This window comes from Magnolia sinica, chromosome 10 (genome assembly GCF_029962835.1).
Source record: "Magnolia sinica isolate HGM2019 chromosome 10, MsV1, whole genome shotgun sequence".
NCBI lineage: Eukaryota > Viridiplantae > Streptophyta > Magnoliopsida > Magnoliales > Magnoliaceae > Magnolia > Magnolia sinica.
Window position 1 is genome coordinate 86,948,008 of NC_080582.1, and position 72,089 is coordinate 87,020,096.

The 72,089-nt window shown below is 40.8% G+C and overlaps 3 protein-coding genes across 4 annotated transcripts; all 3 read right to left on the reverse strand.

The window, feature by feature from the left end:
* Nucleotides 1-4,524: 4,524 nt before the first annotated feature.
* On the reverse strand, nucleotides 4,525-7,298 carry LOC131217476 (GDSL esterase/lipase At4g10955-like). The gene is made up of 2 exons (XM_058212417.1): nucleotides 6,757-7,298; nucleotides 4,525-5,681 (listed from the first exon to the last, which is right to left on the reverse strand). The coding sequence occupies exons 1-2, from the start codon at nucleotides 6,870-6,872 to the stop codon at nucleotides 4,685-4,687; spliced, it is 1,113 nt and encodes a 370-aa protein (XP_058068400.1). The 5' UTR covers nucleotides 6,873-7,298; the 3' UTR covers nucleotides 4,525-4,684.
* A 2,683-nt stretch (nucleotides 7,299-9,981) lies between these two features.
* LOC131217479 (galacturonokinase) lies at nucleotides 9,982-42,599 on the reverse strand. Its single transcript, XM_058212419.1, has 14 exons — nucleotides 42,392-42,599; nucleotides 39,473-39,586; nucleotides 29,083-29,154; nucleotides 27,923-27,966; nucleotides 27,640-27,793; nucleotides 25,166-25,231; nucleotides 21,140-21,219; nucleotides 20,911-21,010; nucleotides 19,849-20,024; nucleotides 18,710-18,750; nucleotides 18,587-18,615; nucleotides 12,211-12,280; nucleotides 11,612-11,701; nucleotides 9,982-10,340 (listed from the first exon to the last, which is right to left on the reverse strand). The coding sequence occupies exons 1-14, from the start codon at nucleotides 42,422-42,424 to the stop codon at nucleotides 10,096-10,098; spliced, it is 1,314 nt and encodes a 437-aa protein (XP_058068402.1). The 5' UTR covers nucleotides 42,425-42,599; the 3' UTR covers nucleotides 9,982-10,095.
* Nucleotides 42,600-51,785: 9,186 nt separating this feature from the next.
* LOC131217481 (uncharacterized) lies at nucleotides 51,786-57,905 on the reverse strand. Of its 2 annotated transcripts, XR_009157260.1 has the most exons (3): nucleotides 57,679-57,905; nucleotides 52,150-52,768; nucleotides 51,786-52,048 (listed from the first exon to the last, which is right to left on the reverse strand). XR_009157260.1 is itself a non-coding variant. In XM_058212420.1 (2 exons), the coding sequence occupies exons 1-2, from the start codon at nucleotides 57,844-57,846 to the stop codon at nucleotides 52,247-52,249; spliced, it is 690 nt and encodes a 229-aa protein (XP_058068403.1). In that variant the 5' UTR covers nucleotides 57,847-57,905; the 3' UTR covers nucleotides 51,786-52,246. The 2 variants fall into 2 exon arrangements, 1 of the variants encoding a protein (XP_058068403.1); XM_058212420.1 differs by having other exon boundaries at nucleotides 51,786-52,768.
* Between the last annotated feature and the right edge of the window lie 14,184 nt (nucleotides 57,906-72,089).

The following is a 72,089-nucleotide window of genomic DNA, read 5'->3' on the forward strand; positions in this document are numbered from 1 at the left end:
GTATTATATATAAATAAGGTTAGAATATAAAAACTTGGATTAGCATGATTATAATTTATATCTACATGGACAAAACCTAACCTAACTTGTAGAAATTCAAAGGGTGTTCTTTGCATCTGGCAAACTTTTCTTTTCAAATAATCCACATATAAATTAGCTCCCCTGTACTTGCCATCTATTCAATTTTATCAATGGGGCACATCGTGATGAATGTTCCTTACATCCACGCCATCCAACTACTTTGACAGCTCATTTTAGGACGTGATGTCAATAATGAAGTAGTTCGAAACCTTAGGTGGACCACATCAGGAAACATTGGTGACTGACTACCCACCATTAAAGACTTCTCGGAGGGACACTGAAATGTTTATTTTCCATCCAAGCTGTTGATAAGATCACAAATACCTAGATGAAGAGACCACACAAATTTCATCTTTATCCAAAGCTTCTGTGCCTCACAAGAAGTTTTTAATGGTCAATTACTACTGTTTCTTGTACTAATGGTTCATCTGAGATTTGGTTCTGCTTCATTTTTTGGATCTTGCCCTAAAATGAGCTTTCAATATGGATGAACGGAGTGGATGTAGTCACATACATTACGGTGGGCCCCAAAGTTAGGGGTCCCACTCACCACGCTCATAATAAAGAGAGCCGGCCGCTCCACATAGCCACGTGCTTATTTGACCATCAATTAGTTGCTTTGGATGGAAATTGGTCCAAAGAAGCGTTGATTTCATGATCCTATCCATCTGATTAGTGACCAGTAAAGGGACGGTAGAAAACAAAATGGGTTAAAAAATCAATGTTAAGGGTGTGCAATTGAAAAAAAAAAAGTGAAGAAAGTGACGGCTTAGATTCTCTGATAGGCACGATCTTTGAAAACTGAACCATCTACAGTAGGGCACACTACATGGACGGTGGGATGGATAGATAGCCCTGACACGTGTATGTAAGAGATGTTCTGCCATTCTACGCTTCTTCCACCTCTAGTGATACTGTAGAGACTGTAGGGCCAGCGGTCTCTCCACGGCACAAGTGGATGGTGATATGTCGATTGGGACTGGCCATCTACTTTCTGGTGCCGTGGGTAGACTATCTGTCACATGATCCTAGCCATTAGATCAGTGGCCTCATATATTAACGGTAGTAAATAAAATATTGAACGGTCATCAGGGTTAGCAACATATGCATTGTATACAACCAAAGCCTACCTATGTTGAAATGACAAAAATACTCTAAGATAATGCCTTCTGCACAAATATACATATACATCATGCACTGACCTCACACATCATAGAGGAGCTAACCTGATGGACGGATTAGATTTTACATATACATCTCGATGGGCCTTAGATTGGGAGTTTTATGCTATGTAAAGCAGTAAAATAGGCCGTCGGGCTTTAGTTGCTTTCGACAGCTGTAGCCCGTCGAGAACCCCACATTGCTACAAACACTACATACATTTTGGAACATTCAAAATCAGACTGAGATTTAATAGCAAGAGGAACTTTTAACGTCATGGACCGAACCACTGAGATAATCTAAGTATGTTCGCTTCCGTAGCTTTCATATCTAAGTATCAATGTCTGCCCACCAGAGTGCTTTCATTAATGTTCAATGCGCTCCCCTACAACCTTTGTAAAATAATCCTTTTCTTCTACAAATGGTTGTGTGCAGGGCTCACATTAGCTATGTCCATTACGTGCACCCCTTCAAGTAGGTCATGCCTAGGGAGCAGTTGTGATGGGGATACCATAGTTCAAAAACCTGGAAATTCAACTCGATATTTAAATGACTCAACTCGATATTTAGTAATAAAAATAAAATATTGGAAAATTTTGTGTGCTTATATATAAATGGACTGCTTGGATTTTAGCAAAGTGAAAGATGACTTGGATTTTACTAGCTCCCTCCTCTCTTTGCATTTGCTTGTAACATCCATCCATGCATTTGTTACGCTGCCTCATGTCAAGACATCAATCTAAATTAGAGGTAGATCTAAAATTTGAGTGGGCCACAAAACAGAAAAATGTATAGATGGCTCACCAATCATTTGCGACTTTCTCTTTATCTTTGTGCATGTAGCTGCATTCATTTCTTCCATTTTTCTATCATTTTTTTCCTCACCCCCTTTGAAAGTGCTTCTCATCCCATTTCTATTTCTCCCTTCCTCAATTTCATGTGTACTGTTTTACCCTGCCAATTCCCTGTTATAAATAATGTCAAGTTATGCCAAATAGAGTTGAGTTTAAATGATTTTTTTTTTTTTTTTTCTGAGTTGAGTAGATTTCTCTAGTCATGGATGGCTAGGATTGAAAACATATTGAGTTAGAAAGCTTGACCTGCAGTTTAGTGTGTATTATAGCTTTTGATAACCATAACTTTGAGATTGTTTATCGGTTTTGCGTGTATAATATGTCATAGGAAAGTTAGAAAGTTATTGCGGAGTTTTATGTCCTGGCCGATTACCAAAGGTTTATTGTCTCCCAAATGATTTTACAAAATTAAATTATTGTGAAAGTTAAATTTAAATTTAACTCAAAATTTACTTCTTTTTTATTTTATTTTTTTAAATTTTTAAATTTTTTTTTTTTACGGTTTTATGATTACAAGAATCCAATTGTTGTCCAAATTCTTTGTTCACCTAAGACTCCTCAGATTTAGGTAAGATTAAGCATATTTTTTTATATTTTTAGTACACTATTGTTTTGAAAAAGTTTTTATTGTTTACCAGTTTGGGTAGGATCAATCGTAATTTTACTATATTTAGTATTTTTGTGAATTTCACTTGTTATATTTCTCTTCTTAACCACATATTTTCAAACCACAAATTGAATGGTTAAGACTGTCCAAATTCTCCAACCACATATCTAGCTCGTAAAAATTTAAAACCTGAGTATAAAGTGCACAGATATGGATCATTTATGACGTTGTTGAGTTGAGAGAAGCATTAGGTATTATTGTAGGTAAATTAAATTTAAATTGGAACTCAACCAACATTAAGAACTTTTTTTTTTTTTTTTTCTTTTAAAAAAGAAAAAAAGAAATAAATTAGAGACTTGCCTGACCACTTCTACGGCAACATTCAAGACGTTGAAATTTAGCGGATCATCAAACATTCTCTCTCTCAATGATGCAAATGAGGATGATGAAGGTGGCCAAATAAGAGAGGTGTGAGAAAGTGAGATACTTGAGTGGTCCTCTCCTTTTATGTCCTTTTTTACAATTTCCTTTTGACTGTTGGTAGGTAACAATGAAGTATGCGGGGGGAGGTACCTGAAAATTAATTTACCAAAATTAGTGAAAAATTAGAAAGGGGAAGCCCATCTGTATATTGGGTCAGATTGTACGTGGGTGAATTTGGACAACTGATGATTTTGTTTCTAGCCATTCATTTGATGGTGACTGCTGATGATTTTGTTTCTAACCATTCATTTCATGGCCACCGACATGATAGACATTTCATCAGTGGGACTTTGAAGCCATGCTCCATCCACCAAGGCTTCCATTATCTGCGGTGGACGAGTCACCATTATTTAAGAAATGCCTATCACCATATTTCTGGTCTAAATAAAAACCAGTAGCTATTGACATTTTTACCCACAAATTAGTTTTTTTAGTTGCTAAAACTTTTCACCATTTGAGGACATGAAAAGGGTTTTAGAGAAAAGGACATGACTTACTATAAATAGTAAAGTCACTAGTAAAGTTACTAGTAAACTTACTATTTATAGACGGTCTCCATTCCTGCTAGACTTTATGGTTTTCGGCAAAAAAATAGTGTCCAATTTGGCCTAACCACGTTATTCTCCTAACTTTTCTAAGCCCTTTTCATGTTGAGCATGACTCCTACAACTCAAATGATCAAAAGTTATACTCTAACTAAAACTTACTATTTATAATAAAACTGAAAACAAAAGGGGTTTTTAACCATCGATCTGATGGAATCTCACAAATCCGGCATGGGCAACCTGGCACAGCCGGGTTGGTTGGCTTAAGTAGCGTCTCCTACCCCAAAATCAATATATAATATGTCAAAAAACTCATCCTGGTTTGCAAGTTACAACTGTTTTAAGATTCTGATGGTCCGGATCGTTTCTGCCTCCAATCAGGCCTTCTCTGGTCCATCTTTGCCATAAAAGTGTCTGCGACCCGCTATACATCAACTTCAGGTCACTGAAAAAAAAATGGCAACAATTGATTCAAATGCATAAGAGTACCCAATTGCCATTTGAATCCATTGTCTAAAGAAGAAATAAAAAAACAAGGGTTTCAAATGGCACATTGCAAAGGATGCAAAACCAGTGTTTAGTGAGCCCCCTCAGTAGTCAGTACCAACATCTGTCTTGTATGCCAGTTTTCTTGAGCTAAAAAAAAAAAGGTAATCTCTTCTAGCATTAGATTAAAGGAAAGACCCATAAAAACTATAAATTACACTTGAAAAGAGTGCACAAGAATCTAAAACTGCTAATTTTCATAATACCACACTAGAAATCACAAGAATGCCTATGAAGAGAGCATACAAGAATCGAAAACTGCCCTTGTTTGAGAATTTTTATTAGTAAATGTCCACACTTACAACGAAGAACTCACTTCCCAATCATAAGTACAGTTTATGGGATTAAAAAATTGTACTCAAGAAGAGCAACACAACAAACAGAAAATAAGAATCAAAAAAAATTTCTCAATTTGGCTTTCCATGAGGTTGCTGAGGGAGGGTATATAAGGATTTTAGCTGCCTGTTGATGAGTTTGCTGTTATGGATAGCTAGTTGGAGTTCCATGTCATCAGACCACCATTGCTGCAACCCATGAGCCTCAAGAAACTTCTGTGGGCCCTTGGACATCACAAACAGCTTAGCTGAAACATTTCCTGGAGTTTCCATCTTTGGCTTTTCAACAATGTCACTAGTACTGGCATGGTTTTCAGTGGTTCCGACCGGATCTGTGTAGTAACAACAGATGTAGTCACTGTTGTTAACGTATAGATGTGGAACCCACTTCTTAATTTCTACACATACCTTGCCTTCTCCTGCAGGATTCTCTTCTGCACAATTGGATTGAGCCTCAATTCTTGAAGGAAACATTGCTTTGATTCTCTTCCATACAAACCCAGCTTTCTCTCCAATGTTTCTCAAACTCATAGCTAGTGAAATAGAAGGTGGATTGAATAGATGAGACTCGACAAAGACTCCTTGTTTGGCTAATGCTTTACCCACTTGGAGAGCAAAACCAGCTCCTAATGAATGGCCCGCAATACATACGTTGCAGCTCCCATATCTATCAACCACTGAATTTAGAGCTTCCAAAGCTACCTTGAATCTAACAGACCCCTTCAAGCTTTCCCATGCCAAAAACCGAAGATCGTCTTCCAAATCCCTCCTGATTGTTGTGCTCTTCAGTAAGGTTCCCCTGAGTGCTAGAATAGCCCGTGGAGCACCGCTGGGTGGCATCACTATGAAGTCAGCTAGTGCTGCAAATCGATCCCATTCTATAATCGCTCCAAATATAGAGCCATCTCTTTCATCTACTAATGTCTGGACCAACTTGTACTTGAAGGGCTTCCACCATTTTGGAGCTAGACCATTTTCTTCTGTTCTCTTCTCCTGCCTATCAAGTTCAAGCAAGTATACTGCTTGTATGAAGCAGGCTATTACTGTTCTTTTGTAGTTGTTGTCCTTCCTGTAAGAAACAATAACAAGGAAAATTAGGGGTTGTTTAGATTACTGTAAATGGTTTTAAGTGTAAATCATTTACAGACTGTTCTGTTCATCTATAAGCTGTAAATGATTGTCTGTGTTTGGATAGCCTGTAAATTGTTTAAGTCCTGTAAATGGAGAGTCAATCTTTCCATTTATAGCCATTAAGCGGTAAATGGAGAGTCAATCTTTCCATTTACAGTAATCAAGCTGTGAATGGAAAGCCTGTAAATGAAATCACAGCTTTTTGCCTGTAAATCAAATGGGGCTGAAAGCTGTAAATGATTCACAGCCTGCAAATCATTTACAGGCAATTTTCAGCATCCAAACACAGACTGTAAACCATTTACCTCTAAATCATTTACCGCTAGCCCCATTTACAGGCATCCAAACAACCCTTTAGTACCGTCTACGGACCACTCAAATTTATGTTCCCTTTCATTCTCATAGGAAGTTATATGACCATCATCGTGGTGATATGCTTGAGCACTGATTCATACAACCTGAGCCAATGCTTTGGAGATCCAAGCTGTTATCTGATGCCCACACGGTCATTGGAATGTGCTCTAAAAAATGTTAACTTGGACAATTCTAACCTGTCATCAGTGGCTGCAAATAACTACTAAGAAAATAAGAACCCAATGGGATAATGGCCTTTTTCTTCTTTGAATGGTGAGAATGGCCAACGCTTGGGTGGTTAGGATATTCCGATATTGGAAATTTCGGGGCACGATCCACTCACGGCTAGTCCTAACAGATCAATGGTCTAGATCACTGAAAAATGGCACTAGTTGTGGAAGTCAGGAGCAAGAAAGCATTATAGTATCATCAGTGACAAGGATCATATAATTCCTATTTTCTCATTACTAGAATACAGTATCCGACCCAATTCAGGCCGTTATTTCATAGACCAGTCAAAATCCCAAACACCCATATAAGAGTTCATTTCAAAATCAAACCATAGAATCTCACTTGGGTCAGAAACCCCATATAAGAGTTCATTTCAAAAGAAACGCGTTCAGGCACCTGGAAACAGAGAATTTCGAGATGGGTCTTACCAGCTAGAACTGATTATATCTCTCCAATTCGGCAACGAAAGATTGCGGGGACCGGAGACATGGAAATCGTAAGGATGTCCCTCTTCAGCTATCTCTGTGGCAGGGCGCTTCGCCATCAAACTACTTCTTCTTCTCCCTCTATTCTTCTTATTATTAGAGATTTTGCACGAGAAGAAGGCAGAGAGAGATCAGCAGTGAGCAATACAGATGAAATGGATCTTCCTCAATTCTTCCTACTAGAGATTTGCATGAGAAGAAGGGATAGAGAGAAAGATCAACGGTCGGGAAAATCAAAAGAAATAAGGTTAGTGGTGGGAAAGAGGAATGGGAGAAAGGTTCTGCATTGTCTATTTCAGATGCGATTCGATATTTAGTAGAAACGGCACATAACTTTCCTGTAAACCGGGATGACACAGATCTCCTGTAACCCAAAGCTCTGTGGGGCCCACCGCCATGATGTTTGTGTTATATCCACTCGGTCCATCCCTTTATTGAACTTATTTTAGGATATTAAACGAAGAATTAATGAGATCCAATGATCAAGTGGGCCATACCAGATAAAACGGTGGGGATGGAGACACGATCCGTTAAAACCTTCCTGGGGCGAATTGTGATGTTTAAATTCCATCCAACGAGTGCATAAGGTGATTTGCACACGGATGAAGGGAAAACATAAAAACTACATGATTCAATACTTCTGTGAGCCCCACTAAGGTTTCAACGGCGAGTATTCAATCCTCACACGTGTGGACTACTTGAGTATTTTTATCTCCTCATTTTTGAAATCATGTTCTAAAACAATTTAAAGAAACGGATGGACGGAGTGGATATGATAAAATCATCATATTGGTCCCACGGAGCTTGCAGTTACGGGGGAGCGGTGTATGGGCAAGTCGCTCCGTGGAAATTCCGGATTTTGAATATGGGCACTGCACCGCCAACGGTCATATTTGGGACTCGGATTGGGTACCGGTCAGTGCTCTGTGGGCCTCACCATAATGTATTTATGTCATCCACGCCGACCATTCATTTTTCTAGATCATTTTATGGTAGAATACAAAAATCAAGGGATATAAAAATCTCACGTGCACCACACCACAGGAAACAGTGGTAATTGAACACCCACCATTAAAAACTTCTTGGGGGCCCACATAAATTTCGGTTTAAGCTGATATTGTGTTTTCCCTTCATCCATGTCTTTATGTCCTAATCAATAGTTTTGATGGAAAATAAATATTCCAGCTGGCCCCAGGAAGTTTTTAATGGTGGCCATTAAATCACCACTCTTTCCCGTGGTGTGGTCCACCTGAGATTCGGATCGGTCCCATTTTTTGGATTATACCGGAAAATAAGCTGTAAATGTGGATGGACGGCGTTGATAAAACACATACATCATAGTGGGGCCCACAGAGCTTTTCCAGCACCGAGCTCGCCACTGGAGGGGTCGCTACCGAAACCGTGTACTCAAATTTCGATCAGGTAGCCGTTTATTTATTTATTTATCCTTAACGGCTAAGATCCGTGTGTGGAGACGAGTGAAATTAAATTAACTGTTGATTCTGTTTGACCTAAACACCCTTGCAAAATCTGCACAAACAATTTTTTTTCTCTGATTGCAAGGGCATTTTCGTAAGATAAAAAATATCTGTACCTTGGAAGTTCAGGTAATTACCATAATTTTACTCTTTTCTTCTAATAAAAATGGTCAATTTACAATGTTACCATAACTTTACCGTACTGCACCATTTTTCCCACCAATGCATCACATGTGTGGCACATCCCATCCATGGAAAAGGTCCGGTCCATCATGAAGATCACGTATCGTGAAAATCCGGCTTATCTGTTCATCTGATGAGGCACCATTCATTGATTTTAATAATATGGTCCATCTGATGGTTGGATCAGCCATTCTCTACTTTTGTTTGCTCCAACAATGGAACTGATGGCTGCGATCACCCGATTACAGTGACTTTTGGTGTGTGGTTCACACACAATGGTTCCACTGGATGATAGTACAGATAGCCATCCACGTGGCTACAATCGGTGGACGTGGAGCCTATTGCTGTTCACAGTCGATATAGATGAATTCACGTGCGTAGCAGTTGAAAATTGAAATCCACTGTTAAAGTTGAGGTAGCGAAGGCTGGTGGGACCAAGCTATTGTGGGGCCCATGTGATGCCTACATCAGATCCACCTTATCCATTAGGCACGCCTTCAGGTTAGGCCATGGGACTAAAAATCAGCCCATGGTAAACTCAGGTGGGCCACACCAGAAAGAGATGTGGGGAGGATATCCCAACAAATAAAACCTTCCAAATTTATTGGGGGCCAATCAATGCATCTGGGATAACCCACTAAGATGAGAGGGACATACATGGGGAAGATAGTAATAGGTGGTAAAAGCAAAAAGCAAGGAGTTGAGGTAGACCACTACATGTTTTGCTGGAGGTGTAATTTCAATTCCCATTACCACAAACTACCATGTATTACATCAGTATGAAAATCACTGTTGGCTTGAGCTTGACTGCAACAATTGGTGGGCCCCACCGTGATGTTTAAGTGAAATCCACCCGATGACCAGGTGTGTCACCCATTTTAGCTCTTGTGGTCAAAAATCAGCTCGGTCTGTGATTCAAGTAAGCCATAGAAAGGGAAACAATTTGAAGAGGATGACCACCCTTGATTTTTCAGGGCCCACCATGATAATTATATGAAATTCACTCCAACCATTGGATGGAAAGCTAAAATGTAGGCCTTGGGACAAAAAATCAGGCCCATTTCTGATTTGGGTTGGCCACATTTAAGTGAACAGTTTGGAGGGTGAGCATTACTATTCTCTGGCCTGCCTGATTTTTGGGCCATAACAGTTATAATGGGGTGACACACTTAGTGATTGGGATGGATTTTTACTTAACCATAACAGTGGGCCATGTTTGAGAATTTTTTAAAGTATGCATGGGTCCATGTCGGACAACTTCTGCATGAAAATGATATAAATTTCACTTTGTGAATTGGGTGGGCCCCACCCTGATGTTTATCTAAAATATAGACCATCAGTCATCTATTATGTTACATCATTTTCCTCACCACATGTGACCACCCACTATACAAGTGGACCAGCCTGATTTTGCACTGGCCCCCACGTGATGAGGGTCCTGTTTCAACACGCGTGCCACATGGGCACATGGGCTGCAAATCACCTCACCAATCTCTCCTTGGCCAGATTGGACTAGCACATCCCAAATTTTATTTCATATCATAAAAGAATACATGGATCATGAAACTTCCCTGCATTTCAAGTCTACTCAAAACTATAAGAGAAAAATCATGACCTTTGATCAGATAACACAAGCAGAGTCCCCAGCTTCACATATCAATACAGCTGTGTCTGAATTCAGCTGGCCGGCCAGCTTGGGTTGAACCTTACTGTACTCGTCCCTGACGAATGAAGCTGCTTCCTCTGCACGATCGGGATGGACAAATGCAATGCAGCAGCCCCTGAATCCCGCCCCACTGAACCGGGCCCCAAAAACACCCGGAGTCCTCAAGAGGATCTTGTAGAGTTGTATCAGTGGCTCGCAGCCTGTCATATGAGGAAACATGCAGTAAAATATCATTCGGGAGATTCCTTTTTCATTTGGCAATTGAAGTTTGGTTGATTTTATATATATATATATATATATATATATATATATATATATATATATATATATATATATATATATATATATAGAGCCAAAAACATTTCACCAAACAAAAGAGATTTTGGGATTTTGAACTTTCTGCTATAACTTCAATCATGAATCTAGACAACATGACAATCTAAACATGCACTAGTGTGTTCCCTATAAGCAACATGCTGCACCGGAAACCAGGTGTCCCCTGCCGGTCCTACAAATAGTCATTTAGGAAAAGCAACAATGATCTTGACAAAAAGGCCAAAGATTAGATGCATGGTTTTTAGAGTCGGCAACTTAGATCGACTCATTCAGTCTCAAGTTGAGTTATGACTCACCTGAGCCAGGGTGTGTATCGGTCTGACTTCCCCAAGTCGGGGGTGGCTCAGGGAGGCAACTTGTGGTATCGAACCAGATCAGCTAGCACTGAATCTGAGTTGACTTGGAGGATAAGTATGGGACTCGTCTGAGTCTTGGAACCATGATTGGATGTCTAGGATCTTCCAGTCTGGAGACACTCCGGTCTTCGGTCATCCACATTGAGTTTCGTAGGTTCAACAGCCTGGATTAATGAATCATGAATCCTGTTTCGGTGAATTGGGACACATGCATCATGAACCTATAATTTCTCTAACTAAAATGGCCATAGTTTCACAAACCATTTACCACTTACATCATGTGTTGATTTACGTCAATATGATTTCCTGTTGTTTCCGTTACCCGTAATTACAGAAAATTATATTCTAATATGCAAAATTACACTGAATCACTCCAATTTTTCAAAGACTAGATATTTATTATTATTGGTTATAATTGTGGGATCAATGGCCATGAGGCCTTGTTGATCCTTACCTTTTGTGCTGGAGATCCAGGTAATCCCCACTATGGTTTGCTAAGTGGGTCATATGTCTTTTCTACATCCCTGAAGTTTCATTGAAAAAATTGTCCAATTTCCCAATGTTTTCCAAAAATAGTGATATATTATGCAATACATCTGATATTTTCTATGCTATACCTAATATGTTTCCATATCCCAAGGGTGTGATGCATACATTGATATCGATACTGAAATGTTGGTTGGGATAAGGCTTAGATGATGATGATGAAGTGGGTTCCTTGGATGAACATGCACATTAATTGGAATATCAGTGGTCAACTCACAGAGAATGGAACGTACCACATTCATAGTTTTGTACAGAACTAAGTCCCGAAGCTGAAATCAACCTTCCAAAATCTTCCAATTTACCAGAAGCCCAAGCTTTAAGTCCTGCAAGATTTTCAAGTACCAATCCATAAAGTCAGGCAGATTAGTAGTTTTTAACTAGAAGGCTCTGAAAAGTAAAAGTTATAACATTCTTCGACGTTTTCATGTAAATTCTTGAAGGTCACACAGAATCAATAAAATTTGTGGCAATCTTCATTAGAAAGAGAGCACACAGTACATGCGTACAGGATCCAGGTGACCCACTAGGTGGGGGCAACAGCACCATGAATATGCCTTGGCCCAACAGTCAAGGTCAGCTCATCGAGCGGGCAATGTATGACCATTGATATGGACCGTTGATCATCTTTTTTTCTTTTTTCTTTTTTAAAATGTTACCATCCATTTTTTTTCACACGTGCCGCCCACCAGATGAGTGAACTAGCTTGATTTTGGCCAGGGTATGTTCACAATGACCCTGCCCTGATGAATTGGCCAGATCTCTCACACATATGCCATGTTGCCACATGCCACATATGGCCTCATCAATGTCCCTCCTGTAAAATCAGTAATACCTTCCGTAACCCGCATGTTTTCTGAGAAGTAGTGCTCTGCTCTTCTAGCGAGATTTGGTTCTAACTTGTCCTACGACATGAAAAGAAAAAATAATCACATTCATGAAGAAACCGAATCTCTTCATGCTGGTGGCTGATAAAATAGCAAACAAGAACTACTAGAACTAAGATGTGACAAGATCAACGTGCACATACTTTAATAGTGAAAAATACATAATAGTTGAAGGAGATATAAAAGATGAGCGGAGTTCTGTCCTACTGCCTAGAGCAGAACTAAAATCAAGACGCTGAGTTCCCTATTCATTCTGAACAGGAACTTTTGGTACTTAATTTGTAGATGTGGTGATGGGGACATCACGCGCACTCATGCCGCCCCCCCTACGCACGTACGTACGTAGGAGGACCCCACCATCGATTTGGCTCGATGACGACGTCCAGGGAGGGCCTCCTAGCTAGAAGTTAAGTTTTGGTTCAGAAAAGTGGCCTGATAGTCAAGAAAAGCCCACCATGGGATCTCATGATCGTGGCCCACTCGTCGGATTGGTTTTATATTTTAGGTTTTGCTTATTGTTATTATTTAGAACATCGTGAACGCTTTAGATTTTCTTGTTTGGTTTTTATTTTAGTTTACTTCATCGCCAAGTAATAGGTGTCGCACATGGTGCGAGTTTTTGAGTATAGGGTTCTCCCTATAAATAGGCATCCCTTGTAGTTCTTTTCATTCATTGAAGTTAATAAAAAATTCTTGTTTTATTTTTCTGCTCTCTTCGTGAGTTGTGGAAGAATTCAAAAGTGGGTGCGAAGCCCTCCCTTTTCGAAGGGCTAACTACCGTGGTGCGAAGCCACATCGATCCCAATTCACCCCCATCTTCCATCATCTTTTTTTTTTCCATCTTCCCCTACCATCCGTACTTCGAATTTGTCCTTTTGTTGCATCAGATTTCTTCATTACAGCAGGTTTCCAGATTTCGGCCCGCAGACGAGCTAAAACTTCGGCAGAGCACCACGCACAAACCGTACATCGGATCGAGCTGAGATTTAGGAGTTTTGGAGTCCATCCCTGGCCGACCAGGGCCAAGGTGGTCTTTTTCTAAATAGTGGGCCCCACACACGTGCTGCCGGGATCACACGCATGTTCGTCTGGGCCATTGTTGCTGTCCACATGCGGGATCATCTTTTGGCTCAGGTTTTTATCCTCTTTTATCCTCTCATAGCCAATTTTCATGAATCCTAACCCTAGATTACATGATTCCTAATTGATTTGCCCCTTTTTATCACCTTAGGGTTCCTTGAATTGAAATTAAGGAATCCCTTGGATTAGGGACTGATTTTTATGCACGAGTAGTTGATTTTATTTCCCTTTGACATCATTTGGTATATAATTTTTATTGGTCTAGTCCTAGCCTGTGTCGGCTTGGACCCGCATAGATTCCCCTTTTTAATTGTATGTTTGGATTTTCATGTGGGACGTGGAATTTATGTGATTGTTTCTGAATTGGTAGGATCTAAGCCTGAAATCTTGCATATCATATTTAATTTTCCATGTCCTGCATCAAATTTGGTATCAAAGCCTAGGGTTCTTGTAGGGGAATTCATTACATGTTTAGGGTTTGGTTGTTTATGTCCATTACGCATCAATTCTCATCATATATGGCTGTTTAGAGGTCCATAAACCCTGAAATAAGCTGCTGAAATTTTATGTTATCCCCTTATTTGAATTATTTTAGAAATTAACTTAGTTTTCTATTTCTAGGTTTAGAAACTTTCCTTTTCTGTTTTTTTATAAACTAATTTTTTAGAAACTTTCTTAATCTGTTTTTAGAAACTAATTTCCTTTCCTTTTTCTTTTTTAGAAACTAATTTACTTTCCTTTTTCTTTTTTAGAAACTAACTTACTTTCTATTTTTAGCAACTTTCCTTTTTTCTTTTTCTTTAGAAACTAGGTTGTTTTTTTTAGAAACTTTTCTAATTTGTTTTTTTTAAGAAGCTTTCCTAATTTGTTTCTTTAGAAACTTTCCTTTTTCGTTTTTTAGAAACTAGGTCGATTCTTTTTATATATATAAAAAAAAAATCTCTTATATTTTGACAACTATATTGCTGAATTTTGGTTGGCACCCTACACTAAACATGGAACAATTGCAAGAGTCACTAAACAAGTTGTCCCAGAAGTTGGAGTTTATGATTAAGCGCTTGGAAATGGACCAATGCTTTGAGCAGCTTGATGAACGCATTGCCCGACTAAAGACCATTGCCAGGACAAACCCCACCATTGGGGTAGATGTCCAATCTCAGGCAGGTGGCCTGAAGGATAGACCAATGAATGGAGTTGGCCAAGGAATCAGTTATGGGCGTGCACCCGTGTACCCACCCCATGAGGGACATCAAGACCACTATTTTGAGGGGTACAACATGTGCAGCCTTGTGACTGGAGAGAGTGCACCAGATGTTAGTGTAGAGTTACCCACTGAGGTCATTCCGGTAGTGGATGAGTTTCGTGATGTTTGTCCTGATGATCTACCGGATGAGTCCCCTAGGAGGGATATAGAGCACACCAGAATATGGGACACCGTAATACCTACACCGAGTTTACGTTGAATAATTTTGTCGATAGGTCAACAGGTCTAAGTCCTCGTGAAGTCGTTACTGATTATAAACCTAGGAAATTTATTGATCTTGTCCCTATGTCACTGTCCCATAGGCCGTCAGAGTCTGCAGAGTCTTTTGCGTATCACATTCATTCATGACATCAAGAAATCAGGCAGAAGATCATGAATAATAATGAACATTGCACATTTTCTACAGACCATTATAAATGTTTCAAAGGATTCAAGATTGGGGACTCTGTGATGGTCTGCATCAGGCCCGAGCGGTATCCTTCGAGGGCCGTTCGTAAGTTACATGCGTGTAGCGTTGGACCTGCCAAAATTATAAAACGAAATGGTCTCAACGTGTATGGGGTAGATCTTTCACCTTCCATGGGAATTAGTTTCACATCCGATGTGGAGGATTTAGTTACTTTTCAGGGGACCACTGATACTTTGTCCGGCCCTTCGCCCGCCTATCCTGATTCCCTATATTTATCCCTTGAACCATGGCCCCTTCCCAACTCATTTTTCCAGCCTCTACCTCCCATATCTACTTTTCCTAACCTTTCTTCCCAGCCTCTACCTCCCATACCTACCCTTCCCGACCCATTTTCCCAGCCTCTACGTCCCATACCTACCCGTCCCGACCCATTTTCCCAGCCTCTACCTCCCATATCTACCCTTCCCAACCCATTTTTTCAGCCTCTACGTCCCATACCTACCCGTCCTGACCCATGTTCCCAGCCTCTACCTCCCATACCTACCCGTCCCGACCCATCTTTCCAGCCTCTACCTCCCATACCTATCCTTCCCGACTCATTTTCCCAGCCTCTATCTCCCATACCTAACCTTCACACACCCAAAAAGGAAATAGAGGATATCCTGGACCATCAGATAATTTCAATGTCGGACGGTGGGTTTCAGAAGTACGTGGTTAAATGGAAGTCACACCCAGCTTCAGACAGCACGTGGCTCACTGAGGAGGAGTTTCAGAGACTTGATCCTGACATCCTGGAGTGGTTTATGAGTTTTATTTCGCCAGTGGCGAAATCTTTGCAGCCGGGGAGAATTGATGGGGACATCACGCGCACTCACGCTGCCCCCCCTAGCACGTACGTACGTAGGAGGACTCCACCATCGATCTGGCTCGATGACGACATCCAGGGAGGGCCTCCTAGCTAGAAGTCAAGTTTTGGTTCAGAAAAGTGGCCTGATAGTCAAGAAAAGCCCACCATGGGATCTCATGATCGTGGCCCACTTGTCGGATTGGTTTTATATTTTAGGTTTTGCTTATTGTTATTATTTAGAACATCGTGAACGCTTTAGATTTCCTTGTTTGGTTTTTATTTTAGTTTACTTCATCGCCAAGTAATAGGTGTCGCACATAGTGCGAGTTTTTGGGTATAGGGTTCTCCCTATAAATAGGCACCCCTTGTAGTTCTTTTTATTCATTGAAGTTAATAAAAAATTCCTGCTTTATTTTTCTGCTCTCTTCGTGAGTTGTGAAAGAATTCAAAAGTGGGTGTGAAGCCCTCCCTTTTCGAAGGGCTAATTACCGTGGTGCGAAGCCACATCGATCCTAATTCACCACCATCTTCCATCATCCTTTTTTTCCATCTTCCCCCACCATCTGTACTTCGAATTTGTCCTTTTGTTACATCAGATTTCTTCATTACAGAAGGTTTTCAGATTTCGGCCCACAGGCGACCTGAAACTTCGGCGGAGCACCACGCACAAACCGTACATCGGATCGAGCTGAGATTTGGGAATTTTGGAGTCCATCCCTGGTCGACCAGGGCCAAGGTGACATTTTTCTGAATAGTGGGCCCCACACACGTGCGGCCGGGATCACACGCACGTCCGTCAGGGCCATTTTGTTGTCCACACGTGGGATCATCTTTTGGCTCAGGTTTTTATCCTCTTTTATCCCCTCATAGCCGTTTTTCATGAATCATAACCCTAGATTACATGATCCCTAATTGATTTGCCACTTTTTATCAACTTAGGGTTCCTTGAATTGAAATTAGGGAATCCATTGGATTAGGGACTGATTTTTATGCATGAGTAATTGATTTTATTTCCCTTTGACATCGATTGGTTTATAATTTTTATTGGTCCAGTCCTAGCCTGTGTCGGCTTGGACCCGCATAGATTCCCATTTTTAATTGAATGTTTGGATTTTCATGTGGGAGGTGGAATTTGTATGATTGTTTCTGAATTGAATGTTTGGATCAAAGCCTGAAATATTGCATATCATATTTAATTTTCCATGTCCTGCATCAAATTTGGTATCAAAGCGAGAGTTCTCGTGTTCGAAACTCCTCACTGGGGGTGATTAATGCAGGGGCATTTTCACACTGGGCTCGAGTGGGGTCGCTTGTAGGATGCAGGGTCACACTCGGGGTGGGTGCAGCCCACGGAGGAGGTCTCGTGTTCGAGACTCCTTACTAGGGGTGATTAATGCGCATTTCACACCAGGCTCGAGTGGGGTAGCCCGTAGGATGCGGGGACACACTCGGGGTGGGCGGCCAATGTGATTTGGGGCCCACGAAGAAGGTTTGGCCGAGGTCCTAACCCATGCGATGTGGGGCCTGGGCTATGAGATAAAGGGATTAATTCGCCATACTCTAATAGTTCGAGCTTTTAGAGCAAGTGGTTAATTGTCCTGCATCATGTGGGGCCCATGAATGGTCTCCAAGACATTGATCCCAGAATATCCTCTCAATTGGTCAACTCTAACCTTCTCCATGTTGGCATGTAAACACATGGTGAAAAACTTAAAAATAAATGCACGAACAGACCACGTTCAATGGAAGAAAGATCAGAGATTCGATGGCTAGGATCTTCCAATTTGAGAGATTTTAAGGGAATGGTCCATCCATGACGGGGGCTGTCAGATCAATGGCTTGCATAGACCAACCATGAGCGTCACATCTACAAATTAAGTTATGAACAGGAAAATTCCCTGTTTGGAACGAACAGAGAACTCGGCCTCTAAAATCCAACACAAAATGGTTATTAGCCTACTATACAAATATGGGGTAGGTGTATGCCTACTATGAGTATACATGTCTATGTTTTAATGTAACAAAACAAACCACTGTATTTTCTTGGAGTGATATTGGATGCAAGCAACATGTCAATGTGAAGTCAACACACATTGGAAAGAAAAGCATTAATGCAGGCATGGATGTAAACAGGAATCGGAACATCATTGCAGTATCACTGTTTCTTCAGAAATCAATGCTTGCATAAGGATGCTTGTCTTGTAAGTAGATGAACAATCACAATTTTACCGTATTTCATGTTTTACGAGTAAAACTGAAATTTATTGTGGGTATGAATATAACAAGCTTTGATAAGCCCACTCATGTATACATGTCAGCTAATGCACATGCCACCGGATATGCCAGCGCATGGCAGAGAGGTGAAATATCCAAGCCAGGCATTAGGTGGATCCAACAGTGTACATGTTATTCGCAATGATAATGGTGGTTCATTCGGTGGGTAAGCCATGATGTTAAAAAGGAGGTTGGCGGGTTAGAAAACTTCAGCTCATTTTTTCACAAATGTACATTTGTTCAGTTAATTGTGGCCCACGTCACTAGTGGACCAACCTGATTCTTGGGGACAGTGAATCAAAGTGACACCCACTTGGATATTTCACCTGTCTGCCATGCTGGGATATGTGGTGGCGTGTGCATTAGCTGACCTCTACACACGTGTGGGCTTAACAAAGCTCTGGATATTTCCACAGATTTTCTTCTTCTTTTTTAATGAGAAATGAATACCTTGTGAGCTTCGTACACATCTAGTTCAACTGCCACAATGAGAGAAGAAAGGAATCAGTCCCCACAATGATAAAAGAAAGTATATGTAGTCCAATTGATAAAGAAAATGGACCAAAGTGTAACCGTTGCAAAGAAGAGGGTCGCATCTTTCATTCCCAGAGACCCTGCAAACATCGAATATCAAGTCAGAAAAATGAATAAAATGAAGAAAAATAATTTAGTTAAGAAAAAAGCACTAAAGAAAAATTATTTTCACAAAAGACTATTTTTTTTAAAAATAAATTATGATGAATGCAACATTCATTCAAGAAAAATAAAGGATGTTCCTTCCTCCTAACTTTCTAGTTCGGAGGTCTGATCTTATGAAGCATACACATGCCAAAGTAAACATTGAAAAAAAATAAAATCAGACCACCACTTATATACGCAACACTAATGAGTAATCCCAAACTGACTTTTGGTTGAGATATTGGTGGGCAATTTCATTTTGAAGCAACTCCACATTTGGACAGCGGGAAAAGCGAAACCCAGATGAGTGATTTTTTTCCCCTGCTCTTTTTCCCGAAAATAATATTTCATTCGTTCCAGATACTACTTGAAACAAGATATTATTTAGGTTGTAACCATCCTCTCTGCACCCCAGTACCCAAGGTACTTCTGATCATACCTTAAGTGAAGCGAGTTGTTTACAATTTGGACACAATATATATGGCTTTTGCTACATATCCACCTTCATGAGACATTAGCAAGGTCTCCAGAGTCTAGACCTTTTTAATGACACGTGAGACACCCAATTGTCAATTTGAACAGTTCACTCTTTCATATAACTAGGGACAAGCCATGGTGCAACAATTACACCTATCAGATGATCCTAAGCATCTGATTAATAGAATGGAAAATGGACCATCAAGATTGAGGGGATAAAATAGGTCCAATCATCATCTTGAATCATCTACCCAGTAGATCCCAGCTCATTGCTTATGATTCCAAAGTAGCACTTTGGTTTGTTGATTATAACCATGTGATCTATCATCTATGGCTCATAAAAAACTGATGGTTGTAACAAATTGGCCTCATTCATAGGGTTAGGATCATCCAATTGGCATGATTTTTGCACCATGGTTGCTCCCAACAGCACCATTGAATGAACAGTTCTGATTGATGATTTTCCACATGTCAGTCAATAGCAACTGACTGACATATTTATAGTCTTGCACTGTGCATTGCTATCTTAATATGATAGTGTAAAAAGAAAAACTTACTGTAAAAGAACTCTAGCTGCTGCTTGGCACTCGGAAACCCGGCAATTATATCCAGGATTGCTTGCCAAAGCATGCTTTAAGCCCGAAAATGCCAACAATATCTTGTATGCTTCCTGTCCCTTAGATTCTTGGTCTCCAAGCAACTTCGGCAGGTGTATAAGCATGTACTCCTTGGTCTACACAAGCTAAACCAAAATTAGAATAAATACTAGAGTTATCCCAAAAAAAAGTCAGAGAGATTCTAATAAAAACGATAGTTCATGCTCGATTGATACTGAAGAACTTTATGAGAGGAGTTTCACAGACAACATTTTTTTTTCATTGGTATTGGATATATGAGAAGATCAGTACTAAGAGAAAATGGTTACTCGTAGCTATAGTTGAACAGTGTTTTTTTTAATAATTAGAACTTTTCCAAGGACCTAGCAATTTAAGAAAGCATGGTTTTCTACTCCTTATCAGCAGGCGTGTGGTTTTGGGCAATGGAAGGCTTAAAAACAGAAATCTTGTAGCAGAACGCAAATGAGATAATGCATCATGATCATCAAATATCATAGCCATGCCATTCATCAAGATACACTACCTAATGTTTTGATTATAAAATAAGCAATGTTTTGCTAAATGATTATATAATAAAGGAGCTTTGCTCAGCCCACACGTGTGTGCAATACAGCTCATGCACCCGCCACACATGCCAGAATGGCATGCTAGGTCTGAAATCCAATCCATCCATCAAAACGGTACCACTAAATTGATATCCTAGTCCAAGAATCACATTGATCCACTGGTCAGGTGGGCCACAGTTTCTTTTTTCTTTTTGTCTTCTTCTTCTTTTTCTTTTTTTTTGGGGGTGGGTGCGCAAAAAGAGTAGTCCAATGTTGTATATATGTCTTCAATGTATCCACATGGAAACTCATGTCGAAAGTGTGTGCAAATTATCATTCCTCTAATAAGAACTTGACATCTACATCATAACCAATTCTTGAAAGAACTAAGATATTCTTAATTTAATGGTCCAAATTGCACCATCTGTACAATAAAAAGAGAAAAATCACACATTACCTTGCAGTTCATGCAGGTGAGGCAACCATAGCTTGAAAGTAAGATTGCCGACTGATCTAGAATGCCATTTCGAAGACCTAAATATTCATTTTCAATTATGCTGCACCCCAAAAAAACTGTTAGGATTCTTACTGACATTAGATAAACTTGGGCTGCCAAGTAGACATGCGAATAATAACTACAGTCAGTCCCATTGGAGATAATGGCATGTGATGCGGACTGTACTTACCGATCCAATTCAACGTTTTCTGTAGTGGAAATCGTTAAGCTATTTGCACTCTCCAAAGCCAACAGGTAAGCAACTCCAACCTATCAGTCAGAAGCTATAAGCAATTACTACAAAAGGACGTGAAGATGTTCATCATTATTCCAGCTTATTCAGAAGGATTATAAGAAGATGGAAGACAATCAAATCGGTTTTCTTTTTCAAGAAGACTTTATTTCTTCCCTTTTTCTTTTCTTTTTTTTTTTTGTTTTGTTTTGTTTTTTTTTTTTTTTTTAAATAAATAAATAAATCAGGAAATAAGAGATTTTCACTAATAAAAGGAGAGCCCAAAGCGGCCCCCCCGCGCGCGCGCGCGCGCACAGAAAGAAGAAGAAGAAGCTGATCACCATTTGAAAAAGGACAAAAAATACCCATCCCTTCCGCCCAAGAACAAACAAGGTGTTTGACTCTCTTGATAACCTCAGGAATAGATATGCAAGTTCTGTTAAACATGCAGTTGTTATGTTCCTTCCAAATCCCTCCAGAAAACCACAGCCAAGCACAGCTCCCAAAATAGTTTACACTTCTTATGAGGATGCCGAATACTCCATTGTAACAAACAAAGGCTGGATGGTACCAGGCATTGTCCATGCCATGTTGAAATGCACTAGGAATAGGTTCATACCTCATGCGTAAACTGACAATGAATGAGGAAATGGTTGATGGATTTGATATCCCGAATGCATAGATAGCAACCATTAACAATGATCGTATGATAGTGGCACAACTTGTCCACCAAGAGAATATGATCCTAACAGGCCAACCTGGCAAATACGATTGTTCTTGGGGGAACATCAATTAAATTCACTGTAGAATATTGAAGTCAGCCTAGGTGATAAACAATATGGTTGAGAAATATCCCAAGTTCCCAACATGAAGATTGAGAAAATTAGACTTAACTGTTGGAAATGTGCTTCAAATATACAATATAGGCCATAAATGTATCTTGTGTTCTTATTAATAGGTCAAACATGTATTGTTAAAATATACATGTATCTTTAATAAAGAAGCATACGTGTATCCTCCATAAGGCACATACATGTATTCACCATCAGAGATGAATGGATATACGCACCACATTAATACCATCCACGCGTATGACATGATTGTTCAATGCATTTGACCTTTCACCAGAAGTCACTTAAAAGGTTAACAATACACCAAACATTGACCCATTTGAGACAGAAAATCTTCTCTTCTTGTTCTTTCATTTTGAGTTCCTCCTGTTTCTTAAGTTTAAAGACAATAGTCTATCTTCCCAGTAGTACAAACTAGTAATAGACATCATTTTGCTACTGAGACCAGAGACAGACTCTGTAAGGGTTTGGGCTCAGTTGAATCCCGGAGACTCTATGCAAGAGCTCTACTGCACTTTTGGAGATGCGTAAACCATCTTCAAGAAGCGGCATTGTTGTGCACCTCTAAGCCGAAATTCTTTAAGTGGGTTACTCCATCACAAAAACTAACACTCTCAATATTCATGATGGATGGGCTTTGGATTTGGAGAAGGACAAGTTTATTTTGTGCTAATCACACATAACAGTGTTGCAAATAAAAGTATATTGTAAAGGAATAATACAGATATAGGCTCAAGGATACATATGCCATCCACAAGCCCTTTGGTATGCAGCTGGAGCTTATGGTTAGGCGATCAAAACCATTATTCTGATGGGACACAGCATGGATGAAAATGTGCAGGATCATCTGATCATCCAATGGAAGACTATGGGTGGTACCATTGCTAGTCGAGCAAAGATGAGCACATCTAATCCAAATCAGGCCCATCCAAGGGTCCAAATTACAGATCATACAACTGTCATTTGGACCACCCAACAGCCTAGATAGAAGATCTGGACCACTTCAAGGGTCCAAAGTGACCTGATTGATGAGGTTTAACCCCACAGTTGGTATGTAGAGAAGTTTAATGAAATCTTAACTCTTTGTTTTTTATGCAATCAAATGGCCACATGTGCCGATTGATCAAGATTTGAAGAAAAGGCCCGCATCCCACACGTGCACGCTCTACACGTGTGTACAAGAAAAGGACCACCTTCCCTTTTAGCCATCCTTACTTTCCATTTTTTTCAAATCTCTAAATTAGGAAATCTGCTCTTTCTTTCATATCTTTATTTTTAGGTAGGGAATAATTTTAAATATTTTCTTATCTAAGTATCTTCTTATTTTAGGCATTTTCTTAATTATAGAATGCTTTGTTACTTAGGTGCTTTCCTATTTCATTGATTTTTAAATTTCATATCTTTTATTACAGATTGTAAGATTGATTATATAAATAGGATCTATGTCCTGTGGAATAAGACAAGCTGATTAATATTCTCTTTATGAAATTTCTTATTCTCTATGGTAGCTGTTGAAGGGGGGGAAAAGTGATCTCTAGTTCAAGACTAGAGGACTATTGAGCTTGCTCACAGTCTTGCATTTGTGATCTCTAGCATTTGGCTAGAGGATTGTTAGGTCTTTTCCCACAATCCTTTTATTTTGTTATTGATTTATTTGCTCTCTTTCAGGTTTGCATCAGTTTTTGTTTTCCTTGTGTAAGTACTTTCTTTTGTTCCAAGTTGAGTAGGATTGCACCTATAAAATGGTCTGGAGAGATGTAAGCAACAGAAAATTCTCTACAATTCTTTCAATATTATTCTAAATGGGGTTTGTAGCCTATAGGACATTCATATGAGACAATGAATGAATGCTTGATTATTTGAATGATTTGCCTTATTTTCTTGTAGTTTCTTGCAATGGGATTCTAGCCAAGGAGAGATAATCTTCTAAACTGCAATGCCTCTAGATCTGTTTGGTGTGACTCCATAGGATTTCTTTCTAGTGTGATTCCACACAGTTATCCTTTTTCCCTTTATTTTATTTTATTCTATTGCAGGAACTAGTACTTATATTCTCTGGGTTAATTCCTTTGATTGTGCTAAATTAGGACTATATCACCAGAGTCCCCTCAACGAGACAACCTAAATCCTTGGATTGGTGGCCCACATTTGATGGTTATGAAACAAGACAGTAACAGGCTAACATCCTACATTTGATAGGGATACTAAAGATTTGATGGCTAGGATGTTCCGATATGGGAAATATTTTTTTAGTGACAGCCATTCATTGTGGGGCCCATCAGATCAATGATTTGGATCGACAAAACAATGGGCCTACCTGAACAGTCTCAGGCCCTAAGAAAATTACATTATCCTCAGGCTTAGGATCATCGAATCCCCCCATATTATAAGCCATCATTGGCGCAAACCAGTTACAGTTGATTCATTCTCCATTTTTCAATTGGTAAAAAGGAGTTTCAATGCTCTGGCATTGCATGCATACAGTGCCTGATTTCATAACTCCCTACCATAAGTTGGCCACATGAACTTTAAAAATAATAAGATATGATGGTTAACATTCCTCACCACAATCTCTACCTCGATGATATCCAAACTCAATATAATGTGAGGGCATTTTCACACCGGGCTCGAGTGGGGTGGCTTGTGGGATGCAAGGGCACACTGGGGGTGGGCGGCCCGCAGAACCCATGTATTTGAGGCCCGTGTGAGGCAGGTGGCTTGTGTGAGGCAGAACCCATGTATTTGGGGCCTACAAGGAGGGTTTGTACGAGGACCTAACTCATGGATTTGGGGTTTGGGCTATGAGATAAAGGGATTAATTCGCCATGCTCTATCAGTTCGAGCTTTTAGAGCAAGTGGTTAATTGTCCTGCATCAAATAGGTATCAGAGTGGGAGGTCTCATGTTCGAGACTCCTCACTGGGGGTGATTAATGCGGGGGCATTTTCATCATAATATGATGGCAGTAATTCATCATAATATGCTAAAAACTTTATTTAAAAGATTTAGTAATATGATGGCAGTGATAATATGTTAAAATGATGGCATATTTGAGAGCGGGGGCACATTTGAAGATTTTTGCAGTCAAACCATCACAACACAAAAATGAGTAGATAAATGCACGATGGACTTACCGCAGCTGAAGAGCTAAGCCCTGAACTGTCAAGTCCCTCAGAACCGCATATAAACCCAATGATACCCTGCAACCAAAGCAACAGATAAACCAAGACATAAGAATTCTGTAAATTGACTGTCGCAAAAGTTACAAGTAACATTATAAAACTATACCACCAGAAGATCTGACATGATTGCTCTTCATGGCATTACAAACTTTATCTATGGTAATTACATTTTAGTTATAAACTCGCTACCTCGGAGATCCAATTTGATGGCTGAAGGCTGAGAACAAAGACAACATCTACATAGGGTTGTCAATGGACTGGATTCGGGCCGGGCCAAGGTCTGTCCAAGCGCATCCTGCAAAATAAAACCCTGGCCCAAGCCCAGCCCATAATGATTATGCAGTCTGACCCAAGCCCAAGCCTGACCACCCTCTTTTGTGCAAGATCAAGGCTGTTGTTAGGAGTGCCCAATCATGCTTTATATGACAACAATGCAAACACCCTTGGAACATGGGCTAGACTGGGTTGTGTGTGGGCTAGGCTTACAGGCTCTTAGACATAGCCCAAGCCCAACCCAATTAATAAACAGGTTAAACTTTAGACCCCGATCCAGCCATCGGTCTAAGTATTTCAGCCCAAGCCTGGCCAGAAGCAGGCGCCCAAAAGCCCGACGGACCAGCCCAGCCCATTGACAAGCAAAAATAGATTTCTATCCAATACATAAGTTGGGAATGCAAGACAATCCAATCATCCAATGGGAGAGCACAAGTGGTCCCATTGCTGACTGACTGAATATCAGACCCATTCAAGGGTCCATGACCAAAGGATCAACAAATCCAACTGCCCACCTTGAAGATCTAGGCCATCTAATTGCCCAGATTGCAGACCTGGACCACACTGGGGGTCTAGATTTAGCTATGGAAGATCAGGACCATATCAATGGCCTTGATGGGCATTTTGGACCAGATCAATGGGCTCATTGGACTGAGATGCCCACAAATGAATCAAGGGGCCCAAATTAATGACCAGTTGGACAATTGAAGCCCATGGTCCAATCATACAACAGTTCTAGTGTTTATATAAAAACGTTAGCCCTTATTCTATGGATTTTTACAACCTAGCTCATAAAAGCATATGAATGGACAGGGTCTATTGTATAAGAAGCTTTGGAATTTCAGAGTCTTTATTTAGCTGGATTCTTAGTTGGATGCCTCCAACTTTAGTGGTTTGGAAGGCTCCAACTGGTCGATATTCCTTAAGGCCCTGTTTGAGATCAAGGAAATGAGAATATGAAATTGGTAACCATGAACTTGTCAAATCCATGTTTTTTTATTTATTTTTTATTTTTTTACACGCACACCCACACACACCACAATGGGTACTCGAACCCATGACCTTAGTGTTGACCTGTGAGTCTACCACTAAGCCATGAGTAAGGACCCAATCAAATCCATGCATTTGCATTGTTTTTCATTTGCCAAATCCAGGAGTCAACTGTTCAGTAATCAAGACACAAATTGAACGATTTGGGGAGTATTTATTTCAATGGCAGAGTGTCTTATCCATGGATAGCTTTTGTTGCTTTGGAGAGAATTTCATTTTGTGGATTTCCCAAATCTTCTTCATCTTCCTCTTCTTCTTTTGTTGAGGATTTGGATTTGACCAAAATCAGTGAATTTACGGGGGTATGAATTTGGCAAATCCCCAACAGAATACAAACAACGAAGATTTTAAATCCATGGATTTCACAAATCCCTACCCCAAATCCCTCACCCCAAACATCCCCTAAAGATTCAGGTTAGATTAGAAAAAGTTAAGAATCAAAGGGTACCAGCCTTGGTTCCTTCTATTTAATAAGGATTTCTATACAAAGCTATAGATATAACCATACATATGGATTTTAGAGATGATGATGATTTCAAAAATCTTAATAAATAGCAATTAGCTTAGTTTCTTCTTGCTTCTTGTGATGGGATTCTCCAGGCATGCAATGCCTCTAGAACCCCTTTGATGCAACTCCATTGGGCTTTGTGTGGACCAATTCCGGAATTTTATCCTTTTATGTTCTTTTATTCAATTTACTAGTTGAACTTTGGATTGCTTGAAATTAATTGTGGTATCCAGATATGGAATCAGTATCAAAAGTGGTACATATTCAAGTCTTTGTGATTCTAGTTTGATTTCATCTGCAAAGGTACATTAACTGTGCTGAGGACTTTACCACCTAACCAGTATTGCATGAGGCTCAACAGTAAAACTAGAAAATGGGTCCATGTCCATACAACCCAAACATGGAATACTAAAAATAAAGAATAAATATATCGGAAAAGAAAATACGGAAATGTCTTTCCAACCTTTTTGGAAAGACAGTCATGTCTTGCCATATCCTATTCAATAGTGGAATGGCAGAAAAGGATTTGTGTAGCCGACCCCAATTAGTCGGGATTAGGCATAAATGATGATGATGATGATGATGTCTTTCCAACCTGGGTGAGATGATATCCTCCTCTCTGCAATGCATACAAGGCACCTCTTGCATAATTTCCCCAATCACATTCTTCACAGACTTTAGATGAATCATGTGCATTTTCTGTATTATTTGCTGTAATAGATCCCTTCGGATGCTGAACTTCATCAACTCTGTAAAATCCACCCATTACAGAACAGATCTTATAAAACCCATATAATGTAAGTGGAAAATGTAATATATATAACAAGATAAAGGAGATGCCAACATTGTTAATAAGTATAAGAAAGGTAATCTTGTACCTAAACCTCACTTCTCCCTGAAACTGTCCAGATCGTAGTAGAACCTAAACCAAGCAGAAAATAATATGAGAGAAAATAATGCATGGTATGGAACTGGCGTTGGTTTCAACTTCAATGGCCTCTTTCAATGTACCCCAAACTGCAACTTGTTTGGCCCTTCCAGCAGATACAGTACAATACAATACATTTGATGTTTATAATGGCACGAAAAACAGAAACCCACATCTGTTTTTGCAGTTTGTACCCTTTGCACACCAAATCATAGTGTGATCAGAACCTGTTCTTAGCATGCGATTTCTTAGCATGCGATTTGGACAGAGTGCATCTCCTGCAAAAGCAGGAATATCTAAGCCTCTCTGAAGGTTTTGGATTGACATAAGATACTCTTGACCATTGGTTGTTCATTATTCGACCAAAAACGGCCAGTCTACTTATAACTTAAATAAATAAATAAGAGAAATGCTCTGGTGCTCCTAGTTGCATCTGGCCATTTGGATAGTCCAATCAATCGATCTCTACTATCTATTGAGTACATAACACATTCTATGGGCTACACTGCAAAAATCACACTGATCAGATGAGCCAATCCATTCCAGGTTTGTCCTTGTTTTTGTAGTCATCCTTTTCCAAGACATGCATGGAAAGATTAGGATTGCCTAATAGAAGTGACTCTTTAGAATCTGATGGTCCCCAATAAATAGATCCATCAAATTGTGGACCTATTTTGTGTAAATGATCTTGACTGTCCATATTAAAGGCTACTGATCAGATTATTACAATAGTCAGGTTGGTGTGATATATGCGTGATACCCTATGAAATCTTTGTTGGACCCAATGGACAGTCAAGATCAATCAATTGGATTGTCATCGTGTCCCGATGACTTATAGTGCTCTAAGAGTACTGTAGCTTTTCTCAATAAATAAATCCTTGAGCACAATAACTTGTAGTACATTAACTCAAAATAAATAATCAAAAGGGAGTTCATAAGTTTCCCATATGTTCAAGAAATCACTCCTTTGCTCTCTTTTTTTTTTTCAAAATTACGGCAAAACATTGACAACTATAGAGTTCCGTTTCATAATAGTCTTATATATGTTATTAAGTCCTTAATCAGAAATGAAAATTGAGACTCTACCTGACTGAACAGAAACAAGCATACCTGAGAGTCATCAGAAGGAATAAACCCCAAAAGTATTCCCTTGTTAATTGTCATGGCCGAAACAGTTCCACCCTTTAAATGCCAAAGAACAGGAAAATGAAGTAAATAAATAATATTAAAAAAAAAAAAAAGACCTTCAACAAATGTGACATCATACTTCAAGCTTGAAAAATAGTAATCAGAACGCATTTGTGTTCATGACCTTCAACAAATGGAAATTGTGATTAAGATTTCAACATTACAGACCCTGAAACTGTGCAAAAAGTTACGAAATGAAATTCTGTGATTTCAATTTCCTAATTTAAATTTATCCAAAGGGGTGGCAATGGGCTGGGTTTGGGCCGTGCCAAGTTAGGCCTGGGCCCAAGCAGATGCCCAAGGCCCAAGTTCCACATGGGCTGGGCATGGCAGGTCCAAGCCCAAGCAAAAATTTTGATAAAATTCCTATTTCCCCTTCGATTTTTCTTTTCTGTTTTTTGGGTAAGATAATCGAAAAAAGAAAATACAAACTGCCACTCAAGGCACCTAATCCTTGACACACAATTTTGCCCATTTGAAATCCCCTAGAGAAGAACTAGTTCTATTACGGAAACAACAATTATTCCTCTTGCTCTAGAGAGTCCAAAGAACAACGAGTAGAGCGACTATCTACTTGGACCCGCCCTTTCTCCCAACAACACTAGAGTGCCAAGAATGGAATAGACCCTCAATAGAGCTTGGCATTGCCCAGGGACAACTGAGAGCAAAATACCAGACTAGACATCCCTAGCAAAGGGGCAGCGGACGAGCAGTTGATCAACTAACTCTACATCTTTGAAGCAGAGGAAGCAAATGTTCAACAACACCATAGCCCTTCTATAACGATCATCTATGGTAAGGACTGCCAACAAGCAAGGGAAAAGCCAAGACTTTAGGAGACACCGTAGGATCAGACAAGGCCAGTATGGTTGTAGGAGCCAAGATTCTCAAACTAGAAAATGGTAAAATAAAAGGACCTCACTGAGAAAACTCACGATTTATCTTTCAATCAAATCAGAGAATCTTTTACGCTTGGAGAAAGCTGGATCCCTAATAAACGAGAAAGAAACCGTAGCATATCATCGATCTTTGGATTTGACATATACTACCTGCAAGGAAGAACTCACACACACTCCCATCCGCAGAAGTCGAGAAACAACGAGCAATGGAAAACACCATCAACAAAAATCGAGGCTGGCCAAATTAGGGAAATCCGAGCGAAGCAAGGACTTTGCACTCAAAACATCTTCCTAGCATCTGACCTAAGCCCTATCTCCCAAAAAAAAAAAAAAAACCCACCACACCAACAGACACTTTGCTCCCAACCTAGGCAAACCTTCCAAAGAAAGGATGCCCGATAAAGAGAGGAGTCCTTGGTCTGCCAACCCATGTTGGAGGCGCCATATTTACCAACAATGATGCTCCTCCACAGACTGTCCTCCACCTCAAATCTCCTAACCCACTTAGCCAATAAAGTCATCTAATACCTGCACCCCCATCTGCGTATAGCCTACACACCTCCCTCTAATTCAACAAGTGGAATTTGCCCTTAGCAGCTCCGTCTTGCCAAAGTAAGTCCCTCATTGCCAATCGACCCTAGTAGGAATAGACTTCAGGCACCGGAATAGCGACATAAAATAGAGAGGGAGATTGGAGAGGGCAGTCTTAAATGAAGTGATTCTACCCCCAAGGGAAATAAGTATACATTTCCATGACGAAAGCTTCATCTCTATTCGCTCAATCACCTTGCCCCACGGTGTTCCGCATACTTATTGACATAGAGAAGCAATCCAAGGTAAGAAGGGAGAGACCCGGCTCAGCAACCAAAAATGCCATCTAGTCTAAATACGTCCTCCTTAGACAAGAGAATCCTGAGAAGCTCACTATTAGCCAGCTTTACTCTAAGCTCGACATAACTTTAAAACAACTTACAATTTTCCTGATATTGTCCACCATGGACTCATCAGTCTCGTAAAACATAAGGGTATCATCAGCAAATCGAAGGTGGCTTACACGTTAGGGAACTTTTTTACCTTAAAGCCTAGGAAGAGGCCCAAAGATTGACCTTGACCAAGATCCAATTCAGGGCTTCAGAGATCACTATGAACAAAAACGAAGAAAGGGGATCCCCCTAATGAAAGCCCCTCGAGGCTTTGAAGAAACCAAACGGAGAGCCGTTAATGAGAATAAAGAACTTCATAGTCAATACACAGGCTTGGATCCATTGTCTCCACTTAGCTCCGCACCCGAGTTGAGCCAGCATATAATCAAGGAAAGATCAATCAACATGATCGTAAGCCTTTTTAAGATCTGGTTTCTAGATGACCCCCTGAATTTTCTTAATCTATCTGTTTATCAAGTAAGCCACATATGTGGAATGAAATAAACACTTTAGATGAATGAAACCAATGGTCCGCATTTAAGATGGTTGCCTAGTTAAGGATTAGAATGGCATATTCGTAGCGTATAACAGATGTGCATATAAAGTCAAGTCTAGTCGGGTCGGGCCAAAATGACTTGAGCCTAAGCCCAATCTGGAAATTGATACGGTTGTGCATGCAAGGCCCAAGCTAGTAGGTCCAAGCTCGGCCAAAAGTTGGGTTGGGTTCGTTAAGTCAAGCAGGCTTCCCGGCCCATTGCCACCCTTATTTCTCCTTCTGTAAAAAAGTTTGGTTATTTACCTAAAAGGAGAAAGATGAAAGTATAGGGTCCCGAAGACACTCAGATTTTTTTTTTTTTTTGAGAGATAACGCAATATCATTGAAAAAGGATCGACAAGCTACAAGAGAAAAACAGAAAAACAGGAAAAACTAAAAGACTACGTTGAGATGGCGTAATCCATTAAACAACAAGGAATAAAAAGTCCGCTTCCCTTGAGGAGGTGTCGAACGTGGCCCATTGGATCACCAAATTGTGAGCATTGAAGGCCACTTTATCCACAGAGGAGGAGGAGTTACGAAAACATCTTTCATTTCTTTTCAGCCACACTGACCACCACATAGCGAGGGTGGCCATTCTCCAAATCTGAGTTTTTGGCTTTCTTAAGTTGACATCGTGCCATGCTTTGAGCAGCAAGTCAATGGATCCAGGGATGCACCAATGGATGTTGAATCTTCTGGTGAAGTCTGTCCATATGGAGTTAAAAAAAAAAGGGCAATGGAGAAGAAGATGATCGACCAATTCCGCTTCCTTCATGCAACAGAGGCATATGTTGGGCAGCACCATCTCTCTTTTCCTCAGGTTGTCTACAGTTAGGATCCTCTTATTGGCTACCAGCCATGTAAATGCTCGATTTCCTCAGGTTGTCTACAGTTAGGATCCTCTTGTTGGCTACCAGCCATGTAAATGCTCGATTTTTATTTTTTTTTTGCAGGGGGGTGGGGGGGGCTGAATAGGACTAAACGTGGTGATGGGGGCATCGAACGACGACTGCAGGGGGCGAGGGCATTGTAGAAGGATTTGACAGTGAAACGCGAAGACTTGTTCGGTTTCCAGATAATTTTGTCCTCAACACTGGGGTTAGGACTGGCCTTGTAGATGCATTCCAGCAGGTTGGCATGGTTTGGAATCTCCCAGTCTTTGAGGTGTCTCCTGCAGCAGATGTCCCATGTCAACTTCCCTTCCAGGAAGGAGAAGCAGTTAGCCACCATGATATCCTAGTTGGGGGCCAATATGAAAATGGAGGGAAACCTGTCTTTGAGGGGGCTGTCACCTACCCAAATATCCTTCTAGAATCTGATTATGTTGCCCTTTCCTAGCTCGAACCCAACCTCACCGAGGACCTCTTTTTGTAGACGAATGATGTTCTTCCAAATAATCGAAGCCTTGTGCTTGGACGAGGGATTCGTCCACCAGCCCCCGTGCAAATTGCCCTATTTGCACTTTATTATCGAGCTCCAAAGGCTACCGTCTTCCGATCCTAACCTCCAGATCCATTTCCCAAGCATGGCTTTGTTCATGGGGCTGAGCTCCTTGATGCCTGCTCCACCCTCTTTATAATGCTTGCATACTTGCTTCCAGTTCATGAGATGAAATATCTTAGAGTTTTCTTTGCCGTGCCATAGAAATTCACATCTCAGTTTGTCAATAGCTGATAGAACCGAGGGAGGGCATTTGAAAAGAGACATGAAGTAAACCGGAAGATTAGACAGGGCAGATTTGATGAGCGTCAGTCAATCACCGATCGATAGATAGCGGCATTGCCACTTTGCCAGGCGTTTTTTGAGTCTAAGGATAACCTTATTCCAGGCCGCTTTAGGAGGCGCGCCTAGACCCAGCGGTAGCCCCACATATGTTGTCGGAAAGAAGTCTGCGCAGCACTCGAACCAGGCAGCGAAGGCCTGGGTTTCTTCAACGGATAGGTTCACCCTGAACAACTTGGACTTAGCCATGTTAATTCTCAGACTCGAGACCACCTCGAAGCATCGGATGGTCGTGCGGAGGTTGTCCATTTTGCTGGGAGAAGCCTTAGAAAAGATAAGGATGCCATCCGCAAACTGAACGTGCGATATCTGATCAGGCTTTCCTTCAATGCTGATGCTAGAGAGGATACCTTCTGCCTGCCCTTTGTGAAGCATCCTTGACAACGCCTCAGCAACGATGAGAAAAAGAAACGGGGAAAGAGGATCCCCCTGCCTAATACCCCTGTGACTCTTGAAAAAAACCTTTCGGCGTACCATTGATTAGGATAGAGAAGAAGGGAGATCGAACGCACTCAGCGATCCATCTGCACCACCTGTCTCCGAAGCCCATCCGCTTTAGCATGTACGAAAGAAACTCCCAGTCGACATGATCATATGCTTTCTTGACGTCCAAACTGCAGAATATGCTTTTTGAGGCAGATCTAGAAGAGGAATGGAGGCACTCATTGGCAATCAGAGCACAATCAGTGATCTGTCTATCCGGGACGAACGCTCATTAATTAGGAGAGATCACTGATTTGATCACTTTCTTTAGGCAGGACGCAAGAACCTTCGCCAGAATTTTGTAAGGGCCCCCAATCAGACTGATAGGTCGGAAATCGCTGAAGGAGGCCGCACCTGCTACCCCGGGAATGAGTGCGATGAATGAGGATCCGATGTCTTTGGACAATCTGCTTCTCTCGTGGAATTCAGCCAAGAATTTTAGGACGTCAATTCTTATGGTCTCCCAGAAATGATGAAAAAAACGAATCGGGAAGCCATTGGGGCCGGGCGCCTTGTCCCCTTGGAGCGAGTTGATAGCGACTTTGACTTCTTCTTCGGAGAACGACAATTCCAGAGAGCTCGCCTTAGAAGAGGATAACATGCTCACCTGAAGGTTGTCGAGACGAGGTCTGGCCCACGATCCCCCATTTAACAAAGCATTAAAATAAGAAAAAACCTCTGTTTCGATCAAAGATTGATCTTCCATGCGGGCTCCTCCAATGATAATACTGGTAATTTTGTTAGCGGTGGCGTGGAAGGAGGCTAAGCTATGGAAAAATTTTGTATTTTTGTCGCCTTCTTTGATCCATTTCGCACGAGACTTCTGCCTCTAGGAAATTTCATTTTCACGAATTCTTGCTGACAGATTTTGAATGAGCTGAATTCTCCCCTAGCCAGGCATTCCCGCATCATCGGGGACTCTTCGGCATTTCTCGATCTCCTGAATTTTAGATAGAATTACTTCCGTTTCACCTTCTCTGGCGTTCCAAACAGTAGACTTCCACTGCCTTAGATTGGCTTTGACAGCCCTAAGTTTTGAGCAGAGCGAGTGGCCCGCAAAACCTTTATCCCGGAAGCCTTTCCACCAGTCGGAAACCATTGAGTTAAAGCCTGGGATTTCAAGCCAGGAGATATCGAACTTAAACGGTTTAAGGCCCCAGTTGAGTTCCTCTCCAGAGAGGAGAATTGGCCAATGATCAGAAGTTGTTCGCGGGAGAATGCTCTGAGACGAGTGAGGCAAGAGATCCATCCATTCGGGCGAAAGTAAGAACCGATCCAACCTTGATCGAGAAGGATTGAGCCGCCCACTGGTCCAAGTAAACCGCGCCCTGAGCAGGGGAAGATCCATGAGATCATTGTCGTCGTTCCACCCGGAAAATGCTTTCATTGCTAGGGACACTCTAGATCCAGGGGATTTTTCATCTACAAATCTGACCGTGTTGAAGTCTCCAGCAAAGCATCAGGGACCTGAGAAACTGTCTTGTAGCCGACAACTCTTCCCACAAAATGCTTCTATCCACTTCTGCCGTGGGACCATAAACAGAACAGATAAGGATGGAGGATCCCGAAGAAACGTCTTTGAGGACCACAGATAATGAGTATCTCCCTGACCAGCTTTGCTGGAAGTCCCACCGTGCTGTACTCCAAGCAATCGGGATGCCCCCAAATGAACCATCTGCATCAAGAGTGACCTATTTAACATTCTTCTCCTTCTATATGGATCGCATCAGATGATCATCGAAAGAATGCACCTTGGTCTCCTACTGGCAAATGATTTGAGAGTTGCTCCTCCCGCAACAATCCTTTATGAGATGCCTCTTCTGCTTCGACCCGACGCCCCTTACATTTCATGAAATCATCTTCATGGGACCACAGACCTGCCCCGGATAGATTGATGCCCTGCTTCAAGAGTCATGGGATCTGAGGAACCCGGAAACGATTCCAATCCCTGGAGTTCTCTGGAGCTGCATGATTTCGATCGCCGCTTTCTTGGGGGTCTAGAAGGCGAGATAGGTCTACCCCGGGACTCCACGCAATGAAATAAAGCAATGAAGTCCTCCGGGCAGTCCCCAAAGGACAAGCCTAATGACCTGCCCACGCAACCCATCGCGTCCCTAATCCATTTCTTCTTGTGAATTGATTCAACTAGCTCAGCCCTTCTTACTTCATCTAGCATCTTCGAGCCTGTTACTCCTCCTGGGGCTTCTGAAGCTCCATCTCTGATCTGGAGGGGTTCTGCCATGATTACTTCCTCTCTTGGGTTGTCTTGAAGAAGGGTACGAAGGTTATGGTCTGATCATTCTGAGATGGCAGAGGGGTGGGGTGATGATTGGGTTGGGGATAGGGACTGGGTTTCCGAGAAAGCTTCGCCTACTGAGCTCCCTTCAGGATCGAAAGGAACCAGAAGTTTGTCCATCTGGGGGAGGGGCTGGAGTTGAGTGTAGGTAGAGAGGGACGAACGAGCGGGAAGATAAGGTGAGCAGTTCTGTTGGAAAGGGAAAGGGACGATGTTCAGGTCTAGTGGGTGAGTGGTTGAGGTTTCAGGTCAAATACGAATCGACCATTGCTGGGTTGGGAGGTCAAGGATTGAATGGGAGAGGCACGGGTTTTCTCTGAGCTTTGGAGCGAGACCCTCCTTGGGATGGGAATGGAGATCCAACGTCTCTCCTTTCATCGTATTAGGGTCAAAAACTAGCCCAGCAGGCTCGGAAGAAAGAAGGGCAACGATTACACCATCTGTTGCCCAATCGGATGACTGATTAGGTTCGGGAACCGTCTTGAGAACGATCCAAGATCTAGCCTGGTCTGAGCGCCTCGAGAGCCCGCTGCGTGGCTGACATGCGAGGGCAAGAACCGAGGCGGCAGGGTCCTTTAAAACGGGGAGGTGACGTGGCTCCCTCTCCTCCTGCCAGCGGTCATGGGGTGCGGCTCGAGGAGACGCTGCAGCGGGCGAGAAATCTCCACGTGTCTACTCGTCGCCATAGGAATTAAATAGCCCTCGGGGATCGGGACATTATTTGCTGCATCTGGGACGCGTGTCAATGGTCCGTGAGACATCTCGAGATTCACACCTCGATAGACAATGGGTTGGACACGCGTTGCCCGAGGCAAGGTTAACGTGCCATGCGAAGAAAGAGAGCCTGTCTAGGGATGGTGGAATACGTTTCGTGGTCCGCGGGTATGCTGAGGCCGTGCACCATCTTCCATCGCCGGTTATGGATTTGTTGTTACCGAAGTTTCACGTGAACGCCATATCTCACCCCACCTCGGCACAGCGATGTCCGGAGCTTCCGCGTGCACTGGCATTGGGATGATCCTGCTATTAGCCTTGCACCGAGATTAGTTGGGGAAGCGCCTTCGATTTTTGTTTTCTGATTTTTATCCTCAAAATGGCCATCTCTTCTCCACTGCCGGTCTTCAGGTCGATTTCTATGAAAGATCCAAGTAAAGACACCACCGAAATGAAGAACTCTTCCGACCATAGCTCGAGGGGAATACCCCAAACTAGAACCCAAACTTCTTCCATCACGAACAGGGAGAACTCATCCCAACGCAAAGCGGATGAGATGGGGCCGTCCTTGATGACCGCCCCGGCGATGATCAGAATGTCGAGGTTCACTCCCTGTTTGCCTTTGATCCACAGTTCGTTGAAACCTATGGGTTTGATAGAGAACATATCGGTGCTAAGAAAATGAGAAACTTCTCTATTTCTCGAACTATGAATTGAAAAAACTAAACATAATCCAACAACTACCATTCAAATACCCAAAAATTAAAGGGAACTCTTGTGTATCTCAATTAGGAATCTACTAGGGTAATTTTCTCTAACATGGGAAAATGATTTAACGTAAATGAAATCCACCTGTCCATCAGGTACATCACTCAAATTTGGCTTTGGTCCCAAAAATCAGGTTGATTCAACACTCAGTTTAAAGTTACACAAAAACCTCTAAATCTCGTGACATGGCCCACCGGAGTTTTGGAATACTATGATTTTTGGTTAATCCTTTCATCCTGATGAGGAAAATCAGATGAATTGATTGGATGGCATATAAACACCATGATGGGCCCTACATAAAACCAGTGAGGGGCATTGCATCCCAACTATTTCCTATGGTGTGGCAAGTGTTTTAAATAGCATCCGTAGCGTAGCTACGACACTATGTAACATTAGTAAATAGCGTGGGTTGTAGCATATGTAGCGTATGTAGCGTCGTAGCATGCGTAGCGTATGCTATGCCTTTTTAAAAATAAATAGTAATTATATTTTGTGTTTTTTTAAGGCAATTATATTTTTTTATTTTGTACTTAATACTCTCAACCCAAGGGATCTTAATTTCTTTTCGTACTTGTGACTTGTGGTTTCAATTAGACATTATTAATTATAGTTTGCTTAAAAAGTCGTCGATGTGATAATAATTTGATTTGGTTTATGTATGCGAAATGGCTTTTGATAAATGATGATTAACAACTTGTTTGAACATGCTTATACTTGAAAAAATAAATGCTCTTTTAGGCATTTTATATTTTTTATTTATCCCTTACTATTTATCATATTTTTTCTATTTTAAAATTATAAAATAGAAGTATCGTGCTCACGCTACATGCTACACTCCTTACGCTACACGCTACAAAGGGTTGAATGCTACACAACATGCTACTGCTATTTAAAACACTAGGTGTGGCCTACCTAAGTTTTGGATGATCATGATTTTTGGGTTCTAAGCTGAGCTTGAGGCAGGGTACTAGATGGACGGGGTGGATTTTATGAAAGTTCCACCATGTGGCACTCTTTTAGCAAAAGGTATCTAACAGATGTTAGTATCAAGTACTCCCCCGAGGTACACTAGCAGGGTTCCTGAAGTTCTAAACTCCTTAGGCGATTTGCTTAGTTCGCAAAAAAATGCACCAATTAAGAGTGCACTGGGATACACTGCAAAATAGAACTGAGATTACTTGTCTAATGAAGCAGATATTACCAAGTTGTAATTTCCGTCCTTTGCATTCATATCAAGTGTATGGACACAAAAGTGCATTCACATTCGCATTAGTTCCAAGATGGAATCTAAAGATGTAACTATGATTGGAGAGTTAGTTCACCTTGTAAAAACAGTATTGAACTTTGACATTGCCTCTTGATTGAACTGAAGGTTTGCAATTCAAGTTACTTGTGCATCTAAATGCAGAACAAAAGCTCCAGATTGCACTAGGCATTCTACATGAGGCACGTCAAATTGGAGCACCCCACAGATAAAATCCAACAGACATATAAGCACTTGCAATCAGTTGGGATAAGGGCCTGTTTGGATGCACCATCCGAAGGGATGTTTGAGGCCTTTACGCCATTTTGATCCAAAAAGCAGTTGCTGTTGTGCGTATGAATGCACTTTGCCAACCCCCATCTCATCTCCCACTTGCCAAAATAGGTGATAAAAAGCCAATTTGGTTTTGTACAAAAGCAGGATTAAGACCCCCTTTTAAGGAAGTGCATCCAAAAAGGCCCTAAGGTTTAGACAGTGATGATGATCATCATAAAAGCACTCACATGAAGTGGAGAAAAAAAAAGTGGAAGCAATCAGCAGGCTAGAAACTCCAAATTCAAATAATCAATTACCACAATGACATTTAACTGATTAAATAAAAAGAGAAATTAAGAAAATTGAATAAAAAGAGAAATACCAACGAACCTGATGATCAATGTGGGCTCCCAATGGGCATATCCTATAAGGAGAGACCACAACCCTTACGTCGCTAGGGCTTCCTCTACCCATTATTGCCACCATCTTCTTCAACCTATCCAACTGAGTCAAAAACCAAAATCACCATCCTAAAACCACCAAATAACAATCCTAAAACCACTAACTACGATACATCCATCAGATCGTGCTATTCAAAGGTGAAGGTACCATAACAAATAGGTATTGGTATTATAAGATACTTGGCCCGCATATGCAGACCTTTTTCAAGAATTCAACATCCCAAACCGGTGGGCAGCCCATCTTTCAGTGATCCAAATTGTTTGAATGGTGGGCCCTGCTGTGGATGGACAAAAGATCAAAATTCTCTTCCATCCAACAACCTAAGCCATCCATTTGGTGAACTTTCTCCAGTTGCATATGAACCATGGCTTTATTTTATCTTCAACCATCTATCTGAAAGCTGACAATCTGATGGCTACGATTGTTATCTGCAACAATGGCCATCTGTGGTGGGAATCACAAGCTTCTCGATCTGGATAACCAACAAGTGAACTGCGACTGTACAGACTGCTGGCCCAAACTACAGCATTCTAGTTTGAGTTGAGCATTCCACATTCAGATTATCATCGGGTGCTTGGCTAAACAGAACAGCATCATTTGCCCTGTGGAGCAGCTGTTACATGAGGCCTACTTTTCAGTGATCCAGAACGTTCACCTGGTGGACCCATTATGGACAGGCCACATACAACCACCTGCATTGCTAGTTGAGCTGAACATTGTAGGTATTATATGATGCTTGGCCAAACAAACAACATCTTTTACTCAGCTGAGCAATTGCATAGACAAGGCCTACTTTTCAGTGATCCAAAACATTCACCTGGTGGGCCCCATTATGGAGAGGCCATGTACAACCCAAATGCATTCCTAGTTGAAGCTGAGCATTGTATTGATGGTATTATATGATGCTCAGCCGAACATAATGACATCTTTTTCTCTGCCGAGCAACTGAACATGCAAGGTCTACTTTTCACTGATCCAGGATGTTCACCACATGAACACCATTGTGGACAGGCCATGTACAAACCACTGGAAATGAATGTTTGGCCAACAATGGGAATAAAGTCTAATCAAGAAATGTGAACATGAGTCACACAAGACTCATAGGCACATGTACCAACACGCATAACATCCACGATGTTCACCCCGTGATCTCCGGCGTGTAGATGCCCAGGCAGAGAATAAAGCCAGCCCACTCATTAGGTTTCCTGTGTCTCCATGCTTAAAGCGGACCATGGACCACTTTCCATAACCATTCATTGCATTTTATGAATGTGCCCTACCAGCCTGATTTTCTTCCAAGGCATCCACATTGTAGGACTCACCTGATGAGCAGTTTGAATTTTACACTAATGACCATGACTCCATTGGCAATGCCTAACCCAGCAATTCATGATGAGGCCCACTAGAAGAACACTCTGGATCATGGAAAGTAGAGCCCACCTGTACGGTTGATTTGCTGGCCAAACTTAAAAGACCCAGGCTAGCATAACTCGCATGGGTATAGGGGTGTGTCTACCGCTAACCAAGGGCCACCTTGGGGCAACGTGCATGACATCAACCCAGTTGATCAGGTGAGCTGCGTCACATTCACTCAGGAACCAAAAATCGTGACAATCCAGAACCCAAGTAGGCCACACCATAGAGAACAATTGGCACGGGCACACCCACCATTGGTTGTGCATAGGGCTCACCACTGTGTTTATATACCATCCAATCCATTCATATATAAGGAGCCTCACCAAGATGTTCCAAAACTCAGGTGGGCCATACCGGATGAATTTAGAGATTTTAGGCATATACATTGTTCCATATGGGGTGGCCCACCTGAGTTTTGGGATCAAGACCAATTATGGGATGGCGTACTTGATGGATGGGGTGGATCTCATGCAAATAAAGCCATTCTGGTGCAAGCTGTTTATTGAGTCAATCAGATCTTGACAGCCCAATCACAAAGAAATAGACAAGAACACACCCACAAGAAAATTGATTGGAGATGGAGAAATAACTTTATTTATGTAAAACTTCTTTTCCTACAATACTAAAGAAAACTCACAACTCAAAAAATGTGGAATGCCCACCTCCAACACCACCCCCTTTCTATAGACTCTAAAAGCAATTCCAATGAATATTTAATGAAAATCACTCAATTATTAGATCGATTTTAACTCAATCTATAATTTATTTAAGAAAATAATAATTCAACCAATAAATGTTTGGCCTAGCAAAAATAAATATCCTAAATACCCAAAATCTTTAATCATATATTCAACATCAGCTCAGAAATGGCAAATGTGATCTCTAACATATAGGCCCCAAGTCTTGCAACAAACAGTTCAAAATCACCAAATGCTGGGCCCTATGTCACGCTCCTCCTACGTTACTAGTAGGCACGCCGCGTATATGGTATGCCTAAGCAAGTTGTGCTCGGCATTTTTCAAACTTAAAAACCATTTCCAGTCAGACAAGCACGGTGCATTTCATCTTGTGCAGTGAGGAAATATAAAATGCTTGTGCAATTAAGCATCATTTCTCACTCAGACATCACTGGTGTAGCCGGGCCCACCTTTCCATGATCCAAGCCATTCATGCGGAGGGACCAATCATAAGTGGGCTATGCCCCAACAATAATGGGACCCGCCATAAGAACAGTCTGGATCACCAAAAGGTGCGTCCGATCAAAAACACCAATCCATGACTACAATTCAAAAGACATAACAAATCCAGATCAAAGAATCAGATCCCAAACATTAAAATGTGGAAAAACCTACATCCGAGAATTACAGAAGAAACCCATCAATGAAATGATCGAGCAGAAACAAACCAATCATCAATCGGATCGAAGCTCACCTCATTGTCCGAAGGCCATGAAGAACAACCCATTATCTCCCTCCCTGCAGAAAAATTAAAAATAAAAACCACCAATCTCTAGAGATTTTCCAGATTGGTTTTTCCTTCCATAACCCAAAACCAGATTTTGATTCTTCTTATTAGAGAGAGAGAGAGAGAGAGCAGGAAGTCGTTACTGTAAATCTGTAATAGGGAAATCAGTTGAAAACGATTTTTAATTTTTGCCATCTTATCGCTGAGTTTCATATGGGAAGCTCTACTCTGCCACGTATGTCGTTTGATACGCAGGTACTCAGAAATTGTAAACATGGATCCATGACTGTGGGGCTCACTTGATGTATTTGTTTTACATCCACCCTGTCCATCCGATTTTCCTGATTATTTTAGTGCACGAGCCTTAAAAATGAAGTAGATCCAAATCTCCGGTGGACACACCACAGGAAACGGTGGTGATTGAATACCCATCATTAAAAACTTCTTAGGGCCCACCAAAATGTTTATTTGCAATCCAACCTGTTGATAAGGTGCCACGTAGTGGACGAAGGGTAAACACAAATATCAGCTTGGTCTAAAACTTTTGTGACATCGTTAAGTTTTTAACGGTAGGCATTCAATAGCCACTAATTCCTTTCCTGTGGTCTACCTAAGATTTGGATCTACTTCATTTTTTTGGGTCATTCTCTAAAATGATCTTAATACAAAATGAACGGAGTGGATATGAAACACATATTACAGTGGGCCCACAAAAACGTATGCACGCACCTAGGTGGCTCCGGAATCCAACCGAATCCTCATCCAAAAGAAAGAGAAGCGGACTGTGATGTGGGAAACGGATTGGCTACTCCCCCCGCCACCGGCCCCGTGGCTGATGGTCGGTGCTCTGTGGGCCCCACCACGATGTATGTGTTTCATCCGTTCCATTCATATATTTTTACAGATCATTTTAGGGGTTTTAACAAAAAATGATAGGAATATAAATCTCAGGTGGACCACACCACAGTAAAACAATATTGATTGGATATCTACAATTAAAATTCTCCTAAGGCCCACTGTACTGTTTATTTGAAATCTAATATGTTGATTAGGTCATACAGGCTCAGATGAATGGAGAAAACAAAAATCAGCTTGATCCAAAACTTTTATGGCCCCCAAAAGGTTTCTAACGATCGACGCTCATTCAACACTTTTTCCTGTAATGTGGTCCATTCGAGATTTGGATATAACTCATTTTTGGTCTCATACCATAAAATGATCTGGAAAAAGATATGGACAGCATGGATGAAACACATACATCATGGTAGAGCCCACAGATCACCGACCATCAGCCATTGGCTAGTGGCAGGGGGAGTAGCCAATCCATTTCCTGTGATGTGAAGTGCTACTCCCTTTACCGTGGTGTGAAGACTCCGTAGGGGCCAGTGTGACCGTATGTAATCTATCTACACCGTCCATCCATTTTTTCAGATCATTTTAGGACATAAGCTAAAAATAGAAGCATATCCAAAGCTCAAGTGTACTACAATTCTGAGAAAAGTAAAGGTAATGATGTCCATCATTGGAACCTTTCTAGGGCCCACCCAAGAAGTTTTTAACAGTAAATGTTGAATCCCCGCCGTTCACTGTGGTGTGGTCCACTTGAGATTTGGACATGCTTCAATTTTAGACTCATGTTCATGTTCTAATATTATCTGAATAAATGAATGGACGGCGTGGATAAATCACATACATCCGGTAGAACTAAAGTGTCCTTAACACTAATCAGCGTGCGTTTGGAAGGGAAGTTGTTCAGTGCAGTATGGGAGCGGATTAAGTATTATCAGGATAACACATCAGTGGGTGTTTCCCGACTGTGGAGCCCACACCTTGATGCATTGTTGTATATCTACACCCTTCATCTATTATCTCATTTCATTTTAGATCATGGTCCCAAAAATGAAGTGGATTTAATTCCCAAGCAAACCACACCAAATGAAACAATATTCATTGACTGGCCATCATTAAAAACTTCCTAAGCCCATTATAATATTTATGTTCCATGTAACCGGCTGATAAGGTCACACATACCAGGACGGAGGAAAAACATAAATATCAGCTTGATATAAAACTTTTATAGTCCTATGTAGTTTTTAACTATGAGCATTTAAATCCTTTTGTGTGCTCCACTTGAGATTTGGATCCCTATATTTTTTTTAATTTTTTTATTATTTTTTTAATCCAACCATACCTATTATTATTATTATTATTTTTAATCCAACCATATCTTAAAACGAGCTAAGAAAACTGATAGACAATACAGATATACAATACATACATGGAGGTGGGCCTCACGGTTGGGAAACACCAGCTGGCTTGTTAATAAGGTAACACCCAAATCTCTAACCATAGTCTGTCATTTAATTAAATCTCACCACATTGTTTGTTGAGCTCTATACAAAGTAAGTAGTACCTCATCTCAGTTTATACCGGAACGCGGAATGCCTTTTGTCTTACTTTTAGGGATGTGGGGAAGTGACTTAATACTCCCGTTACATTGGTACACCACCCCTTATTTTGCTTTTATTCCAAAAGTCAAGCTGATTTAACACTCAAAAGGCCCACCACATAAAATATACCTAAAACTAAAAGTGGATTGCCTAAAACCAATTTGGATCCTAATTAGAGACACTAAGTCTTGTCAAGGGCTTTGTAGGGGCTGTTGTGAAGTATATATTTTAGCCATGATACCCATCTATTTTGACGTATCATGTCACAGCATGATCCTAAAAAAGAGGTAGATTGAAGGCTTAAGTGGACCACACCAGAGGAGGAAGTGGGGATTGAACTTCTATGGTTGAAAACTTTCCAGGGCTTACTGTGATGCTTATTTGTCATCTAACATATTCTTATGGTACACCCTGATCCATAGCTCAAGTGGCAGACCGGTGAAAGATACCCCGTTTCAACACTTGAGGTCTTGGTCTCGATCCCTAGTGGGGGTGGCTAACAGTGAAGTGTCAACTGACAGTGGGGCGCACTAAAAAGCTAAAAGAAAAAAAAAACTTATTCTTATGGTTACATAGACCTTGGTGAAAGGAAAACATAAATTGATCCCAATTTTTTGTGGTCCCACAAGAAGTTTTCAATGGTAGGCTTTGGATCCCCACTAATTTTTGTGATGATTTACTTCATTTTTTAGCTCATTCCTAAAAATGATAGGTCCAACTAAAGGATAGAGTGGACGAAATAAATATATTACATTGGTTCTTATAGAGCACTGACAAGACCATCTATATCTAGCTAGGTCCTCGTGTTGAATAGAGATTGGATATTAGCTCCACCAGGGTGTTAGGGCATGAGTGCAAAAATGATGCAAATCCAAAACTCAAGTGGACTGCGGATAGAGGATTGGAGTGGTGGATTTTAGGGCTGAAAGTCGAGCAGGTTGGGTCGAGTTGATACTCAACCCTAGCCCAACATAAGGTCCATATAACCTTAATCCTAACCCAATCCAACCTGACCCAACCCAACTCAACCCAACCTCGAATTAGGAATTCTCAACCCGAGTCCAACCCAAGCGGAATAAGTCGAGTTGATCGGGTAGATATGTGTTAATATTTTCATTATTACGTTAGTTTATTATATTTCAATACGCATTTTATTTTCTATATCTATAATTTTATTAATTATATACGTAGTTATTTATCATAAATAACTTCATTTTTTCTAAACAAATTAATAAACTATAATATAAGACACCTATTCCTTTAAAAGTCATGTTGTGTTGTGCACAATCTATTTGAGAGAGATAAATTAGGCATATCTTGTTAGCTTGAATAGTCGGAAATGGCATGGACTAATGAGACTTGATGTCATTGAAATTTTTTGTGCCTTCAATACAAACGATCTCAATTATAATTTATAACTCATATATCGATCAGAATCGAGTTGAGCTGGACAACCCTAGCCTGACTCAAGTTTTATCAAGCTTAGTTGTTTATATAGCCTAAGATTGAGACCAAACCCAATACATCTTGCACAAGCCCAACTCAATGTCAGGTCAGTCACAGGAGGTTGTTCGACCTGCATGAAATGTTGGAAGTTATGGACAAGCTGGGCTGTGATTTGTAATTTATACTACTCCAACCACTTGGACGCTTCCTTTTATAACCATTCACTTAAGAGAGAAATAAAGTAGAGCCATCTTGAAAGAACACTTGATGGGTCCAGTGGCATACTTTCAAAATCACACCCATCAGATAATCCTATCATCTTGTCGATGGCCCTCAAATGAACTGTGGAAAAATAAATTAAGGGTCACCATGAAATATTGAAATTTTTGAAGGACAAGATTGTAAGATAGGTTTGATTATTCAAAAATAAGCCATCCACACTAGGGTGCAGTAGATGGACGGATGCAATCAATACATAACCTTGCCACATGTACTGTACAGAGATGCCTTGCCACGTGTACTGTACAGAGATGGCTTGTTGCAAAATAATGATTTTATAAATATATATTTTAAAATAAGAATAATAATATAATATATAAAAAAGGTTTGAAAAATACTTTTTTGTGAGTTTTTAAGAATAGTCCCACATGGGAAAGGGAAGAGAAGATTTTGTGGTTTAAATGAAAATAGTGGAGTATTATAATATTTGCTTAACTAGTCCAAGGACTATGGCCTTACGTAGTAGCACTGGAACACCCGCGCTCGTGCTCGGGCACGGGCTCGGTCTCGGTCTCGGGCACGGGCTTGGGCTCAGAATAAGTATCAAAACAATGACATGAGAAGTTTTATTCTAAAATACTATTTCATGGTTTCATGCATAATGTAACTGACAAATGAATATACTCTAAAGTAGATGGTAGTTATATCATTATTATTTGTCCATATGTTGATGACATATTATTAATATTAATAATAAGTAATAAAATGGAAAGTGTGACTGAAACAAAGAGATTTCTATCTTCCGTATTCAAAATAAAGGATCTTGGACAAGTTTATACCATCATAGGTATCAAAGTTAAAAAAATATTGTGGGTGTTATACTTTGTATCAATCTCATTATATTGAGAAGATAATATATAAGTTTAACCATCTAAATATAAAAGAAGCAAAGACCCCATTTAATCCAAGTATCAAACTAAAAGAGAATAACGGAAGAACAGTTGCACAATTGGAATATGCAAGTGCTGTAGAGAGTCTTATGTATGTTATGCAATGCACTAGATCTGATATCGCATATGCTGTGAGTAAACTCAGTAGGTTTACTAGTAACTCCAATACTGAACACTGGAATGCAATCAGTAGAGTCTTTGGTTACTTAAAAGCAACTACAGAGTTATGACTATTTTATTCAGAATTTTCTGCCGTATTATAAGGATATACCAATGCGAGTTGGATATCGAATGTAGAGGACAACAAGTCTACTATAGGGTGGGTATTCACCCTACGAGGTGCAGTTGTATCTTGGGGATCCAAGAAATAAACTTGCATGACGCACTCGACTATGGAGTTTGAATTTACAGCCCTGACTGCAATAGGTAAAGAGGCTGAGTAGCTAAGGGATCTTTTATTAAAAATTTCTTTCTGTGTAAAGCTTATATCAGCTGTGTCATTATATTGTGATAGTGAAGCCACATTAGCTAGAGCTTATAGCGGCACATATAATTGTAAGTCTAGACATATCAGTCTTCGACATGATTATGTCAGATAATTGATTCAAGATGGAATCATTGTTATTTCCTATGTAAAATCAAGCAATAATCTGGCAGATCATTTCACTAAACCTCTACCAAAAGAAGTAGTAAAGGCTACATCAAGAGGGATGGGCCTAAAACTCTTCAACCAAAGTTCCACCAGTAATGGTAACCCGACCTAAAGTCAGAAAATCTCTAATTTTGGGTTCAATGGGTAAGAACAAGTCACTGAAATGTGAAAAGTTTTCAGTACTAAATTATAAAACCTCATCCATAATAAATGAGTGCTGAGCATTACGAAAGAGGGTTAAATCTTAAAACTCTTAATGAAATCCAGTCTATAGGACAAGTGTCTTATAGTAACGGAGACACTAGAAGGATTTTACCTATATGAACATAGAGATGGTGCCGTCTCTCATGAGAATTAGGAGTTTTCTCTCAGGATCGTTCACGAATTAGGATAAGCACATAGCCATTAATTGTGTTGAGTAAGATTGTGGGAACTTTAACAAACACATAACGAATATGTGTGTGGTTTTTTCGACTCTGTTATCTAGGAATAACTGGTTCAACGCTACGGCTACCAGTCATTTCGACAGAGTTTTGAGATACTTACACTAAGGAAAGATTAAAATCGAAAGATATATTTCTTTATGCATATAAGCTGATTATTCTGGCAGAAATGTTTAACCGAGAAAATATATTTTTAAAAAATTAAGTAAGGGATTGTTGCAAAATATTGATTTTATAAATATATATTTTAAAATAAAAAATAATAATATAATATATATAAAAAGGTTTGAAAAACACCCTTTTGTGGGTTTTTAAGAATAGTCCCACATGGGAAAGGGAAGAGAAGATTTTGTGGTTTAAATGAAAATAGTGGAGTATTATAATATTTGCTTACCTAGTCCAAGGACTATGACCTTGCGTGTTCCAGTGCTACGCGCGGGTGCTCGCGCTCAAGCTCGGGCTCGGGCTCGGGCATGGGCATGGGCACGGGCTCGGTCTCGGGCATGGGCTCGGGCTTGGTGTGAGGCCGTGGGCATGTGAGGTAGTGTGACTGCAGAGGCGCTAGTGGCGCACTTTGCACTATAGATAGCTGGAAAAAGAGCTCTTGCAGGAGATCTGTAATAACTGTGCCATTAGTGTAGGGTCCAGCAGTAACTGCTGTATGGCTAGCTTAACAGTTAGAAAACGGCTAGCTGCTGTCTCACAACAGTCAGCATGCAACAACTTAATGACCCATGCACAACAACTAGAAAACGACTATAAAATGGATAATTTTCTCCAACAGCTAGAAAACGGTCATGGGATTTAATTCCCTGGACCATAACCCCCAGCCACCATAGCCTATAAAAAGGATGGCCTGGATAAGTTTCCAAACCATCTCTCAACCCACTCCAACCGACCCATACGGACTGAGACAGTCCTCCACTCCTCTCCTATACTCCAGTAATTCCAGCAAGACAGCAAGGGTTGAACCTTTGCTTGAAAAGCAGACCAACGTGTGGTCTAGAACGGTTTAACTGAACCAGTGGCTGAATACTTGACCAGTGCAGTGGTCTAAATTACATATTTTCTTCTCTTTTTTTCTTATAAGATTTTTTTCTTTTATTGTATTTTTGTTAGACTGAGTGTAAAAGAGTTTCAATAGGTGGCTCTTCGTGTTTACTGAACGCAGACCCACACCAGACTCGTTGTATCTTAGAAGTGGTTTATCTGTAATCTATCAGCATACTCAATTCACTTGAGTAGGGGCAAATAACGCTTTAAGGACAACGTTTCAGACGTGCTTCAGCCTATCCTTAGATCTGATTATCGTAATTTTTCAGTTTTCATATTTTAAAGAAATATTTTATTCCGTATAATTTCCAACATGGCTTACTATATTATGGTACATCCCATTGTACTGTATCATCGAGTCATAGAAGTTGGGCCTTGCATCTATTCAATAACGATGTCCAACAGCTTTCAATAACGATGTCCTTTTGGTGGTTGAAATTGATTCCTCGACCGTCGGTGCCTACTTTTGTTTGTATAGAGAAAGCGACTTTCTAACCCACTGCAAGATAGAAGAGTAAACGCAACTTTCTAGAAATTGTAGCGAGTAAACTGTGTTGGCCCCACCGTGAATTTATGTGGTTTATCCACGCCGTCCGTCCGTTTTTCCAGATAGTTTTAGAATAAGAGCCCAAAATTTAAGCACACCCAAATCTCAAGTGGACCACACCACAGGAAACAGTGGGAATAATGATTTCCAACGTTGAAAACTTCCTAGGGCCCACAGTGATGTTTATTTGTCATCCAACCTGTTAATATGATCACACAGATATGGATGAAGGGAAAGCACTAATATCAGCTTGATCTGAAACTTCTATGTCCCCTAATAAATTTTCAACGGTAGAAATTTAATGCACTCTTTCCTATAGTATGGTCTACTTGAGAATGCTTCATTTTTGGACTAAAGCTGTAAAATTATCTTGTGAAATGAGTGAACGGAGCAGATAAAATACATAGATCATGGTGGCCCCACAGAGTTTACGCAGTACGCAATCCGCTTCTAACTTCTAACCCACGAAACATGGAGTCGGATTCGGCACTGACCCCTTCCGTATAGATGTCAGTACTGGTCGGTGCTGTGGGCTGTGGGCCCATTATGATGTATATATTTTATCCATGCCGTCCATCGATTTTACCAGCTCATTTTAGAGTATTATACAAAAAATAAGGCAGATCTAAATCCGAGGTGGGCCACACCGTAGAAAACAGTGGTGATTGAATGCCCACCATTAAAAACTTTTTGAGAGCCACAAAAGTTTTGGATTAAGAAGAAATTTGTGTTATCCATTCATCCATGTCTGTGTGACCTAATAAACAGGTTTGATAGCAAATAAACATTACAGTCGGTCATATAAAGTTTTTAACGATGGATTCAATTACCACTGTTTCCTTTGGTGTGGTCCACCTGAGATTTGGATCTACCTCATTTTTGGTCTCATGCCCTGAAATGAGCTGAAAAGGATGGATAAACGGCGTGGATAAAACAAAAGAATAAAATAAAAAGAATTGTGGGAACGTTTCCACTTTATACATGCATTACACATTTACGAGATCCAGACCGTGCATCTGTTGGTCCCTATAAAGACAAGCCATGTCCAATAATCTACTCGGATGATCCTAGCCACCAGTTTGGGTGTTTTTTCCCATTTAATGGCTTTTTTGGTTGGACAATTTAAACCGTCTATTTTAATAATAACAAGTCCTCCAATTGGTAGCTAGGATGATCCAACTACTGTGATTTTTGGGATATGCCCAATCCATACAAAATCGCACCAAATGGACGGTTTAGATCTCAAGCATTGAGGGAGAAATGGCCTAATCTGGCTAAATCAATTGCTTAAATAAGTTTGCAATTGTATTTCTACAGCCTAGATCTATGGACCATAGGTTGGTGACTCTCCTAATCCATTGCAATGGTCCACATTCAACGTAAACGTGTGTCCCAACTGAGCAATGTGCCAGGCGTTGGATATATGAGGAATGACCAGAATATCTCACACATGTGCCTTGTTGTACACATCCATTTGCATTTTTATTCTCATCAATTGATTATCTAACACGTCATATAGTCGTCCACAATATATATATATATATATATATATATATATATAGAGAGAGAGAGAGAGAGAGAGAGAGAGAGAGAGAGAGAGAGAGAGAGAGAGAGAGAGAGAGATATTTTCATTAGCCTGTGGGTGTTGATCAAGGACCCATCTCATACATCAACATCAATTGACAAATCACAGGCAATCTATGACCAGAAAAAAAAAAAAACCTTCTCAATCCAACTAACCAATTAGTGCTTATTTCCAACAGTGCACGCAGATGCACCAAACACGAGCCCCCCTATAATGTCAGAAGCGACACACATGTGCAAGATCCAGTCCGTTCATCAGATGGGTCCATAGCGAATGTCTCTGTCGTCAAAAGATCAGTCTGGCCCACATCAGGATGGACCCATATATATATACATTGGATATGAACCACATATATTATTCCCCACCCAACAAAGATACACACCTTGGTTTTCAGACCACAGCACATCTACCACATGGACCACTTAATGAACGGTCCAGATCTCTCACAATCGCATCCCACGATTGAAATTCCACCACTCAAACATCCTCCATGGCCTTGTCCCCACTCTCCATCTTCCCATAAAAAACATCAAGATTGTAGAAGATTGGAACCATCGAGACCGAACACATGAACACGAGCACTGGCCCAAAAATCCAAAGTAGGAGTGGTAGTCCTACATAGAACAATCTATTCCCGACAGTGTTGAGTACGAACCCTTTATCTAGTAGGTCACACACATAATCAAGGGTCACGATCGACGTGGGGTCCAGCGGAGTGTTGATGAGGTAGTTCACCTGGTTTATGAATCGAATAGAGAGAGTGTGGCAGAGAAATGAAAATAGGTAGATGAGGAGGAGTGAGGCGTACTTCAAGGCTAACATGAACTCTCCATGGGCGCCGAAGACACTGTCGTTGAGTGGCTTTTTTATGCTGTATGTGCTGCTTATGACAGCTGCTAGGCCTGTGCATAGGAGGATCGATGTCGTCGCCATCAGGGTCGAGCCCATGATTGTGTTTCGGAGGGTTTGGACGGCTAAGATGTTCTTCTTGTCGACGTCCTGTGAGAAATGAGCAATGGATGAGGGATTGATAACCTATGTTGCTAGGTTTAAGGAAGTTAAAACCGTTGATTTTCTATTGGGCTTTTGGTGGCCACATTTAGCCCAGTTTGTTTGTTAGCAGGCCTGTTTAGGATTGGGCCTGGATCATGGTCCTTAAGCATGGCTTGTGAAAGTTATAAATGGGGATCGGTAGAGAAAGCTTTTGATATGAGCTGTAGATGGCCCATTTATTATTAAGGAGGAAGTCGAGGCTTGGCTAAGGCTATTGATAGGCTGAAGGCCCATGGGATTTGGGACAAGCCCATATGGGTTGGACTTGGGCTTAAATTTAATCTCGTCGGTCGGTCTTTAGTCTGATTTTTGGTGCCCAAACATAAACCGGCTAGGCCATAACATTTCAGCTAGAGCTGTATACGAGTTGAACCGAGTCAAGTTTAGCACAACTTGGCTAGTAGCTAACCCTAGTTCGAATTCGGCTCGGTCCTCGAGGCTCTTTGGCCAGCTCAGTTCAGTCAATAGCTCCAGCTAGTTCGAGCCTTCACGACATTTTCTCAAACATATAAAATGCATCTTCAGTTTCTCAGAAAATGTAAAATGTTAACAATACTTTGCAAGTATTTTATCAAACACCCAGCGAACAACATCAAAATCAAGATGGAGGGTAGTCACACCCCGTTGAGTCATTTCATCAAATACTTAGCGAGCAACATTAATATCAAAATAACCGAGTCACCGAGATGATTTGATCCAAGTCGATTCAGGTTGAGGTTCGATCCGAGTTGAATCAAGCGCAGGCAAGCTCGAACTTAGCTTGAAATTTTTTCGAGCTCCAAAAACCATCTCAACTCAATTCAAATCCAATTTTGAGCCAAGGCGAGTTGAGCTTTTCCAAGTCAAGTTAAGTGGGCTCACCAAACTAACTCAACTCATGTACAGCTCTATTTCCAGCTGCAAGGGCCAGCCCAACCTGAATCTAGGCAATTTATCCGTACCATGAGATGGGCTTGGGCCTATCTTCGAGGGCCACATTCCCAAACTGGGCTTAAACTACAGTGAATTTTAGAAACTCTGTATTTTTATAAATGAACAAATTAATGGATTATAGCTGCGTAGAAAATGACTTGAATTTTATCCCTTTTTTTTTTCATATGCAAGTAGCTCTCTCTCATCTTTCTTTCTTTTCAAGTGTAACCCACAAAACAAGCCGATCCAATAAAGCTTATGTGGGGCCCACTATGATGAATGTATAGTACTTCCGTTGTTGTGTCACTTTATGTTAGGAAATAGATCCAATAAAAGGTTGATTTAAAATATAAGCTACAAAGTAGGAAAAAGTGTGGATGAATGGTTATACCAATATCTTTCTCTTCTCCTTTCACGTCACTTCCACATGCAACTTTACTAGTTGAGAATAACTTTAAGTTGATAAGAACATATAACCATCTATTTTGACCAGCTCACTGCTCGGCCGAGTACAAGTCAGTTGTGGTGGGGTCCATTCTCCACTGATCAGAACCATGGATATTATGAGCCCCATTTAAATTTTCCACAAACGGACAAAATCTCCCATCAAGGCTTCAGTTTGGGTTTGAGTCCACCCAACCCCTTCAAGTCAGGTTAGGGCTTTTCAAGGTCGGTTTGAAATTTAATTTGGCTTAGTTTAAGCTAATTATGATCAGGTGTGACTGATATACACACACACACACACACTTTTACACGTGTGTCATGGGCCTAAAATCTAAACAGTTTATGTGACATGGCATCCCATAAAACCATCCAGACCAATTTTCACCTTGTTCCAAAACTCTGGTAGGCTATGCCAAAGAGAGATAAAAATTAAGGGAGGAAAGTGTTTTCTTTTGTCAAGGCCTACCAAAGTTATGGACCAAATAGACTTTGGGCTCTTGGGGTTTATGTGGTGGTGCGTCACATGGACTGTTCAGATTTTGGGCTCACATGTAATAAGTTCTTAAAATTTTTTCTCAATAACTTGTGAGAACTAGTGCGCAACTGAGCATATATATATATGTGTGTGTGTGTGTGAGAGAGAGATGGTTATATGCGGTCAAGCTCATGGGAACTTCTCATGAGATTGAGTTGTGCGGGTCCCACCATAATGTGTGTCAAACATCTACCCCATTAGTCAGATGTACAAGGATGAGTTCTCAAAGAAGTTCACACGAGTTCCGTGCACACTAGTGTGCAGTCCCACCGTGATGTGTGTCAAACATCTACTCCATCAGTCAGATGTACGAGGATGAGTTCTCAAAGAAGTTCACACGAGTTCCATGCACTGGTGTGCAGTCCCACCATGATGTGTGTCAAAGATCTACCCCATCAGTCATCTGCACGAGGATGAGTTCTCAAAGAAGTTCACACGAGTTGTGCACTGGTATGCAGTTGTGCATCTCAGCTATATATATATATATATATATATATAATATATATATATAATTATATATATATATATATATATATATATATATATATATATATATTAGGCCCAGGTTGGAGTTTGAGTTGGGTCCTCTTGAGGTTAGTTCAAACTTGGACTCGAGTTAACCCCTAACTTAACCCAACTCACCTGAGTTGCAACGCTAGCTTGAGGCCATCAATAAAAGGCCAACAAAGAAAAGATAAAGAAAGAAATAGAGCAACGGTTCACGTCAACCAACAGATGGCCGCATACCCTATGTATCCAATTAAGGGGATCATTGGCCCACCAGGCGGTCACTCCCATCCTTTGGACTTTTTACTGAATCATCAACCCTATACGTTTTGTCTGGGACCCACCATGATTTTTTCATGACATCCACTCCGTCCATCATATGCAATCCTTATGTCCTCTTTCGATCCAAATAAATCAGACCAATCTAAAGCATTGGTGGGGCCACAACATGTAAAATCATACCCAAAACCTGTAAAACCAAGTGGTATTGCCAACCTCAGTTTTGAAATGGCCTGATTTTTGGAGTACTCATTCATCCGGATGGGATAAATCTTATTCATGGGTTGAATGGCATATGTAAAACACGGTGGAGCCCAAACAATCTGAAATGTTTTAATGGTGGGTGTCAATGTCCCAGCCTTATCCTGTGGAGTGACACACATATGTCTTGGGTCGGCCTGATTTTTATTAAACGGTGTTAAATTGAAGAGATGCACCTTATGGACGGAGTGGATGTGGACTCTACATCAAGGTGGGCCCCACACACAACATCATAGAATAAGCCGAAAATCTTAATGTACTGTACAACCTCTTGTCTATTTTATTGGAAAACATCATTTTCCCGCACAAGCACTCGTTGTTGTCTGTACTATGTGATGGACCACGAGATTGCAACATGTCTTTAAAACCGATGTATGGTATCCAAAGGACGTGTCCACCACATATATTACATTATTTCCCTTTACAACTAGCAATCACTAAATAAGAGTCATGATCCACTACAACTTCTCTATAACATTATTTCAGTGCAAATCTACATGTAGAGCCCAGGTGGGCCCACATATGATTAACAAAGACTGTTGGATAGGTGGGCCCACGGTATATCACACACTACCCATAAAATAACCATGATTCCATAATCACAACCATACCATGAAAAATGAACCGTAAAAGTGATCTTGCTGCCATTATTGTGGGCCCTTGTCGGTTGTGATCGTCCGATCAAGGTGATATCGATGTCACGTGGAATCGACGGTGCACCTTCCTATCCGATGGGCCACCTGATCAAAGGTGGGCCCAGTTGGGCCTCACGTACAAAGTACTGATCATGTTTCATTGCTCCTCATTGTCTGGACTGTCCTAAAGAGAACTGACCACCTACAGCCGGATGCATGATAACTTAGCATGCAACCCCATCTTTCCTGCCAAACCATCACTTGTACAAGACATCCTTGCCATGTAAACGGTGGGTCCTATCATGAAGATAACCTGTCTTGAAAACCAGGATAATCTGATTATTAGGTGGCTCACACCTGTATATTGAGTCAGACCATTGGCCAGCCCTTGATTTGGATGGTGTGGCTTGTTTGATCATGACTAGATTGCCTGATATTTTAGGAAGGTGATCTTCATGGCGAGGCTGCCATTTACATGGAATGGACGTACTGCATGTATGATACCTTGGCATGAAAAAATGAAGCTGCATGCTAAGTCATCATACATTCCACTGTAGGTAATCTTTTCTCTGTCCTTAATTATAACTATAGTACTAGTAAATTTTCTAACTTGCGCATGGTGTGTGCTCATGACATTCCTTGTATGTATCACATGATTCTCACTTGAATCACAAGCTACATGCATGCCTATTACATGCTAAATGCAAGGGAAGGAAGAAAAAGACCACAGTTACATTATCATTTTGAAATCGATGTACAGGGATTCAAGAAATATGGAAATAGAAAACTTCACTATAGTACTTCAAATTTTTTATTTTTATTTTGAAAGATCAATATAATCTTTCAGGACTGGAAACCCGCTAAACTAAATAGTCATGTTGTAGTCTACTTAATGTGGCCCAATGAAAATTAAAAACGCAATGTATAGAATTAAAAAGAATAAAATTATTAATTTACATAAAAATATTTATTTTTTTAATTACTGATGCTACATCTGACATGTATATATGTTGCTGATTATAGACAATTCATGCATATGTGTTGTTTTTTATATATTAAAATGTTAAAAGATCAACGATCTAACGATGAGATCTGTGTTCGTGAACCATTGAAATTACCTACATCTACATGTAGAGAGTTATTTTAACAGTTTTAATCATTTTTATTAAAAAAAAAATCAAGGAGAAGAAAATCAATTTCTCTTAAGTGTTCTCGTTATACCAGAAGCTTTCTCTTTAAGCTCATTAAGAGGGAAGTTGGAAATAGTGGTGTGGTGCAATTACCTTCATGATGGCCACCACCCACAGACGTCGAGCAGCCGTATTGACACCTATCAATGTATTCATGGGCTTGTTTCTAACCTTCTGCCATAGCCAGCAGTGGTATAAAACATTGAGAAAGAACCCAAATGGCACCAGCAACAAATCCAAGTAGCACTTCCTCCATTCCATTCTCTCTCTCTCTCTCTCTCTCTCTCTCTCTCTCTCTAATTATCTATCTATCTATCTATCAAATGAGCTACTCTATCTTCTCTAAAATCCCCACAACTCCTCTATTTATATTGTGTGAACTGCAATGTACATGGACATGGGCATGGCCACCCTCCTGGCCTTGCCTTTTGGCTGAAATACCAAGTTGCACTATCTGCATGGAAAGAGGAGATTTTAATACTCTGGCAGAGTATGATGGTTGATACTCTTGCACTTAAACAGTCCAAAATATAGATCCCCAAAAGTTAATCTGATTCACTACCTGACAATCGGACTAGTTGATATACTTATTGAACGGTAAAAGAAATGAAAGATATTTTAAAGAACGCCTGTCCAATCAGAGGATATGATCTTTCACCAATTTGATTTTGGGGTCCTAGTTTAGAGACAGTTCTACTATTTAGTCGGTTTTGATTTTGAATTAATATATTCCACATGTTCAATTTCTGAGTCCTGCCTATCAAGTGTCCTACGCGACCGGAGTAGCAGATAACCCCGGCATGGGCGGGTTTTGGGTTCTGACAAGTGGGATTATGATCAGTAATCTAGACCGTTTGTTTGTTGTTTTCTCTCTGGATGGACTGATCCTCGTCATCTTCTTGTTAGAACAACACAGATAGATGATAAGAAGAGAAATAAAACGGTCCACACATTCAACTGGAAGAAGTTATGAGATTGGTCACTGACATCTTCTGAGAAACCAACGGTGGGCCGGAATAAACCAATGGTCTGGATCTAAACCATGGCCTTCACTTGTACGAATTGAGAATCAATTCAAAGACGCCGGGGGCGTGTCACCACCTTTTGCTGTTGAAGGTAACGCCCTATGATCTTAGTATAATTACCAAAATGCAATTGGGATTTAAAAGTGGCAAAATAAGAATTTTAACCGTACTAGCATTATTTTATGGTAAAATTTTTGAAACGGAAGGAATGTTTTAAATATTCTTGCACTGGTGGTCTGGCAAGTTTTGAAAACATTTTTGGATCAAATTGGTCGTTCACCGATTATAGATTTTGACTAAAAAAGAAGATACATGGTATCTAATTATGAGAAATTGATGTCAATAGGATTGGTTATTAGGCCAACTCAAATCTAGATCCAGTCTATTCATTTTCTTTATAGCTTTTTATTTATATATGAAAATGTTAATTTCTTATTGTTATGATCTTTGTGTAACCCACAAAACACGATAACTTATAATGGTATTCATTCAATATGAATTATTTTCTTATGATGAGGTCAATATGACTGACGGATGTTAATCATTCTTTTACCATAGCCTTTCATGAAATTCCGATGTTAATAGATGGAGTGGATTATGCATATATGCGATGATGGACCCTACAAATGGCGTACGAATGCCCTTATAAGTTTTCTTGTGGTGTACTTCATTTAAGAAGTTTTTGACCGTACGAGTTTAATTACTAGTGTTTCTTATGGTATAATCCATTTAAGCCTTTGATCTACCTCCTTCTGGGGCTCATGCACTAAATTGTTCTGTTAAGATAAATGGATAGCATGAATAAATTATATATATCATGATGTCTTGCAAACAACCAATGACAATGTCTGATGGCCTTTCACTCCTAACTATTTTCTTGTGGTGCAGTTTACCTTATCTATGAATGTAATTCATTCTCTAGCCATAGAAAGTAATGAGATTGAAAACCTATCATGGCATTAAATTAAATTTTGAATCAAATGAATGAAGTAAATCTTCTACACATATTCTATGGTAGGCCCCATAACCCTTAACACATGACAACCTTGACCTTCAACACATGACAATCGTAACCCTTAATTGCATTAAGAGTCGAGGTTGTCATGTATTCATTACAAAAAATGGAGCAAAGGCTATGAACGAGGTCCATAGCGAAATAATGTTTGGTTTGTAGTCAACGGTATTATAACTATTGCTTTTGAAGGGTCGAGGTTGAAAAAATGCTATGGATCCAAGCAAAGGTTATGAATTATATGGCATCAAAGGCTATGAATTAGATCTGTAGTGAAAGAATGTTTTACTCCGTAATCATTGATACCGTAGCCCTTGATTTTCAAGAGTCAAGGTTGTCATGTGTTAAAGGATCTAAGTTATTGCATGTCAACCTTGACGCTTTATACATGACAACCTCAATCCATAACATATAATAACCTATACTTAAAAAATAAAATTTAAAAAATATGACAACCTATACCTTTAACACATGACAACAACAATCCAATCTTCTAACATATGATAACCTATACTCTTAACACATGACAACTACGATCGTAACTTTAACACATGATAACCTAGACCCTTAATATATGATAACCTACACTCTTAACACATGACAATTTAGACTCTAAGAAAATGTTATTTTATAAAAAATAAAATAAAAAATTTATTTAAAATATCTTACATATATTAGTGGCTTCTTATAACGTCCCGTCCAACCAGCACAGTGTCTTGGGGCGTCCACGTAGGATTTGCCACAAGACCGTTCGTTTAAGCCACTCGTAGTGAGGTACCACAAATAAATTAATCCAAGATTAGCCCAAATTAAATAGACCAGACAGATCATGACATGACCAAGTGCGGGCCATCAGGCCAGATGACCATTTACACTTAGCAACAGCCCATGCGGGCTTACCACGACGCGGGAAGGTCAGAAAATTATAAAATTTTAGGGAAGTGTAGATCTCATTGGGCCTGTGGGCCATTGCGGACCACGGACCCAGTGGACATTCAGAAGTGGAATCTGACACTTGCCAAATGCGCCCCACCAATGTTAGAATTGGAATCTGACACTTGTAAATAAAACTGAAATGTAAGACATTTTAGCAGTCGGATTTCTTCAAAATTTACGGTGAAGGCCTAATATATTTTTCTATGCCCGTCCACAAAATCTGGGACCCGATCGTGGCACGGTGACCGTTGATCACAAATTGAACCCGTACAACTAAACCCCATACCCGATCGTTCTCAAATTTTACATGGCCCTTCATCAGGCCATGAAGCACCTACCCTATGAGTTTCAGGACCAGAGGGCCACCAAAACTGCTCCAATCACTAGAATGGACCCTACAGGGCCATTTAAAGATCGGAACCGTATGATTAAACCCCATATTCGTTTATCTGTTTGCTCCTAAACTATGCATGATCCCTTATTGGGCCGTGAGACACCTACACACCAAATTTAGTGGCCAAGGGGGGTGTTAGGGCGGCCCCGACAGCAATGGAGAGTCCTATAGGGCTATTTTGGGAAGTTATTGAAACTTAAGGCCAAAGGGCCCAAGTCTAGGAAATAAACCCTAGCTCTCTCATAACTCTCTCATTCACCACAACCACCAAGGAGTAAAGGGAGAGTAAGAGAGTAAAGGAGAAGAAAGAGAGAGTGAAGAATAGCAAGAAGGACCTTAGATTGAGGTGGGGCCCAAGGAAAATCAAACCTTGCAACCTCCTATCCCTTCTCCAAAGGGAAACCCATCACCACAACCACATAAATCATTCCGTTGATCGCTTAGGTAAGATACCTCATCCCTTTTCTTGAAACTCTTGTATTGAGAAGGAATTTACGTGGGATTCTAACATACAAATGTGTGCTCTAGGGATTTCAGCCGTTCGACCCCAAAATTCACGCTCCTAGATCGTTTTCTCAAGCCTACAATGATCCGAAGGTGCGGACTATTATCCTTAGGTGGCCTAGCGCTAATTATACCATGAGTTTAATGATTTTGTTTGTTTGGGATGTTGTATTGAAGAATCTAGAAAAAACCTAGGGATTGCTTGGTTTGTTTGGGAATTGTTTGAAGTTGTATGTCTTGTTTGATTTCCTTCATATGATGTTGGTTCTTGCCTCTCACATGATTTAGTGTGGACGATTACATGCTCATGTTGTTTAATGTTTCTCATATGTGTTGCTTCATAGTGTGTAGAATCCATTGCTCTTGTGTAATTAATCCCTTGAGGTGTAAGAAGTGCTTAACTTCTTCCCAAATCCACATCACTCAATACACTTTGTTCATGATGTTGTAGCTTGCTTGTTAGGAATATTTGAATCATATGTTGAGATGTGTGTGATCATGATACTGTTATGCTAGTTGATAACCTTGATGGTTGGCATGTTATGAATCGTTCTCAAGTCCTTAGGTTGGTTAGGAAACTTGAGGAGAGACGACAGCCCCATTGGTAGGGCTACCCAAGGTTAAACCCATGGATTTGGGCGGGTGCGCTGGGCGGCAGTAGTTCGACTACATGGACCTCTTGTGCTTGATGTCATCCGTCACGTGCTCGCCTGACTCGTGTGGTCTAGCTTATTTATTGTCCAACCCTGTTTATTAACCATATTTGCTCACTTATGTATGGAATCTGGAACACCCTACCACCGTTGTAGCCCATCGATAATGAATAAAATATTGATCTACAGTCTCATTGGTTGGGCATGGTGGAATGAGACAATGTATCCGAGCTGTCGGCCTACGCTGGGGTGACACGCCTCCCCGTAGTGATCGCGAGTAATTCCTTTCTCTCAGCACTCCTTGTGTACTTGAAGTCGGGGACGGGAAACCCGACGGGATCAAGGATCGCGGGATCTTGGCCTCACACATTGGGGGGTTTTGGCCTCGCAACTAGTTCAGGGCATTTGATACGTGAGATGTACCAGATTCCCAAACCTATTGAATGAATGAACTTAACTAAGAACTCGACTAATACGACCACATTGCATCACACTAATTAGGATGGCGACTCGGTAGTCGAGGTCGCTCTGAGGGAGTGTTGGTCATACGCGATCATTAGATGGAGTCGCTCGAGGGAGTGTTGTGGCGAGGGCATGCATCATATCATCTAACATGCATATGTATTAATAAGATTAATTAGGCGTTTATGGATAACTGCTTTTCATTAAATTCATAATATAATTGATGCCTATTACAACTTAAGGTTAATAGCACCCACTGAGTTGATTACTCACTCCCACTCTGGGACGGTGTTTTAAAACACCAACCAGACTCACCCGTAGATGCAGAATACGTGGAGCATGGCGATGCGAGCCTCGATGAGGAGGATGAGTTCTCCTACTTCCAGCTGATGAGCAGGACCTCATCGGATTAGTAGATGGGACGTTGAATCGCTGAGCAGTGGGCTCAGCTCTATTCTTTTTTAGACATGCTATTCTTTTGTGATTTTGTTGGGTAATGCCTTGTGCGACCCCTTTATTCTTTTGGACATGTACATATATGTATATATTTGATCTCTTTTCATTTCAATAGACTAGTTGTAGTTGTGTTCCATGTTCCAGGAAATTTCAAGTTACGCAATGAAGCTTGATTAATCATAAAACCATAAAAATTTACGATAAGTGACACTCGGGAACTCGGGAGTCGAGTGTATGCATGACTCCCGATTTTCAGGGCGTTACACTTCTATTTCTAGGAAATGTAGTCGCTGGATCAAAAATAATGCTTTTATAGGGCCTTAAAAGTTGTTGATGATGCTCATATGCCGGAAAAGCTGAGCGTACATTGAAAATATGCAGTTGAATGACATGGATGTGGTTACTTGAAATACATGTTTCAAGAAAAGAAAAAGCTCAGGGAAAATAATAAAGAAAAAAGAAAAAAAGAAACTCAGTAAAAAGATAAGTTCAAAAGTGGGGGTATTTTCATCCACAATTCTTTAAAATATGATGAAAATGCCAACTAAAGATTATATTTAAGAGAATACTACGGTCAAATCCTGACAAAATACGAGTCTCTTTGTCACATACAACTAAACCGTTGACACATGGGTCAATAAACTGGGCCATTGATGAACGTCCCTTTTACCTTGACTTGCGATCATTTCACAATGTTATTCTTCTCAAACACGAAGAGAAGGGGTATTCGTAATATTGGTAAAGAAAAGGGGTACTTCCGCCATTGCACCTTCCACCTGCTCGACGAAAGCAGAGCGCACTTCCGTAGTTTCTGCCAAAATTCTGGTCATTTTATCGCGTTGTTTTAGTGGGCGTTTGGGATAACGGGACAGCGGTTTCCACGCGGAACGCCATCTTCATGCAGTTTGCGCGCTTTAACGGTACGCGGATTGACTGCGACACGGCCGACACCTATAGTTCTTGGCTCAAACGCTAGGTGGGCCCCACCGTGATGTTTGTAATAAATCCACACCGTCCATCCGTTTCTTCAGATTATTTTAGTAGCCCTTAAAAAATTATGCCTATAGAAGACTAAATTTACCGCACTACAGGAAGAAGTGAGGATTGAACGACCAATGTTGAAACATTCGCGGGGCTACAAAATCTTAGGTTAAGACTAATATTTTTTGTTTTTTCAGTTCATATCAGTAGGAATGACCTTATGAACGGTTTGGATGGCATAAAACATCACGGTGGGTCCCAGGTAGTTTTCAACGGAAGGCATTTGCCTAACCACGTTTTACTGTCGTGTAGCCCCACTCGAGTTTTAGATTACCTTTATTTTGGAAAAACCTACTAAATCATTTGGAAAAACGGATGGACGGGTTGGATTTCTCACAAACATCACGGTGGACCCCCTCCAAGCATCTCAATCAGGAACTTCATCCGACAGTGTGTCGCAGGCAATCCACGTCCGCTTTAACGTGGGAGAAGTCGCGTCGTGAGAGTGACGTGCCAAGTACCTGGTGCGCTTACGTGGCAAAAACTATGCCGTACACGTATCAAGCATTGTTAATGGGATGGTACCCTTTTCCAACACGGGAACTTTCTATTCGGTAAGGTTGGGAAGCCATGTATATGGAATCCTTCACATCCATCGAAAGACGATAGTACCCTCCTCGTGTCATGTATGGTTCCTCTTATCTTTGTGACTGTTCCTGGTCGTTTTCATTAGAAAATCACTCAATGGTCTGGATTCGTAGACAAGAAGATAGTCACTGTGCATTTTTCATACTTGTGCTTCAATCCAAACCGTTCAGATTACAATCCCATTAAAGATGGCACATATCGTTCTGAAGAGATTATCTACACTGTCCGATTGGTGTCTGTGGAATGGGAAGTTAAACAAAGATTTTCTATTTAAATGATCGGAACCATTTAATATCACAGGGTGAGCATGATTCTGGACGGTGCGGATCAACGTTATCTCAATCGATACCGTCAGAGATGTGTGCAGGTGGACGGATTACAGTACTCCAACTTTCCAATTGTCTTTTTTTCCCTAAGGGTGATGGTCCCGTCTGCGTCAGATTCACAGAGACTTCACTTCACCTGGGGATGGTAACAAGGCCGCTCTAGGAGCGTGCCGATATGTTTTATCCAAACTCATGTGTTTGGTCCGTCCGAGACGGATGGATTGATGAGGCCATTCAGGGCACATGCACCAAACATGGTGAGTGCCTGCGAGATCTGGACCATCCATTGTGTGGATCCCAATACATTCATGTCATTTTTGAAAATTGGGCCGTTCAACTCATCGATCAGGCCACTCGTTTTTAAACAGATGGTAATAAAAACTGGCCAATGGTCTAGATATGTATCACCCCCACCACCTAATGAGTGTACCAGCCTCAGATTCGGGCTGGTGTATATTCACGTTGGACCCCACCTAATGAATGGTCCAGATCTTGCACATATATGCCAGGTTGGCATGTTTATCACCTCAGCATCAATCTTGTTCCGAAGTTATGGGTGCATGTGGAGGTGGTTGCCATGTTTTTCCACTGGGTGAGGATTTCCAAGTGTCGCGCCGTCCATTATCGTTGTAGCTGTGCAGCAGACTGGAATCTTCCTACAACGCAGGGGGTAAAACTCCTAAAACTCCTGAGCTATGTGGGGCCCACTGTGTTGTACGTGTGACATCCACTTCGTCCATCAGGTGAAACTTCTTATTTCCACAGCATATCTCAGAAATCAACTCGATCCAAATCTCCACCGGGCCACACCGCTAGGAGAAAGTTCACGCCTTAAATCTCTATGTTAGAGATGTGTGGCCCACTGGAACTTTGGATCCCGATCATTTTGCCATTTTTCTGGTGAGATGACCTGATGAACGGCTTGGATGGAATATAAAAATACCGTTGTGATCCCATACACAAACCAATGGTTGGCGCCTCCCCTTTGTTCCCTGTGGTATACATCAGATGAGTTACAATCCGATCTGATTTTTAGTCCTAAGTACTAATATCCAACAAGGCACCTGATGGACGGAGTAGATATCACACATACAATTTAGTAGGCCCCATAAGCTCGGGAGTTTTAGAGAGGTGTTGGAGAGGATCCCGGTCCATATCCCGCGCTGGCAAACGTGACGATGAGAAATATTTACGATGTGGGATGCATATTTCCACAGTACACACCACTTATCAATTCTTACACTTGGGCCATATGGAGATAACAGAAAATGGGTCTGCTGGGTCCCACCCTCGATGGAGCACACACCAAAAATTTTCCAGGTTGGGGGGTAAGAGCAACCTATATTAGAACGATTTCAATTTCAACCGTTTATCTGTAGGCTAGAAATGAAATATCTATACTGGGAAACGGATTGGCTACTGACCCTGCCACTAGCCAATAGCAAGTGGACGGTGCTCCGTGGGTCCCACCATGATGTATTTGTTTCATCCATGCCGTCTGCCTATTCTTCCATATCATTTTATGGTATGAGCCTAAAAACGAGATTGATCCAAATCACAAGCAGACCGCACAGTGTTGATTGAACGTCCACCATTAAAAACTTCCTAGGGGCCACAGAAGTTTGGATCAAGCTGATATATATTTTTTCCCTTCATCCAAGTATGTATGAACTAATTAACATGTTAGATGTCAAATAACCATTACAGTGTGCCCTAAGAGGTTTTTAATGGTGGACATTCAATAACTACTGTTTTCCCATGGTGTGGTCCACCTGAGATTTATATCTACCTCTTCTTTTTGCATCAAGCCCTAAAATTATATTTCAAAATGGATAGACGGCGTGGATAAAACACATACATTATGGTGGAGTCCACGTAGCACCACTAGCCAAACCGCCTCTGTCCCACTTGTTCGAATTCAAAAGCGGAGTGTACCGAGAACAGGTGATCGTTCGTCACTCGATGTGAAATGTGACACTGAATCCTACCGTCGACAGGGTGCACTTCTCACCATCTCGTGGGTGGGAATGCGCCAACTTGTGGGTTGTAATGCATGTGGTTGGAGCTTTATCCATTTCAATTGCATTCCACGTATTAGACCACGATTCTGGTGGGCCCCACAATACAAATGATGGGTTTTACTAAGTTCAGACGTCTCTCTGCTCGAAGCTACACTTGCCAACCTATAATCCGTTTGGCACATCTCAGCCATACATCATGTGGGCCACACTGAGTAAGTGGATCTATAGTCCGAATTGGACGAAGAAATTGCTTGACTCCGCGGCAATCAAGGTGGCTCTGACTGTGGGACCCACCTTGATGTATGTGTTGTATATCCACACCGATCATCCAATTTTCTTACTCATTTTAGGGTATGGTCCAAAATTTTAAGAAATTAAAATCTCAAGTGGACCACATCACAGGAGAAAGTGATCACTGAACACCCACCATTAAAAAATTACTACGACCCACCTTAATGTTTATTTTCCATCCAACCTGTTGATAAGGTCACACATACCCGGGTGAAAGGAAAACACAAATATCAACTTGATCCAAAATTTTCTACGTCCCTACAAGTTTTTAACGGTGGAAATTCAATTCTTATTGAGGTCCACCTGACATTTCCATTCGCTTCATTTTTGAGACTAGACCCTAAAATAAACTTCCAAAACTGATGGACTGTGTTGATATACAACACATACATCGAGATAGGCCATGGTCAAGGCCGGATCGGATTAGGTGGGCCCTATCGTGCCCGCCTCGATGTATGTGGTCTACCTGCTATTTGAATCTACTTTATTTATGGTCAATCACCACTGTTCCTCTGGTGTGGTCCACTTGAGATTTAGATTTTATTTATCTTTGGGCTCATGCCCTAAAAATAATCTAGATAAATGAATGGACGGTGTGGATAATTACATACATCATGGTGGGCGCACGGTCAGAGCCTTACAGTCGTACCTTCTTGACTTGAGGACATCACACGTGGGTTGGACTAATCAGATCTCGCCACGTCAGTGGCCACTTAATCCTTGGAGGTGGTTGGACGTGGAGAGGCGTACGTAGTCCAAGAAAGCAGTGGAGACAAAGCTTTAGTGCAGATGCGGACGATCCAACCGTCCGCACCAAGGGCGACAAAGGACAGTGCGGAAGAGTGCATGGCGTTTGTACGTGGGTTTCAGATGTGGATTCTCAAGTTACCAAAATGCCCCTTGCATTATGAGGGATGACGTGGCAACTGGAATATGGCATCTTTTATGTCCTATCCGTTGAATCTCAACCGTATATATCACCACGTAGATTCTAATTTGGCTTAAGATATTGTAATTGTCTTAGTCATAGGTGGCATGTCAAACGTGGCACTTTTGGTGAGATCCCAGTCATTAATCTGGTGGGCCTCACCAACTACATGTTGTCGCCCAGGATCAGGCCAGTCTTAGTCCTTTGCTTGGTTAGATGTGTAAGAAAATTAAGCTTTTCAAACCATTTACTACCACGGACACCACTGATTTTCGGACGCGGATTAGATACTGACATGGTCAGCAGCCAAATGGCTCCTGAAGTGACGTCACCAAGCTCCGTGGACGGCACCATGATCCACCTGTTGTATCCATACCGTACAACCATTTGCAGAGATCGTTTTATGGCATGATAAAAAGCATGAGATAGATCTAAAGCTAAACTGGACCCACCACAGAAAACCGTGGGAGCAGTCACACACACTGGTGAAACATTTTTAGGGTCCACTATGATGTATTTTTGAGATCCAACCTACTCATAAGTTAACCTAAAGATAGATAAAGTGAAAACAAAAATATCAGTTTGATTGGAAACTTCTGGGGTCCCTGAGAAGTTTTGAACGGTGATGTCACTGTCCCCACTGTTTTCTATGGTGGGTCCACTTGAACTTTAGATCTATCTAAATCTTTTTCTCATGCCATAAAATGATCTCTCCAAATTAATGGACCGTATGGATACAACACATGTATCATGCTGGGTCCACATAGTTTGGTGACGTCACTTGAGCAGCGATTTGGCTACTGACCGTGTCAGTATGTAATCCGCGTTCCTAATTTTCTTATCTTGCACTCAGTTGTGAAAGTCATCCACATGCGTCAATTCACCAGACGTGCCATTATCTGCAGGAAGTAAGTGGATTGAATGGTGTGCACCTTCCTGGTGTGTTGACGTCACCAAGTTATGTAGGCCCACCATGACGTATTTATTATATCCACACCGTCCATCCATTTGGCGAGATCATTTTAGTACATGAACTCGAGGATAATTTATGTGAAAAGCTTAAATGATTTACTATGTTTATTTGACATCCAAACTGCTAATAAAGTTAGATGGACATATATGAAAGAAAAAGAAAAAAGAAAAAAACAAATATCAAGTTGATCCAAAACTTCTATAACTCTAGCCAAGTTTCAATGGTTGATGTTGATGCAAAAATCTAGATCATCCTCCACTCAATGCTTGTAACATCCTGAATTTTTATTGTTTTGGATTATCAAAAATCCTTAATTTTTTTTATTTTTTTTTGTAATTAACTTATATTGTCACTTACTGACTATTAGCACTCAATGTTAGTTTACGCACGAGTGAAACCAGTAAAGAACTGCACAAGTCCGATTAATCAACCATAGGAAGCCAACGAATCCATCCGATCACTTGAACACCAAGTTTAACCTCATGATTTACTCACATAGGGTCCAAATCTAACCGACCCATCGTTAACTAATCAAGACAATCATAACTAAAGTAAAGATCTAACCGAAGCCGAGTCAGATAAGGCCCGGATCTTGACTAATAGACCAAATCAACTCCGTTACTCATTTAGCCTAAAATTGACGGTTTAGAGTAATCTTGACCAAATCTCCACTTTTACTAGTTATAAATAAGTCACACTATGAACATAGTTAATCCAAACCCTAATCATTGCCCATGAGAAATCTCAATACATAATTCATTATATAAATGCCTCGATTTTCTGAACAAGCTCTACACTGCTCGTTAGCGGGTCACTAGTTCCAAAACTATAGAATAATGTCCATCTTACTGGGCTTGACATCTATTGCGGGAGTCAGACATGGGTACTGTCCAGAACTGCTCAACTTGAGTCAAATGACGAGTGCATGAAAAGTGCAAATACCCTAAAGGAAGAAGCTGAAACTTAAGTGAACTGGGTCGTTCACTCTTAGGTAAAGTTGAGAATTTCGGACCGTCGCTTTATGACCAAACTTCACACGTGGAGTAAGAATATTTCCCTACTCATATCAGTATAACCACGGTCCCGATCGAGAATCGGTGACCGTTGAACAGATTTCTCATCATATCTGCCGATCGGCGCATCCAAATGGCAGCCCGAACATGTCCATACATAGATCATCATTAGGGCTAACTATCCTACAGTATATATCAATATGTATACCTCATAGTAGGCCCTAGAGGCTACAAAAACTCTCTCATAGGGCTAGTATAGTAAAAACCCAACAGTTGGGGCCATTTGCACCAAATTTAACATTATAAAAGGGGCTTCTTTGGGGCACCCCTTTCCCCATACGAATTTGTCCTAGGAGGAAAAAGGAAAAGGGAGAAGAGAAAGAGGAGAAAGAAGTGAGAAGAAGAGAGTGAAGGAGGATATTGTTGGTGGAGGAGCCCAATGAAACTTGGAACTTTCGCAATCTCCTTCCTTTCTCCCACATCTATACTCCAAGCTCGATTCCCAACCGATTGGGGAGGTAAGCGCCCATCTTTTTGTAATCATTTGTGTTGAGGGTAGATTTGCATGAGATTTTAATATGTAAGTACATTGTCTTAGGATTCCGGCCGATCGACTCCGAGTTTGGCGCTCCCTGGTCGTTTTCCAAGCCTCTAACAATCCATAGGTGAGGACTATTGTTCTTAGGTAGCCTAGCATCAATTTTAATATGAGTTTAATGATTTTTCTTGCTTCGATGATGCATTTGGAGAATCTAAACAAACCTAGGGGAGACCCTACCCTTGATCCTATCGATTCACATGGAATGGTTATGGAATGTTGTTGCCTTTCGTATGATTTGGTTTAAATGGATGATTGCATGTACTTGTTTTGTTTGGTTATATGATGTTACATCATAGCATGTATGATCCATTAACTCTTGTGTAATTTGGTTCTATTAGGTATAAGAAGTGCTTAGCTTCCTCACAAACCCACACAAAATACATGTATTCTTGTTTCATGATATTGGTAGCTTTGCTTGATAGAAAACTTTAAATTGTATGTTGAGAAAATATGAAACATGATATTATTTTATGCTAGATGATAACCCTGCTAGTTTGCATGCTATAGATTACCATCAAATCCTTGGGTTGGTCAGGAATATGAGGAGAGTGAAGGTGGTCCCGTTGGTAGGACTGTCCTGAGGTTAAACCCATGGATTTGGGCGGGTGCGTGTGGGCGACAGTAGTTAGGCTACATGGGTCGCTCGTACCCGATGTCGTCTGTCCCGTACTCGCCTAAACTCGTGCGGTCTAGCCTACTTACTGACCAACCTTATTCGTTAACCCTGTTTGCTCACATATGCATGGAACCTGGAACACCCTTCAACCATTGTAGCCTGTTGCTAATTATTTGGAGATGATCCACCGACTCGTGAGCCGAACATGGTGGAATAGGACACTGCGTCCGACCTGTCAGCCTATGCTGGGGTGACGAGCCTCCCTGTATTTACCATGAGCGATCCTAATTCTCAGCACTCCCCATGTGCTTGAAGTCGGGGATGGAGGACCCGACGGGATCAAGGATCGCGGTGCTCTGGCCTCACACGTTGAGGGGCCTTGGCATCGCAACTAGTTGAGGGCATTGATACGTAGGGTGTATCAGTTTTCCTAACATGCTGGATGAATGGAACTAATTAAGAACTCGCCCAACACTACCATCGCATCGCACTAGCTAGGTTGGCGACTTGGCAGTCGAGGTCGCGATGAGGGAGTGTTGTTCATACGCGATCGTTAGACGGAGTCGCCTGAGGGAGTGTTGTGGCGAGGGCATGCATCATATCATCTATTATGCATACGCATTAATAAGATTAGTTACGTGTTTATGAATGATTATCTTTCATT

Excerpts from the sequence above, each read along its gene's own strand:
- LOC131217481 (XM_058212420.1), bottom strand. The coding sequence starts at position 57,846 with ATGGAATGGAGGAAGTGCTACTTGGATTTGTTGCTGGTGCCATTTGGG. Across the intron at positions 52,769-57,678 it reads GGGTGGTGGCCATCATGAAG|GACGTCGACAAGAAGAACAT; the intron begins GTAATTGCACCA and ends CATTTCTCACAG.
- LOC131217476 (XM_058212417.1), bottom strand. The coding sequence starts at position 6,872 with ATGGCGAAGCGCCCTGCCACAGAGATAGCTGAAGAGGGACATCCTTAC. Across the intron at positions 5,682-6,756 it reads GATATAATCAGTTCTAGCTG|GAAGGACAACAACTACAAAA; the intron begins GTAAGACCCATC and ends TGTTTCTTACAG.
- LOC131217479 (XM_058212419.1), bottom strand. The coding sequence starts at position 42,424 with ATGGGTTGTTCTTCATGGCCTTCGGACAATGAG. Across the intron at positions 39,587-42,391 it reads CATGGCCTTCGGACAATGAG|TTGGATAGGTTGAAGAAGAT; the intron begins GTGAGCTTCGAT and ends TTTTTGACTCAG. Across the intron at positions 27,794-27,922 it reads CAGGGAGAAGTGAGGTTTAG|AGTTGATGAAGTTCAGCATC; the intron begins GTACAAGATTAC and ends TGGATTTTACAG.